This window comes from Dipodomys merriami, unplaced genomic scaffold (genome assembly GCF_024711535.1).
Source record: "Dipodomys merriami isolate MVZ:Mamm:240054 unplaced genomic scaffold, mDipMer1.0.p SCAF_166, whole genome shotgun sequence".
Lineage (NCBI taxonomy): Eukaryota > Metazoa > Chordata > Mammalia > Rodentia > Heteromyidae > Dipodomys > Dipodomys merriami.
This window is the reverse complement of record NW_027203004.1, coordinates 2596615-2668703: the sequence shown is the minus strand read 5'-3', so window position 1 is coordinate 2668703 and position 72089 is coordinate 2596615. Positions and strand designations below refer to the sequence as shown.

The window sequence follows — 72089 nt, the reverse complement described above, 5'->3', positions numbered from 1 at the left end:
TTTTCATTTATCATGTTTGCCAGCAGTGTTTGTAGAGCTATTTGGGAACTCTACTCTGGATTATTCATTATCTATTCTGTCCCTGATTATCATGAGTGGGAGTTCAATACCCGGAGTTGCCATGTTTCTTGTGTTTCTTTGGCTTACTCTGCCCATTTGGGATGAAAATAACACCAGTTTTGTGCTAGAACACTATCTTAAGGCAAGCATCAACCAAAGTCTCTATTTGCACAGTCTATAGTCTGCAGATACAATGTAATTCAACAGATAAATCTATTCAACATCAAACAACTATATATTAATGGGCTACGAACCGCAAAGAAGAATTTGGTAAACCAGAAATTATTAGGTTTAGGGAGAGATGTGAGTAAAAAATAGGAATAGAGTGATGTGGCAAGGCACAGGGAGAGTTAACTTAACTAAGTCCTATACTCAAAGCAGGAAATAGGTTGGATAGTATGAAAGGAGAGAGAGAAAATAAAGAAGAAAGAGAAAGGAAAAAAAAGAGACCCGACAAAATAGAAAAGTAAAAATTAAAAATATGCAGGATTGAAAACAAACTATTCAGAGAAGAATGTGCATATAATGAGAGAAGAGGAGGTATATAAAGGAGATGTGAAAAACTTAAAAATAGAAATACTTAAAATATCATATAGGTTTAATGAGGTAGTACTGCTATTAAAGAATTTAAGCCTAAGAGGTTTTGAATTGAGTAATAAATTTGTGGATTAAATGTGTACACAATGGGGGATAAGGCCTAATCATCGACTACGGGTTTATCTGAGGATGCGCAGAACAACAATTAATTCACATAAAGAAGAATGAAGGAGAAGAAAAGGTGAAAAGGATAAGAAAGAAAGAAAAAAGATCTGAAGTTTAGTAGAGCTAAACAAAAAAAATTAAAGAAAAAAAAAAGAAAGAAAGAAAAACGCACACACTCATATACCCCTAAAATAAAAATTATAAGAGGAAAAAAAGTTACTAGAAAAAATTTTTTTCAAAAAAGGTAAAAATTAAAAATTTTTAAAAAAGTTTTAGAAAAAAATTTTTTTTATAAAATGTACAAAAAAAAGAAAAAAAGTTATTTGATTTTTTTTGGAGGGGTGGGGAAAATTCTGTATCTCCCTTGTGTCCATAACCAGCCTCTTGTTGGAGTCTCTGGTCTGCTTGTGGTGATTGATTTTCCTGTGGCTTGCTTGGTTTCTTAAGTCAGTTTGTTTGAACAGGCAGAAAAATGCTCTGCTTTCTCCAATGTTTTGCCATCCTCCTCCCAGGTTAATTCAATGGGAGGGAGATCTGCTTTGAGTATCACAAAAGATGGAGATGGGTTTTTCCTCACGTTTGTAGATGCTGTGATGAGGCTAGGTTCTGGGTAGAGTTGAGGCCTTTCAGCAAACAGTAGCTTTTCCCGGGGGCTGGTTTGTGAGAAACTCACAGAGCCGAGCCTGGAGCCACTCTCAGGGTTTATGTTACTGAATTTCAATTGATTGTCAAGGCTGCTAAAGGGAGGGGCAGCCTCTGGCTCTGATAACCCAGTGAAGAAATCCACTCCTGGGGCTGGTGCCCTTGCTGGGTGACTTTTCCCTGGGTGGAGCTGAGTCTGGCAGGTCAAGTTAGGTTCTTGTGACCTGCTAAATGACTCTAGTTTTCTTCCAAGGCCTGAGTTGGAGCTAGCAGCTCCACTGAGCTTTGTCAGTATCCAAGATGGAGATCTCCAGTACTGGGGGGGGGGGGTGGCCTTCCCTCCTCTGCTCCCTGAGAAGGAGTCAGGATTGTTAGGCTTCTACTCACTCTGAGTCTTGGTTCCTGTGTCATCTGTGGTCTGCGAACTGCAGGATGAAGATGCCTGCTCCTTGTCTGTTCTTTCTGTGTTGAGTAGAATTTGCTCGCCCACCATGTGTGGCTCCTTCGTCCCGGACTCTGTTTTGCAGGTATGGCGGCTACAGCCACCACTGCCACCGCTGCTGCCACAGCTGCAGCTGCTGGCAAGTGCTCAGATCTGTCTCCTTGCCTGAATTTTCCCTCTCTGGCCTAACTCTCTTTACTGTGATGGTACACTTGGTGTGATTCTCTGGCTTAGAACTGTTCACTGGAACTCTAAAACTGCTTTCTATGCGAGAGCTTGTTTAGCCTCCAGCTTTTCCTCCACTAACTTCCCAGAATTCTGAATATATTTCTTTTTGGAAGTGTCACCATTTCCCTTGCTCTCTGTTTTCTCACTCACTGGTTTAGTTTTTATTATCATTATTATTAATATTATTATTATGGTGATATAGAGGGGTTAGTTACATTCGTGTGGTTATGACTACATTTCTTTTGTCTTTGTGCCTTGAACCTCAGGCCTGGGAACTGTCTCTGAGCTCTTTTACTGAAAAATGGCACTCACATTGAGTGACAGCTGTACTTCCACAAGTACATTTCTTTTTGAACAATGTCACCCTTCCCTTCATCTTTTCCAGTGTTCTCCTCCATTCCTACCAATAAGTTCCATAGTTCATTTTGAACATAATATCAACTGAGTACCACTACGCATCTGTTCATCCTTTGTCCCTCATTTCTAGGTCCCCTTTACCTTTCCAAAGAGATAAATGAAAAAAAAATTACAAAAATGAAAGAAAGTAAAGAAAAAAATCATCTTGATTCTGTTCCTGGTCACTGGTTATTTTTGAAGAAGGTTTTCTCTCTCTCTCTCTCTCTCTCTCTCTCTCTCTCTCTCTCTCTCTCTCTCTCTCTCTCTCTCTCTCTCTCTCTCTCTCTCTCTCTCTCTCTCTCTCTCTCTCTGTGTGTGTGTGTGTGTGTGTAAGTTTGTATGTGTCAGTACTGGAGCTTGAACCTAAGAAGCTGACTAGCTTTTTTACTCAAGGCTAACAGTCTATGACTTGAACCAAATTTGCACTTCTGGATTTTTGAATAGTTAATTGGAGATAAAGTTTTCACATATTTTCCTAGTTGGCCTTACTTCAATCCTCTTTCTTCAAATTTCAGGCTTCTAAATAGCTAGAGATACAGGTGTAAGCCACTGGTGGTGCTTGGCCTACCTTCTTTATGTTAAGTAGATGAAATTTAAAAGAAAGTTGCAACAGTAGTTCAAATGAAATTAACTTTCCCAGCTTCATTAAGTTTTAATACTTTGTCACACTTAATGTGTACAGAACAACATTTTTTTGTAGATGTTCCTGCAATTTGGTTTTCATCTTGGTTTTTCCTCATGATGAACTTGATTTTATAGCTTTTACATACGAAATATTGATAGGAATATGTCTTGAGTGCATTAATGATATCTTGTTGGATTTCATAGGAAATGGTGCAAGCTAAAACTTGTCATGATAAATTTGTGTGCCACACCCTGATGATATACCCACATTCTTACCCAGAAGACAGTAGTGCCTGTTACAAATCATTTAGATGTGACAAAACCTTGACTCAGGCCTTTTCTACCACCTCCCTCTATGTCCTTCTCTTAGCAATCCTGATTCTCCAGTGACCATGACAGAGCCCTGATGGACCTTCTCAGTACACACAGCCAAGGTCACCAGTCAGGCATGGCACTCACATCGGGATGCGAGACCGGTGTTTGCTTTCTATGATTGCATGAAACAGGAACTGTTAGGTCCCTAAGCTGTCCACAGTCCTAAGGGTTCCTCATTGAGCATTCGAACATAAGAATTAAGGAGATATCAAATTCAGTCTTCTTTCTGCCAGTAATGCACGTTTTTCTTCTGCTGCTGTCATCTTCTGTTGAAATAAATGATCTGGGCTCTAGAAGCCATTTTGCTTATTCTAGACCCTTAGGGTTTTATGCTTAGACAAAAAGATATGTAGTGATAAGAAACTTAACATTTTTTCTATTCTATTATTACCCAAATATGTTTGCAAATTCTACCAATAATGCTTATTATTAAGAGACATTTATTTAACAGTCACTTTCTCAAATTCCTAACTTCCTCAATGAGCTAAGAGAAGCCACAGAAACTCTCGGGGGCAATTCAGTTCGACCTCTTATTCAGGAAGTAGTGCCAGTGTGCTAGACCTCCAAATTGAACAAAGAATACTGCTTATATCTCAGATTACCCACCCAAACTATACCAAAGAAATCTAAGGACAAGAGATTAGTCTGACTTGGGAACGAACAACACAGATTTAAAAAAAAGATGAGTTCTAAGTTAACAGAAACAAAAAGAAATTTTTGTTTATTCATATAAAAAATATACTTGGGTAAATTTGGGTGCTCCATTGTGTGGTGAATATTTAGAATTGTAATATCTTCCTGAAGGAGAGATCATTTTATTAGTATGTATTGACCTTCTTTAACTCTCCTACATAATTTTAATTTAAAATCTATTTCATCAGATATTAAGACTCCAAGTCCTGCATTTTTTGTGGGCATCTAGTATATACATTTTTTCAAATTTGGGGAGGGGAAGGGAAATAACAAAATGATGAACAAAGGATATAGGTTGACCCACTGTAACAATTAAATGTACTCAACACTATGTTGAAAACGAACTTTACATCTTCAGGGGTGGTGGGAGAGGAGTTGGGAAGTGGGGAAGGAAGGTGGCAGGAGAAAAACAAAGGAGGAGGTAATAGCACTTGATGGGAAATGTACTCATTACATTACTGAAGTAACTGTAATCCCTCTGTACAATATTTTTACAATAAAAATATATACAAATAAAAAGTTACATTTCTCTTTATCACTTAATTGTGGTTATATGTATTTGGTACTAGCTTCTTGAAAGTCCTAAAGAACTCTTTCACATGAACTCATCTTGGTAATTTTTTGTTGCTGTTGTTGTTTTTTGTTGTTGTTTTTTATTGTGAAAATACCATACAGATGGGTTACAATTATATGGGCATGGTAATCAGTACATTTCTTTTTTTTTTCTTTTTTTTTTCAATCGTGGGCCTTGAACTCTGGGCTTTGACCCTATCCCTCAGATCTTCAGCTCAAGGCAAGCTCTCTACTGCTTGAGCCACAACACCACTTCCGGTTTCCTGGTGACTTTTTGGAGATAAGAGTCTCACGGACTTCCTCAGTTCACAGCCTCCTGAGTAACTAGGATTACAGATTTGTGCTACTGGCACCCGGCATGAGTACATTTCTTATCAAGCAATGTTTCTTCCTCCTTTGTTTCCCCTTTCCATCCCTTCCCATCACCACCTCGACCCCCCCCCCGGCCAAAATTGTAAAGTTCATTTTTCAACATAATGTCTTTTACATCTCATTGTTGCAATGGGTCCTGTATCCCTATTTAAACAATGTGTTTTTTCTTTCCCCTCCAAAAATTATACCAACATCAAACACAGTGAAAACAGGGGTTGTACCATGGGGGAGGGACATACAAAGCAACAAAGAAATCATCTTGGAAAAATGATATTAAGTGAAGTAAGACAGGCCCAAAGAAACATAGGTCCTAGGGTTTCCCTTATTTGCAATAACTAGTATATGTCTGAGACAAGCAGAAACGGTCAGATAAGTTGATATTAGGTGAAATGAAGTCCAAGCTTGAGTTTTTTTTAATACATTTTCATTTGAAAAAATCTGTAGAGAGGGGTTTCAGTTACATGAGTGAGGTAATGTGTACATATACTCTCAGGAACTGTTACCTCATCCTTTGTTTTTCCCCTACCATCCTTTCCCTCTCCATCTCCCCAAATACTCTCTCCTTTCCCTCCACAAGTTGTAAAGTTCCTTTTCAACATAGTGTCTTGTACATCTCATTGTTACAATGGGTCAACCTCATATCCCTATTCAAACTTTTTTTTTTCCTTTCCCCTCCCCCAAATAGAAAAATGTATATACAAGATGCAGGGCACGAGAATCAAACCCAGTGAAAACATGTATTATACCGTGGGGGAGGAACATACCAAAGGAAAAAAAAATCACATAATACATTATAAATACATTTTAAAAAACTGTAGCAAGCAACAAAAAATACGTGTTCTTGTATATTAACCCCTCTGTACAGCATCTTTACAATAAAACAATTTTAAAAAATAAAAAAATTAAAAAATATATGAAAACTCTAGCTAAATAACTAGTGTATGTTTAAGACAAGCAGAAAAATTCAAAAGCTATGTACATATGACCATATAAGATGACAGTAATTCATTGATTTTCTCCCTCTATGCCTTCCCTCCTCCCACTCCAGCCCCCATCCTTGCCCGCCGCCACAAACTTATTAAGTTCATTTCCAATATAGTGTCTTGTGAGTATCATTGCTGTAATATGACATCTTTTGTACTTCTTTCAGCATTTTGTTATTTCCCTTCTGTTCCCCAAATCAGACAAATACATGTACAAGATGGAGAGTACCAGATTCAAAGACAGAAATTGCAGGGATACAGCCAATGGAAAAAGAAAAAGGAAATAATAAAAGAAGAAAGAACTAGCTGTAGTACATTGGCTACATCAAGATTGACAAATAAAGAACTACTGTTTCAAAGTGTTGGCATTCATTTAATTTAGCATCATTTTATGTGGTCATATGTTCATACTTCTTGGGCTATTATGATCCTCTGTTAGGACTAACTTAGGCTAACACTAATCATTGCAAATGAGAGAAATCACAGAGCCTAGGTTTCTTTGGGCCTGGCTTACTTCACTTAATATGATTTTTTTCCAAGACTTTCCATTTCCTTACAAAAGGGACAATGCCATTCTTTCTGATAGAAGCATAAAATTCCATTGTGTAAATAGACCATATTTTCTCTATCATTCATCTATTTTTTTTTGGGGGGGGTCCGGTCATGGGGCCTGAACTCTGGGCCTGGGTGCTGTCCCTCAGCTCTTCAGCTCAAGGCTAGCACTCTACCACTTGAGCCACAGAGCCACTTCAAGCTTTTTTCTTTTTGCTTATGTGGTGCTGAGGAATCACACCCAGGGCCTCATGCATGCAAGGCAAACGCCCTACCACTGAGCCACCTTTCCAGCTCTCATTCATCTGTTGAGGGGCATGTGAGTTGGTTCCCTATCTTAGCTTTGGTAAACAATTCTGCTACGAACATAGTTGTGCTCGTAGCATTAGTGTGGCCTAGTTTGAGATCATTGGGATAAATACTGAGGAGTGGGATTATTGCATCTTAGGGGAGTTCTATATTTAGTCTTTTTAGGAACCTCCATACAGTCTTCCAGAATGGTTGAAACAGCTTACATTCCCACCAACATTATAGTAGTGTTCCCATCTAGCCACAACTCTGTCAGCATCTGTTATTATTATTATTCTCTGGATAATGGTCATTCTAACTGAGATGAGGTGGAATCTAAAGGTGGTTTTGGTTTTGATTTGCATTTCTTTTTTAAAAAATACGCTTTTTATTGTAAAAATATTGTACAGGGAGTAACAGTTACATGATTAAGGTCATGAGCACATTTCCTATTGAGCATTGTTGCCTCCTTTGTTTTTGTCCTACCATCCCTTCCTTCCTCACTTCCCATACTACTCCCCTCCTCCCCCTTGCCAAAGTTGTAAAGTTCGTTATCACCATCTCATTTTTACAATGGGTCAATTGGTATCCCTATTTAAACATTTTATTTTTTCCCTTCCCTTCCTCAAATTACAAAAATGTATATACAAGACACAGGGCACTGAAATAAAACACAATAAAAACAGGGGTTAAACAGTGGGGAAGGAAGTCATCAAAGAAAAAAAAATCACATAGTACATTATAAATACGTTAAAACCATAGCAAGAAAAAATAAACCACTTGTGTCCCTGTCTTTGGCTTCATTTCGTTTAATATCATCTTTTATTGTCATATGTACATAGCTTTTGAACTTTTCTACTTGCCCTAGACTTATACTAGTTATTACAAATTAAGAAAACCATGGGACCTATGTTTCTTTGTCTTACTTCACTTAATTAATTTTTTCCATGTCTTTCCATTTCCTAACAAAGGGATGGTGTCATTTCTGACAGGAATTGCCAGTGCACACTGAGAATAAACAAAGATTAATACAGGAATTTCATGAGCATGAGGAAACTAATAAAACATTAATGCAGGAATTGCATGAGTGGGATGGGAATAGACAAAGATCAATTGAAATTCATAGAATCCATAAACAGACAGGAAAAGGAATCTAGGGAGGCCACAAAGGAAATGCTGCATGAAACTCAACAGAAGGAAAGGGAGTCCAATGAAATCATAGTTAATCAAGTAAGGGATTTGAGAATGAACTCTGAAAGCCAAATTAAGGAAGTAAAGAAGTTTGTACAAGATCTAAAACAAAACTCCAACAAAGAATTTGAAGCCACCAAAGCCGACCAATTAGAATGATAAGAAATAAAAAAGTAAACAAAGTAGAAAGTCTTGACAATAGGTTAGAGCATACAGAAGATAGAACCCTGGGATTGAAGACAGCCTAGATATTATAGAGAAAGAACAGACAACTTTTCAAGACAAATCCAAGAAATGTGATAGATTTATTCAACATTTAGAAGACACCATCAGAAAGCTTATTCTGTTGATTTGCATTTCTTTTATGACCAGCAATGTTGAACATTTCTTCAACTGTCTATTGGCCATTCTGATTTCTTCTCTAGAGACGTCTCTTGTTTTTACAAATTTCATTCTGTTTTTCTCTGAGGAGCTGGAGAGAATTCTTGTGAATTTCTCTCATTTATTTAATTTTTCTGTGTTTATTAGTAGTGCTTAGCCACTTGACTTCAAGCTCTCATTGCCTATCCCCACAACACTGGCATTCTACCACTTGAGGCTTTTAGTTGTTATTTGGAGAAAGAATCTGCTTGGCTTTTCTGCCCCAGATGGCTTTGAATATTGAGGGATCAACAGATCTCAACTTCCTGAGTATCTAGTATTTTAGGCATGAAATGAAACTTAGAATTTGTGATCCTTAAATGGAGAAAATTTGCCTAATTGCAAAATTATTTGTTTTTTATTTTATTTTTGGAAAAAAGTGTCTCTCACACTTTCCCTTAGGCTGGCTTCAAACTAAATCTCCCTGGCTTCATTTTATGCATGTTGTGATTACAAGCATGCACCATAATATCTTGCACAAAACAAGTTTTTGAATAACAAACTAGTAAGTCAGAGACCTTCACATTCTCAAAAATAAAAATGAAATGTTACACCAAGACTTCCGAGTAGGAGTTCTCACCAGTAAACCTAGCCACTCAGGATGCTGTGATCTGAGTATTGGGGTTCAGAGCAAGACTAGGCAGAAAAATCTGAGAGACCCTTTTCTTCCAATTAGCTAGCAGAAGTCTCGGACTAGAGCTGTGGCTGAAGTGGTAGAGCACTGTCCATAAAGCAAAGAGATAAGGGTCAGCACCGAAGCCCTTTGTTCAATCCCCCAATGTTAGCAACAAAAACAAAGAGAAAGGCAAAGCAAGGAAAATGATATTTTTTTTCTAGGAAGTCAAATGCAAGAGGATTCCTTTGAGTAATTAGACCTCCAATTATCTTTCTTTTTATTAGCAAATATTAATTATATAAATTATAAAAATATTAATTATTATATATCCACACATGGATACAATGTATCATAGTCATATCCTCCTCCATCACCTACCCAGTCTTATTTCCAGTTAACCACTAAACAGCTAGAAACAAGAGAGGTAGCACAAGTGGAAGAGTCCTAGCCCTGAGCAATAAACATAAGGGACATTACCAGGTCCTGAGTTGAAACCCTAGTACAAGGACCCCCCACAACAAAAATAAAACAAGCTATAGCATATAATTGTCTACAGGAAATAGTAATATCTGTCATTAAGCTCCCACACATTATAAATAACATGAGGAAACAAATTTTCAAAGCTTTTTGAATAGCATTTTATTCTCTGAGAATAACAGAGTAACAAGACATTGCTCTTGTCTGTTCTGTCGCATGATATTGGATACAAGTACAGGATATTCTCCAGAAAGAGTCTCTGCACAACTTCTAAGGAAACAGAGGCTGCCTTCTTTTTTAAGGGTGAAGGAAATACTTTGTATCTGGTTTTAGATGCCTGTGAATCTATGGGAATTCATCAACATATTAAAATTTACATATAATTTATAGCATTATATCATATAATAATAAAGGTCAATTAAGGTACTTTAAAACTAAGCAAAGAATAAGTTTAATTTCTAACCAATCAACAACAAACAAGGAAAAAGGAAAAGAAAATGAAACATATCTTAAGCAGCAGGCTGGTGGCTGGAACCTAAAATCCCTGTTTTTAAGGTGAGAACAGAAGGACATTGCTTACAAAGCAGCAGGAGCAGCCAAGTTTTGGGGAAATAATATGAAGATCACCAACATAAATTTTAGTAGAATTCAAATGCTGCTGGCTCATCGCTATAATTCAAGCAAGTCTGTAGGGTGAGATCTGAGGACCACCTTTTGAGGTCAGTCCTGGCAGGAAAGTGCATGAGGTTCTAAGACTACAATAAAGCCACAAATGCAAAAAGTAAAGATGTGGGCAAAAGAGACCATGGACAGAACTCTAGTCTGGACTTTAAGCTCTCAGAATAGACAAAAACAAAAACGAAAGAAGAAAAAAACAACAGAAAAATGGGTGGGAATAGAACTGATGAGGTCCTGGGTTACTAAATCCAGTAATGTAAAAATGTAGCCTAATCCAAACAAAAAAGAATAAATTTATTACACACTGGTATATAGAAATTTATTTAGTGAGAATACAGAAGGAATATCAAATGTAAAAAATGCCATAAAGGTATCTTTCTTTCTCTTTCTTCTTGCTAGACGGGGACTCGAACTCAGGACCTGACACTTTGGTTCATTGGCTATCTGTCTACCAACAGGACCACACCTCCATCACCACATTCTGATGGTATCAGACTCTCATGCTTCTCTCTAGCAGCACTTGCGTCCTTTCGTGTGCCTATTGGTTTTGCATGTGACTTTCCAAGGACTGCTCCAGCTATAGCCTCTTGAAGAGGGAGAGGTAAATAAGGGCCCACTGCAAAATCTCGTCTAAACTGAGTGGGGTTCTTCTTACCTGTGATCTTGCTATAGAGGAAGTGAGGTGTGTGGGTGATGGTAGGAAGGCAGCCCAGATGGGGAAAAGAATCAACTGGGCTCTGCACTTACCACCCTCAGCCCTCAGTTTGCAGGGCCACAGCTGTCTGGAGGTTGGCCTCAGGAGGCCCCACTTTTCCCTGCTCTGTGCATTCTCATGGAGCTCCCCATGAGAGCATGAGTTCCAATGATTGCAGTGACCATGCTACAGCCCATCGGATTTCATTCTGCAACTGTAGCCACTACTGAAGCTTCCCCTGCACCTACTGCTGCCTCCTTTTTGGCCACTTGCCCTCATTCCTCGCCTGTCAGTGCCAATAAGGGCCTCCATGATCACCCCTCCACCCATGCACCAAATGTCCTCTGGACTTCCAGTGACTCCTGGTAGTCAGTAGGACCACATGTCCATTAGAATGACATAAAGATAAATGTTACACAGAAACATGAAGAACTACTATGATGGATTGACCTTCATGGCCTCTGATAATGGAAGCTTTATCCCCATAAGTTTTGCATCACTATAAATTTTTTATTTTCCCACAGAACCCAATATATTTTCCTTCTGCTTCCTTTATTGGGTTTTGTCTTACTATTTCCAAAGAATTATGCTATCACAGACTGGTGCCATGTCTCTGGTGAGAAGAACCAAGAGGTAAAGGATATGGGACCTAGAAAATCCCTCCTTACCAGAAGAGTCCACCGCAGGTCAGAAATGCAAATCTTAGGAGAGTGGGCACAGAGGCTGCCTCCCTCTCTAAAGTATGGCTCACATCTGGAGAGGATTTCAGAACACCTCTAAAACCTTGCCATTAGTTGCCTAAAGGCAGCTATTACCGAACAGTATATTGAATTAGCTCCACCACCAAAGAAACAACCACATCTAGTACATTGAGCTCACAAGGATAGCATGGAGTTCCAGTGAAAATGATCTTTAAAATGAAGAAATGACACTGTCTAAGATACCAAGAAAGAATGGGAATGACACTGGAATAGGCAGAAATACTTTGTGTGCAAAAGAGGGGGACAAAAGAGATGAATTACAGTTGATTGGGAAATGGGCAGTGACAGAGAAGAAGCTAGTAAAGACAATGAATGTGAAGATGGAGAGTGTGTCATGGAAATCACAGATGGTGCTTCTTGTGCAAGTAGTTAGTCTTTGGCAAGTGATGATAGGAAACCTCAGCTTCCTAAGGCAAGACCTGGCTTTATTGCCTATCTGCACTGAAAGGGAAGAATCTCCTGCCTCAGTTTCCTAAGTTGTGGTATCACTATCATGCACTACCACATTCCTCTTTGAAACATTATCTTTCATGATAATTATTGATTTTCCACCTTTGACTTTGATAGTCTTGCATCTACATTTCTTTTTTTATGGAGGGGAGGGGGGGGGTCTGGTCATGGGGTCTGAACTCTGGGCCTGAGCGTTGTCCCTCAGTTTTCAGCTCAAGGCTAGCACTCTACCACTTGAGCCACAGCACCACTTCCGGCTTCTTTTCTGCTTATGTGGTGCTGAGGAATCGAACCCAGGGCCTCATTAATGAGAGGCAAGCACTCTACCACTGAGGCTACTTCCTAGCCTCCATCTATGTTTCTTGACCTTGGTATAAACATGTCTCTCTTTGGATATAAGGAAAGGAACATAATTCCAACAACTTCCCATACTGAAACACCTACCTTGGGTACTGTTAACTCACTTTGCTCATCTGGCTTCTGTGGAGACTGTCAATTTGCTCTGCTCCTTAAGAGGCCTGCCAGATTCTCAGCTGTGTACTAGAGGAACACGGAGGTGGAGGGTTTAAGATGGAAATGTGAATGAAGAAATTTACTTCACTGAAACTTCTGTTATTTGCCATATTTTTGCTTGTCATGTTTACCTTGCTCAGAGTTTACATTATTTTAATAGTATGATGAAGTAATAACATTTATTTTCCTCAGCATTTAAGTTTAGTTCTTCGTTTTCTTTGAGACAAAGTTCTAAGAAAAAAACAACTAACCTCATGTGCATTTCCACAAATGGATGTTTTCCTTTTCATATTCCCTTGTAAGACAATAATTCTTGGTTTTTGGAAAGTTAGGAAATAGAAATAGACTAAAACTTTAAACAAAATTCATTTATTTGTGATTTCAGTAGGCTTTGGATTTTTAGTCACTAAAATGTGTGTGATTGTGTTCACTCTGGTCCACTCCAGTGAGAGCATCCTTCTTTACTAAGTTATTAACAAGTGAATGGATTGCCTGACAAAATTTGGAGATTTTGTTTTTGTTTTCTTGGCAGACCATTAAAACTTCCTTTAGAGAAAATAAAAATCACACTATCTTATCTTCATAGAGTCCACTATGCTTCAGGTAATTCATCTGTAACCTTTAGCACACAATCCAGTATATTTGCTTCTGGATTTATTGGAGCATTCTAGCTGCCACAAACAAGGGAAAATATGCAGCCAGTGTTCTCTGGGTCTGGATTACTTCCCTTAATGTAATGTTTTCCCAGTCTTTCCATGTTGTTACAAACTGTAGTCTATCGTGCTCTGTGATGGATGAGTGGGATATCTGTGTTTGTGTGTGCATGTGTGTACAGATGTAAACTTATACATATATAGTACATTTGAGTGTTATCTGGGTATTGGAAAGTGAGAGACATGAGCCTTATCAACAGTCTTGAGTCTTGTTACCCTTGTGCATGGCCTGAGGTGACAACAGCTGATAGGCTATGAGGCATAGACAGAGGATGTTTCTCTCACCATCAACTTTAAGGTAGATATTGAGCTCAGCTTTCTCTAACCACGGGTCTTCTATTGTAGTAATCCAGCTAAAGATTCAAAGAAACTATTTTATTTTATTTTATTTTTATAGTCCTGCGTCTCTAATTCTCACCAGGGCACTGTCCCTGACCTACATTTTGCTTAAGGCTAGCACTCTACCACTTGAGCCAAAGTGCCACTGCTGGCTTTTTCTGGGAATAACTAGACATAAGAATCTGCCTGTGTTGGCCTTGAACTGCAATCCATAGATTTCAACTCCTGAGTACCTAGGTTCATAGGCATGAGACACCAGTGCACAGCTAGAAACTAAATAATAGGAGTATCCATTATATACCTCCACCTATCTTTGGAAAGATTTTCTAGCATGTTCTGACCAGACCAATGTTAACTACTAATCACTAAGAAAATAATTCTTGACACACTCATTACTACAAAAGAAAACATTGAGCTAATCTCCATAATATGACGCAACATTGTATAACCCTTACATATAATACTCCCAATTTATCTCATTCTTGGATCTTCAAACCAACTTCTAATAAATATGAACATTTGTATGTGTAAAAGCGAGTGCATGATTTTGACCTGTGACTTAAGAAAATAGAACCTTGGGTTGGGAATGTGGCTTAGTGATAGAGTGCTTGCTTAGTATGCATGAAGCCTTGAATTTGATTCCTCAGTACCACAAAAAAGCCAGAAATGGTGCTGTGCCTCAAATGGTAGAGCACTAGCCTTGAGCAAAAGAAGCGCAGGAGCAGTGCCCATGATCTAAGGTCAAGCCCTTGGACTGGCAAAAACAAACAGGACTAGAATAAAATGGGAACTCTTAATCTTGTATGCACTTCTGAACTTTATAACTTGTAAAATATAATTTTAGCAAATTAGATTTGTTTAAAAATTGAAAACCTATATTACATGCTATCTAATATATGTGTTTTAAAATATAATTGATACCAATGAACCCATATTCTTTGAATAACATACTAATCAAACTTATATGCACCTTTGAAGAAGCAAATTTAAAACTTGGAAATTATTTGAAGAACTGAGACTTGGAGGATTTTCTACATTCTCAATATACCTTATTATGAACAGGAACACTTAATGTAGAAAGCAAAAAAATAGTGGTTCTCTGAAAGGAAGATTAGTAATATTTACCATTGAAAAAATAATTCAGGTAAACACAAATAGCACCCCAATTGAGTGCTCTTAGGGGCTAAAAAAGGTACCTAATTCCCTGGATTGTGAACAAGCATTCTGAAATGTATAGCGACAGATAAATACTATTATTAATGATTACCATTTGGTTTATTCATCTACAGGAAATCTCATTCGGTCTAGTTCTTTATATTGAACAAACATTCAAATTACTAAACTATACACAATGTTTCAAAGTTTACATTTTATGAAAATGAAGTGAAACAATATTGGTGCCCAATGAATGTGAGATGATGAGTTTTAAAGGGTTTCATATATCTTAAGACATTTGACTTACATGAATGGTCTGGGAGTATTTAAGATAAATGGATAAGTAGATTACATACATACACACACACATACATACATACACACATATGCATGTATATTTCAACAAGTACAATAAAAATCTTTAAAAATAAATCACGCCACTGGTAGCTGCAGATCAAACAATTACACATAAAGAATTCTTTTTTTAAAAGACTGAAAATGACTCATCAGAATACTTGATGAAATTCATATTAGAGGCCCATTTCTTCCAATTCTATTACTGATGTGTCACTTCAATATGTGAATCCATTTATTGAAAGCATTTGTCCCTTCTTTTTGAATTTAATTCTAGGAGTCTCTACGTTCCTTGTTCTTGGTGAATAGCATCTTTTTTATGTTAAAGGTCAGGACAATGGTTGGGGGGTCTTTGTAGTTATCTGATATGGTAAAGATAGAGCCATCAACTACATCATCTCAAAACTGTTGAAAGTCACAGTGGCTGTGATCCTGGGAAGCAGAGGTCTATCTAAGTTTACAGGAAAGCCTGGAGAAATCTTCATTTGAACACATTCTCTAAGCTCGATAAAGGGCTTGAAGGGAGCTATCACTTCTGTAACATTCAATAATTCACTACCTAAGGGAAATTCGTGACTGATGGCAATTGTGACTTCAAATATCTTCTTATTTTCTTTGAATACAAGTTCTCTTCCTGGATGAGGAGCTTGTCCACTTCCAGCAGATCTATGCTCCTACTGTGTAATAGTGCTCTGAGGGACTGTTTTGGAATGGGGTCAAAATTCTCTTCCATTGAGCACTGTCTCAGCCCCATAGGCTGAGGAGAGTGGGAGGAGGTGGGGATGGCAGGGAGATGACTCCTTCTTCTAATACAGGCAAGGCTGCTCTGAAAAGAAGTCAGAGGATCCCTCTACAGATTAAATGTCCACAATTAGCCAAGCAGGAAGTACCTCAGCAGGGCTGAGTGAAGGAGTGATTCTAGCGGGAGCCATGACCCTGGGTCTTGGTCTGGCGCAGCCTTCAGCTCTGTCTTCTGCAGCTACTCCAGCTATTTCTCATGAAGCTCCAGTGTAGCCCAGCAGCTGCATGTCTGCTTCCAGCAGTGCCCCAGCTCCCCAGTCCTTCTTTGCTAAGGCACCAGAGCAGACCATGCACCGCTACAAATACAACATGCAGGAGATCATACCCTTGAAGCCCAGTATTCCCCAGACAAAGCCCCTATTCCCTGGGCTACCGCCCCAGCTTCAGCTCCAACTCCACCGGATAAGAAGGGACCTGATGCTCCCCCTATAACTCAGGTCAGATTTGTCACTTCACTAGCCCAGGAGGGGCTGTAAGAAAAGATCCCATATTGGGGAAGGCAGCAGATGAGACAGTTCATCTGCAGCCCAGTTCTGGCTCCCAAATTTTTGTGGATTTGGGGGTCTGTTGAAAAAGGTGGCCTGTAATTTTCTGAAAGTTCATTCCTTCTCCATTCATAAAGTGTTTGGTGATTCCCAACTTGCCACTGATTACTGGGTATAGACTGGCAATCTAGGGATGCCCTTGCTGGTGGTTCAAGGCAGAGGCTTTCAGGGAAAAAGGACAAAGCTGCTCTTCCTGTTATGCCTGGCCCTTGTCCCTGCTTGACCCCCTTCTACCCTGAGAGAATCCCACACCGTGTTTGTTGCTATGAATGGGTCTGTTAACCAGGTCCTTTACCTTGTGTTTACTCTGAAATTGGAGAGAAGTTGAGCCAAAGCTGCCCCTATCAAAGCTTGCCCCCACCCCATTTTGCCAGCCATTCATGGTATTGCAGGTTTGCCTTGGCAATATGTATATTGCCCTCTCTCTCTCTCTCTCTCTCTCTCTCTCTCTCTCTCTCTCTCTCTCTCTCTCTTGCTCGCTCACTCTGCATCTCTCCATTTCTCTTTTGCCTTTATTTTATTTACACTACTATGTATATACTATATCTGTATAGTATAGATATAGTATATACTTGTATATAGTATATGCTATACATATATATATACTATATATATGCTATATATATACTATATACATAGCAGTGTACATATACTATTATAAATTTTGTGTTTTGTAACTTTGTAGCATTTTAAGTAAGGTTGTGTTTATGCTTTGCTGGGTACAATAAAGATATTCTATTGAATAAACATAGCATTAGAATGCAAAGAATACATGTCTTCTGTTACATTTTTCCTTTATTCATGCTTTCCCTGATTTTTTGAAAAATATCCTCCTCACTGAAATATTCTTTTGTTCCTTGATTATAAAATGAGTTCATTCTCCAGATAGAAGTCTACCGATAATTTTCCTATTCTTTCTGTTTTTATCTTCTTGAAAAAGCCCTCCAATTTGGGCACATGTGAAAGAAATGAAGTTGATTGATAAAGTTGCAGAATATCACTGTTCATTAAAATGTTAACCTCTTATAAATACGTTAGAAACAATAACAAGAAAGTAAAAAAAAATACTTGTGTCCCTATCTTGGGGTTTATTTTGCTTAACATCATCTTATCTGGTTGTATGTACATAGCTTTTGACCTTTTTTGCTTGTCCCAGATATATACTAGTCATTGCAAATAAGGGAAACAGTGGACCCTATGTTTCTTTGTGGCTTGTTTACTTCCCTTACTATAAATTTTTCCAAACCTTTCTGTACCATGTGATTTTTTTCTTTGTCTGTTCCTCCTCCATGGTATAACCCATGTATTCACTGTTTTTCTTGTCGATACTCTGCATCTTGTATATATAGTTCTATAATTTGGGAAGGGAAAATGCTTAAATAGGCATATAGGTTGATCCATTGTAACAATGAGATGTACAAGACACTATGTTGAAAACTGAACTTTACCATTTATGGGGGGTGTGGGGAATTGTAGTTGTGGAGGTGGGAGGGGAGGGATGGTAGGGTAAAAACAAAGGAGGAGGCAACAATGCTTGATAGGAAATATACTCATTACCTTGCTCATGTAACTGTAACCCCTCTGTACAGAATTTTTACAATAAAAAGCATATTTTAAGAAGCCAACCTTTTCTGTTTCAATTGTCTATCAATAAAAATGATTCAGAGGCTGTTGCTTCCCCATTGAAGATGAAGCTCAAATGCTTTCATTGGCACTTCATGTTAGTCAAGTATGTGAGAGTTATTTCAAACCTGACATTGAAATCTTGTGTATTTTACATTCATCAGAATGCATAATTAGGAAAAAGAAGCATTCAACTTTGAAAATAACAGAGAAGTTCTAGATAAAAGTCACTGAGAAATTGCAAGATTTTCAATAACAGAGGTAGTACCACATCTGGTTTTTACTAGGGATAAGTGTCATGGATTCTTTTGCCCTGGCTGGGTGCAAAAATTAATCCTCACGGGGCTGGGATGTAGCTCAGTGGCAAAGCGCTAGCCTAGCAAGTGCAACGTCCTGAGTTTGATCCCCAGAACCAAAAAAGAAAAGACAAAAAAATACAGTTAATAAAAACCCAAACAAAAAATTAATCCTCACATCTCATCTTCCTAAGTAATCTTTACCACTCAGAGTGAGAATCGAGTTTAGAGTTTGTTTTCAAGACTAGTGCTCTACCGGTTGAGCCACAGTTCCATTTCTGGCTTTTTATTAGAGATGTGTCATGGATTTTTCGCACAGGATGGCTGCAAACCTTAATCCTCAAATCTTTAGCCTCCTATGTAGTCCTTACTACTCAGGGTCAGATAGAGTTTGTGTCTGACCATTTGGTTCAAGACTAGTGCTCTACCACTTGAGCCACACTTCCACTCGTGGCTTTTTTCCCTGGTTAATTAGCGAGAAAAATCTCATGAAATTTAATACCTGGGTGGTATTTTACCTCGATTCTAAAATCTTAGCCTCCTGAGTAGCTAGTGTGAGCCACCACTGCCTGGTTCTACACTTGGTCCCTAGCTTCAGGCCCCTGCTCTTCACTCCCTTGATATTATTGGTGGTGTCCTCGTTTCAGATTTCAATTGAGCTTAGTGTCCTGCGTCATTCAGTCTCTGGTTCCAGGAATCTATAGCAAGGCTGTTATGACATCTAGACTAACCATAAGGGAATAAGCCTGGGATAAACAGCGTGGTGTCCAAGCCTGCGGCTTCTTACATCTGTCACTGGGCGAATGATCCCAGGACTCATTTAATGCCACTGCCTTCTTGGAGGCCTCCTAGCTTCCTTACGATCTGACTGCAGGCATGTCATGACCTGGGGTGCAGGGCACTAAGGTTTCTCCTTCATTCCACTGCCATAAATGGGACTTTCAGAAGTCACTTCTCCCTTTTGAATCTTCATTTCACAGAAATTGTGCTTAAAACCCTGCATTCTGATCCTTCCTTCTTCTGGATCTTTGCCTATCTAGCAAGTTTGAGCTTTCTTCTGGTCTCAGAAAAGCCAGATGTTCATGCCAACAATTGTACTGATTCAACACCCAGTGACATGGGGGCCCTCTCTACTCCTCCACTTATGCCAGGCTCAAAGGTCTTTCGTACCTAGCATGCATCTTGATTCCTAGGAACCCAGGGCTATGATTTCCCTGAAGAGCCATGGGCTTAAAAACTTTGATGGAGTTAGGCACCAGTAGATCACATGTATAATCTTAGCTACTAAGGAGGCTTTGTTGTAAGAATCAAGGTTCAATTCAGGTTGAACAAGAGTCAATAACACTCCTCTTACAATACCACTGCATTCCAAGACGTGACCCCCCCAAAGATTCAAACCAACTAGAGATGTTCTCATTGTGTGTGGGGACTAGCCTTTCTATGAGCGTATTCCTGAGGGCTCCTCTTGATCCAGGAGCCTTGGAAGGGGCAAAAGCTTCCTCCAGCAGCAGGCTTATTTCCTGTCTATGACCAGCATAGGCCACATCCTCTAGCAAGCAGAACCTCCTTGTCCAAGTTGGGAGAGCTGCTGTCCCCAAGATATCTGCTGGGGAGATGCTAGGCAGCTTCATGTGCCTGTGGGTGAGTGGAACCATGGATTCTGCTAGTCCATCCAGCAAGGCTTCATCCAGAAGTCTATCTAGTGCCCAGCCAGCAGAGCCTGGTATCTCCTTGGGTTCCAGCATCCCTACTCTGCAATGTTAGGGAACCCACAGAGCCCACTGTGATGTCTTTGCACTCCAGTTTCAACATTCCATTGCCAGCCACCAGCCTGTCCTTTAACTGTGGGCCTTGGCAGTTTTACCCTCAACAGCATGGGACATTTCCAGATAGCAAGCAAGTCTAGATCTTCATTTGGAACCCTGAAGACTACTAATATAGGCTCATCGCCTGCCCCCTGACAACCTGGACAGCCTGGCCCTCCCAGCTCCATTTTCCAGCATGTGCTTAGGGGCCTTCGGAGCTCGGCTTCTGCTCCCTACAACTACACATGTCTCCTGGAAAGAGCCCTTGAACCTGTTGCGCCCCAGAGGTCAGGCCACAGTGAGGTCTCTCTGCCCCCAGCCTGGCTCCTAGCACAACCAGAATCAGGGCAGCACTCCCGGGCTCCACTGCAGACCTCTGACTTGGGTCAAAAAAGTTCCTGTGCTTGTGCAGTCCACAGTCAGCAGTCGGTAGTCCTGGAACAGGGGCATCTACTAAGGTCACTCCAGAAGAACTTTTGCACCAAGCAGGTTGATTTTGGAGCAGCTCCTCTTCTAATTGCAGGCCTGGTGTCCATTGAAGCAGAGCATGACACTGCAAAAGATCACAGTGCACAATAGAAGAACCTGACAAGCAATGGTCCTGTGCTCAGAAACCTGACAGAGACAGTAAATCAGGCTAGATTGTACCTGCTTCAATATCCTTGCCAAGAAATGTTTATTTTCACCAAGATATAAAGAGGAAACTTCTAACTCTATCTCTGACAAAGCAACTTGTACGAATCTAGACTTCCATAAACAATCACAAAAGTAGAAGCTATGTGAAAAATAAATATATGTATGTAAATATATATATAATACAAATATGTAGGAATATATATTTATATTAGCGTATTCACATATACAATGTGAATATGTATATAATGTATGTATGTATAATGTATAATGTATATTTATGTGTATATATCTATATATATAATGTACAGGAGAGAAAAACTGCATAGTATTTGGAGGAATAATTACCAAAATCTTCCCAATTTTCATTAAAAGCATGAACCCTTATATGCAGGAATCTAGCAGCTCAACAAAAGTCAATTAGCATAATCCCATAGATCCACACTAAAACACATTCTAATTAAATACTCAAAGACAGCAATCCTCCCAAAGCACAGAGACACAACTCCTCACACACAAGTGATCTTCAATGATATTATGACCAATTTTTCATTAGAAAAAAGAGTATTAGGCAGCAAGGGCAACAAATTCAAAGTGCTAAAAGAAAAGGACATATCTAACACCAACCTTTCTTTTATAACATTCCCCCCACCCCAGAGGTAGGGGCCGAATTCAGGGCCTTGTACTCACCAGGCAGGCACTCTTCCATTGAGCAAAATCCCCAACCTTACAACTACCCTTTCTAAAACAAAACAAAACAAAAAATATATTTCTTCTAAAAGTGAGAGATGCTAAATACTGAAGGCTCAGGCCTATAATCCTAACTACTCTGGAAGCTGAATTGTGAGGATTGTGGCTCAGAACCAGCCTGGACCTTGTCCCTTCAGGAGTAAATTGTGGGAGACAGGTGTCCTTAAGAAGGATGGAGGACTTTGTGCTGTGTCATTCCTGGAACAAGTCATAGGATAAGGTGGCCATCAAGAATGGAGGCTATTGGCTAGTGTCTCCACAGAAGCAATTTGTAAAATGCAGGAGTGCTCTCATAGGTCAGAGGACATTGACCACTGTATTAGTGGTTTCAAAAATTCCACAAAAATAACCATAGCAACCTCAAGTCCTCCTGGAATCTCTAGCAACATTCTTGGAGGCCTAAGAGCTACAGTGTCAATGGTGGCAGGCTGTAATTGGTCCACTTTTTCTCTGACCTCACTTGGTCTGAATCTGATTTGTCCATTTCCCCCATGATATCACTATGCACAGTTGTGATTGCTCCATTGTGATAGGTCATGTAGGGTATATAGGAAGCCACTGTGCCCCAACATTTGTCAGTTAACAGTGCTGGGAGCTCTCGCTTGGTAAGCTGCTGGATTAACTCAAAGCTAGATTGATGATCTGTTTGGTTGCAGTTTTTGTTGGTTGGATTTTGGTATTTCTTTTTTACTTTTTGCCGGGTTTCCCATTATTTTATTGAGTTAATTTTTCGGAGACTTGCTACCTGCCTTCATAGCAGGAGGATCGCAGAATACAAAGAATCATCCCCGAGCTGCTTGAAGGAGGAGATCATCAAACAATACCAGACAAGAGAACTCCTTGACCAAGTTACCTGAGTGAAACTGTCCCATCACCACTTCACAGACACCGAGATGGCAATTTAAAATACGTCATATGGGAGAGTCCTCCAGGCATTGAATAGAGAATAAGATGGACATTTTTAAGGCTGGATGGCCCAGACACATCATCAAGTTGTACCTGGTGATGGAGAAAAAAGAGTATGTATATCTCTTCATGGAATTGGCCACTAGGGGCTACCTTCTGAAGTCTATCTGAAAATCCCACCACTTATATAAAGTTGAAGCCAGGAGATTCTTCAAACAAATTGTACTAATTACAGCAGAACACAATCGCACATTGAGACCTTAAGCCCAACAATATCCTTTTGGACAGCAAAGGCAATATCAAGGTTAGTTATTTTGGTCTAATCTGGTTCTCCCCGGGGCAGCTGCTGACAAATTTATGTGGTGTTGTGCTATTCCATACCCCTGAAATGTTCCTGCAAGAAAGAAATGATGGCTGGAACTGGCTTCACACCTGTAATCCTACCTACTCAGGAGGCTGAGATCTGAGGATCATGGTTCATTGCCAGCCCGGTCAGAAAAGTCTGTGATATTCATCTCCAATTATCCACTAGAAAACTGGGAGTGGCACAGTGGCTCAATTGGTAGAGTTCTAGCCTTGAGTTGAATTGCTCAAGGACACTGTTCAAGCCCCACAATTGGAAAAAGAAAATATGCCTACAAGGTGGAAATCTGGAGCTTAGGTGTCTTTTTATATTTTGTTGTAACAGGAAGATTTCCCTTTGAGGGGAGGATGTTATCCAGGTAGAGTCACTAGTTCTGAGGGCCAAATATGTTGGTCCATATAAACTGTCTGTTTGAGGACAAAATGTAATCTGCCAACTGGTAATTGAGGACCTGAGGGAGAGACAAATATTGAACAAATAATGGAGCACCCATAGCTTAAACAAGTTGCACAATATTCCCTGTGTTCTGATGAGCCAAGACTCAACAAGCTGGAACCCATCATTCTTAATGTGTGACATGAGGTACTACCTATATGAGATCCAGGGATCTATACAGGACAGATCATTCAATTATGCCATGGGCATGTACCTTTTAATTAAAGAAAACTTAGGCTGTCCAAGTAAAAAGAGTACCTTCAACAGTGCCACCGTGCCCAACTCTTGCAGATCTTTCCAACTTACCTCTCCCTATAGAAGGAGAGCCAGTGTACTTACCTGGCTTAACCATTACATCTTGTCATCTGAGTTTCAATTGCTTTATAATGTCAAGCAGTCACCTTTGAAGAGAGGCTTAGGTACCACTCTGCCTGCCATTCCCTTCTGTTTCTTGCAGAAGAACCCCAGTCCTAGCACAGTTCCAGGCCAGGATTCTGTGTTGTTTCCCTTGCCTGGTCTTTCTTTTTAAGCAGCAGTGAAAGATTCCTCTCTGGGGAGCCACAATTTGAGATCATAAACTGTCTACTAAGAAGCAGGGCTGGAGGAGGGCGGTTAGCAGAATATTCCCTTCCTTCTGGGTAGCCTCATAATTAGACCAAAGTATAATTTTAGGCGGAGTTTGGGCAGGATTGGAGTGGCTAGCGAATAGCTACCACTCTTCTCAGAATATGCTGCAGTATTCAGGCCCAGGAGCAGAGCAATTCTCGAGAAAGGGGTGGAGAGTATTATAAGACATCAAAGATAATAGCAGTTGAGAGCACAGGGACCTGTTATTGGGATGTGAAAGATTGCAAGAATTATACTCAAAAACGAATTATAGGAGGGATAATCCCTATACAGCCAAGGCTGCATAGAGAGATCATGTCTCAATCCAAAGGCTGGCTACTGAAGCCAGAGGAACTAATGTTTGCAAGCAATTACAAGTAGGAGATAGTGTTCTACCACTTGAACAACAATGCCACTTCCAGTTTTCTGGTGGTTAAATGGGGATGAGTTTCAGGGACTTTTCTATCTGGACTGGCTTTGACATACGGTCTTCAGATCTCAGCCTCCCAAGAAGCTAACATTAACAACCTAGGATTACACTCAGGAACAATGCCCAGACCCTGATATCAAGGCCAAAGACCATACAACAAATAATAAAAAAAGGAAAGTAAAAGGGGACAGTGGGTGGAGAGATTCACCATTCATCAGATGCATGTCAGGTGTGAATGATCCAAAATGTAGGCTAGGAGCAGACAGGGAACCTACCCAAGACACAACTGATCATTTATTTGTGGAAACCAAGTAAAAAGTCAATAAACCAATATATGAAACAACTATAGAAAGATAAATAGTGCAGGTGAGAGTGCCAGAAAGAGTCCTTGTGAGTCAAGTGCTGGTGGCTAACACCTGTAATCTTAACTACTCAGGAAGCTAAGATCTGACGATCATGTTTCAAAGTCAGTCTCAACAAAAAAATGTCTCTGAAATTCTTATCTCCCATGAACTAGCAATAAAGCATAATTGGGAACTGTGGCTCAAATGGTAGAATACTATATTTAAGATTTTAAAAAGATAAGCAACAGTGACCAGGTCCTGATTTCAAACCCGTTCAAACCCCAGAATCCACATACATAGAGAAAAGGTTTCTGTGAAGAGGTAGCACTGAAGCCAAGACCTGTAGATTGAGAGGGAGCCAGCTTTGGGGGCATGTGACAGAGGCAATAGCTAGGGTGAAAGTCTCAGGGCTGGAATAAACCCCATATCAGGAGGAAGTGGTGTGTGGCTGGTTCTGAGTGAGAAAGAGAATGAGGTGAGGTACATCTGAAAAATGGGGGCCAGGTGGGCACTGGTGGTTCACACCTGTAATCTAAGCTACTCAGGAGGCTGAGGATTCAGGATTGTGGTTCAAAGGTAGCCTGACCAGGAAAGTCCATGAGAATCTTATCTCAATAACCAACTCTGAAAAAGCTGGAAGTGGTACTGCGGTTCAAGTGGTAGAGCACTAGCCTTGGGCTCAGGCTCTGAGTTCAAGCCCCAGTCCTCATACTTCAGCTTTCTGAATAGCTAGGATTACATGTGTCAGCCACCACAGACAGGCAACCCTTTATTATATATTATCTAACTTAATGGTTGTGACTTTCCCATTAGGAGGGCTCACGCTGAGCTCATCCTATTCTGGTTCACTTTCAGTCGATGGCCAGGTCAGTTTTCCCCTCTGGAACTAACTTGTCTGTGGGAGGAGGATAAAGCCCCTGAAGCCCCTTCCCTTGTTGGGTGCATCCTATATTGTAAGAGTGATGAAAGAGGTCCAAGATTAAAGCTGGGCTCCTAAGGTGGAGTTCCTATTGTGGGCAACCTGGGCTGGTGTGCAGCTTTGAACAAGTGACTCTGGGAAGATATGAAAAATAACCACACTTAAATCCAATTTTTTTCAAAATCCTCTTGAGAGCTAGAAGAGGAGAGGGGAAGGGAAGATATATTCTGAATAGTTTCCTTCCTGTTGTGACATTGATTGATACATTTTGCTCAAGCAGGAATTACTTCTTATCCTGGGAAGGTCCTCAGTTTACCTTCCCGTGGTTGAGAGTTGTATGAGCTAAAATCCTCAGCTGTCAGCTCTATTTGGGCTACTTGACCCAGAGAAGAGGGCGACCCTTTTTGCAAACTGCTCTGCTCAGAAGGAGGTCCAATTTTCTGGTTTTCAATAATGGGGACTAGGTGCTGCTAGAAAAAAGGATGCTATAAAATAGAGTGAGTTTGGAGCTCACACCCTTCAGAGGGAGGCCCAAACTGAGACCTGCTCTGAGGAAAAATCAAGGAACTGAGAGGAAGTTAATATTTTAGGTCATATGGCCAGGGAAGGCCTTTCTGTGGCAGAACTTCTGATCTAGCTGCTGAAAAGATGAACGAATTAAACAAAGTTTATTTTCCTTTTGTGTGTGTGTACAAGTACTGGGGCTTGAACTCAGGGTCCCATACACTTGCTTAGCTTTATCCTGCAAGGCAGATGCTCTACCACTTTAGCTAAACTTCTACTTTGAAGTTTTTGCTAGTGTATTGGAGATAGGAGTCTGTCAGAATTGGCTTTCCAGACTGGGTTTGAACATGGATCCTTAGATCTCAGCCTCCTGATAAGCTAGGATCAAAGACAGGAACTATTAAGCATTCAGGTCCACACAAAGGTGTAGAAGAAGTTTCCAGAGAAGAGAAGAACAAATTTGCAAAGGCCTTGCCTGATTTGTCAACTTGTTGGATATTGTTTATTGATTTATTTTTGAACATGGGGCTTGAACACTGGGCCGGGGCACTTTCTTTCAGCTCTTCAGCTCAAGTCTAGCACTCTACCACTAGAGCCACAGAACCACTTTGGATTTTCTGGTGGATAATTTGAGATAAGAGTTTCACAGTCTTTCCTGCCCAACCTGGCAATCCTCAGATCTCAGCCTCCTGAGTAGCTAGGATTACAGGCATGAGCCACCAGTACCTGGCTGGATATTTATTTATATAGGAATACAGCAATATCCTTGTAAATAGGATGAAAAATATTTAAGTTGGTCACTCCATATGAGCCTCACTGGCTTTAAGTTTTCTCTTTGATAGTTAATATGAAGGAAAGCCACAGGGGGATTCACCTCAGTTTATTATAAAAGGATGTCTCTGGCGTGTTTTTACAACAGTGTGCACAATGTAAAAGATACTAATGTTATTCATGACATTATACACAGTAGTAGAAAGGTAGAAAACCAAATGTCTCTTGATGGGTAAACAAAATGTGGTATAACCAGCCAAGGGAATATTATTCAATCTTAAAAAGGAATGACATTCTGACCATGCTACAACAAGAATGAATCTTTAAAATACTGTGAAATAAACCATATTAAAAATAAAAACTATATTTATGATTCTACATATATAAGGTACCAAAACATAGTCAAATTTGCTGGCTACCAGTGGCCCACACTTATAAAACTAGCTACTTATAGGGCTGAGAACTGAGGATGGAGGCTTGAAGCCAGACTAGAAAGAAATGTTGCTGAAACTCTTATCTCCAAAAAGTGAGATACAGTAGAGGTGAGACTCAACAATAGAACTGTGGAGCACATGGGCAGCAAAGATGGCGTTGGGAGGGGGTTGAGTGGGCAGAGCCCAATTTACTATAGAGCACATGGGCAGCCAAGATGGCGCTGGGAGAGAGTAGAGTGGGCAGAGCCCAATTGATCTTCCGATCAGTGCCTAACCAGCCCATGAAGGCTCAGGTGCATGATAGGGTGTGACCTTGACAGTGATTGGTTCCTCTTCCTCCCTTGCCATGCCACCCGCCCTTTTTGTATTTAATAAGGGCTGCTCTCTGTTAATAAATGAGTTTTCTACCTGCTGGATTTGGCTCCCCGCTGCGTCTGATTGTCTCCTGGGCTGGGGAACGGGCGAGCGCCACACTTACCTTTCCTCAGACCCCATCCATCTTTCGTGGGACGGACGAAGACCCAACATAGAACATCAGCCTTGAACAAGTAAGTTTAACATAGAGGGGCTGGGAAAGTGGCTCAGTGGTAGAGAGCTTGCCTTGCATGCCTGAGGCCCTGGGTTCGATTGCTCAGCACCACATAAGCAAAAAGAAAAAAGCCGTTGAAGGGTAAACAAAGGAGGAGGCTGCAATGCTTGGTAAGAAATGTATGCATTATCCTGCCCATGTAATTGTAACCCCTCTGTAAGTATGTTCTCAAATAAAATAAAATATTAAAAAAAAAAAAAAAGAAAAGAAAAAAGCCGGAAGTGGCGCTATGGCTCAAGTGGTAGAGTGCTAGCCTTGAACTGAAGAGCTGAGGGACAGCTCCCAGGCCCAGAGTTCAGGCCCCACGACCGGACCTTCCCCCCCAAAAAAAAAGTTTAACATCGAATGGAGAATAGAGAATGAATGATGTGGCCAGTGCAGGTAAGAAAGAGCAGGCTTTCTGTGTGCAAAGGACTTCTTGGTCAACAGCACTGAGACAGAACACACAAAGACAGTACTAGGCTGAGAAGTAAGGACAAGGAAGACAGGAGAGTTGATTACCCGTTTTTTGTTGTTGTTGTTGTTGTTGTATTTGTTTTTCCCAGTACTGGCACCTGGACTCAGGGCCTGGGTGCTGTTCCTGAGCCTCTTTATGCTTTGGGCTAGTGCTCTATCATTTGAGTCACAGAACTTCTTGTTTTTCTGAGTAGTTTATTGGAGATAAAAGTGTCATGTCATGGGCCTTCTTGTAAGGCTGGCTTCAAATGGAGATTAGTCTTCAGATTTTAGCCACTTGTGTTGTATTCCAATTTAAATTGTAGTATTCCAATTTCCCAGAAAGATATGACAGCACTCAGGCAATTTGGCTGGAAGTTCTTTATTTAGCCATATTCCATCTGTCCTCAGCTCACAGAGCTAGAGAACAGCCCTGTTTGTTGTTCAGGGGGGATTTTTATAGGAAGTGCTTTCACATAGGTGATGTTTACCAAAGCAAGCAAGCAAGGTTAAAGAAGCAAATCATAGCCTTGAGTCAAACATGCCTTGGGACATTGGACCTTTGCCCTGATGTTGAAGAAGGGGAATCCTTTTCCCAGAGAGAATGCATGTCAGCATGCACCCTCACACCACACAGAAGCTCAGATGGGGACACACGAGTCAATGCCTCTGATGTTTATTACAACTTCCTGAGTAATAAAGAACTCAGTACAGCTGGTGATAAGCATCATAATTGTTAGTGGCATTCAGCAAAATTTGTGATAAACTGCAAAGCTGCCAGTCTGGGAAGCTTGAGGGAGAGAGAGAAGTTTACTTTTAGCAAAGATGTTTCTGAATTTACATTTTTGTTCCCACGTATATCCTTCTTTACCAAGGGAAAGGGGCTCAGGAGAGAAAATTAGCTACCGCAGGAAGGATTGAGGCTAGAATAAACTTTCTTCCAGTGAATAGCAAATCAGATATCACACTGAGTAGCTAGGATTACAAGTTTGAGCCAAAACTGCCTATTTTGATTAATTCTTGTGTGTCATCCCCAGGAATGTGGATTCAAGCCAAGGTGACCCAAGCCTTCAAAGTTTTGTTACAGATATTGACTCAAGCTATGATGTCAGAAATACTGACCTTACTGTTCAGCCTGGAACCAAAAGAAACGGGAGGTGAGAGTTATCTATGTTTGTGGCTTGTAAATCACCAGGATTAGTGGCAGGCTGGAAAGAAGAGAATCAAGAGGGCACATGTGGAACATGGCAGACAGGAAGGCATCAGGGAATAAGCAGTTTCGGGATGAGCAGTGGATCAGGAGGACCAGATTCTCTGTGGTGCAGAAAGTCTTTCTTCAGAGCCCTCACCACATTAGCCTGTCTTGGGTCACTCCATGTTTGTTTAGTGTTTCAGCCCTCAGTCATTTGAACTCTTAGGGCTTGGGGCTTCCTGCACATCCTCCTGGAGCCTGGCACAGGGTCTAGCCCACATTGGTGCTGGCTGATGGTTGCCTAATGGGGTTGGATAGAGACAAACACTAAACTGGAGGTTTCTGGAAGGGATCGGCGTGCACTTAGTGTCCAGAGGACATGCATGGGACTGTACCTTCATGAGGAAGAGGCCAGAGGACAGTCTCATGTTGCCTCCCTAACACTTTGGTAGAAATGGCAGACAGATGTCACAGGCAGCAGGCAATGCTCTCTGGTTTATATATGTGCATGCACACCCAACATCTGTGGCCCATTAGTGGAACAGTACACACTGATCACAGCATGGACCCCATTTCATGGCTGCGGACACTGAAATCCTGGGGTCTTGGTGTCCTCAGGCCTTGGCCAACAGCAGTGGGGAGTCTGAGACCTTGGAGGCAGGGCAATGGCAGGGCTCCAGCAGTATCTGCAAAGCCTGAGAAGCTCGACTCCTCAAGGATAGCTCACAGACGCAGAGGAGGCTGTGAAGAGGGATAGATCCCTGGGGTACACTTGAACCACCAAAACGCACCCTGCTCACTAGCACCAAGCACGTACGGCTTATAGCCCAACAATCCAATTCTGGCTCTTTCTCACCTCACTTGGCAAGGGGGGGAGCCATGGAGGAGCAAGATGCACCATTTCAGTTGAGGAGGGATATATCTGATATCAGACCCACACATCACACCTAGATAGACTGGAACTCTCCAGAAGGCCAAGGTAACAGATATATTCGTTGTCTAACAAGTGTGGAAGTGGGGATCTTGACTGTGAGGACTCCATAGTCCCCAACTTGTGGGTTGGTGGCTGCGACTCCCCCCTGAGGTGGTGACTAAGTGGTAGCATCTGGGTTGCTAGCCTGTAAACAGAAGAAGTGAAGGTGGGCTGTGGAGTGGCCTGGTGCCTGGGCCACACTCTTTTGCTGAGTTGTTACTGTTGCCACCATGTGGACATGCCTAGGCTTGGAGCAAGGTTACAGGGCAGGTGGGGCTGACTGGCTGTGCAGAAGCAGAAGGTGTCACTTCTGCAGGCAGTGACTCTATTACTGGCAGCCCTATGCTTCCTGCTCAACGTGGGGCTGGGGCTCTGCACCATAATCGGCAGCCTGATGGCACCCCGAGGGGTTTGGAGGCAGATAACTGAGTGCCTCAGTATGGTGCTGAGAGAATGCTGCTCCCCAGTCTCCCACCCCTGTCTGGGTTTACTTCAAACCTGCAGCTTCTCCTTTCTCCTCCTCTGTGACCTCAGTGGCAGCACCAGAACAGTCTGTGCTTCTTCCTACTTTTCTCCCAGGTGGGGTAAATTGAGGCTGCGAGGATAGGGATTTGTCCACTCAGTAGAGTCAGAAATAGAACCCAGGGCCCTTGGTGCCCCAGTATGGAAGTCTTATTTCTACTTACCATACTTTACAATCAGTTCTTTCTATTGCCCTCTCCTGTCCCCTGACCTCCTCCAGCATTCTCTTTCTGGAGTGTACCCTGTCTGCACATGTCTGTATCCTGTAGGACTGATGCCCTCATCATCTTTGCTCCCCTCCCTAACTTCCACCTGCATATCCTGTGTCTCTACTCAGGTCAGTCCTTTTCCCATTTAACCACTTGCACAGGGACGCTAGGCCTCCCCACTAATTCTCCCTATTCACTCTTCCCCATCCTATCTGTATTTTAGGTATTGTTGATTGGGGAGTGAGTGCAAAGACCCTCTTGGAGCTGTAGGCCCCTTGGAGGGAGTGAAATGTGAATTTCTGGTTCTTGAGGAATTTGCCACCTTTGACTCTCCAGTAGTCCAGACGTGTTCCTGTGGAGGGATTTCCCAGAATGTCCCCAAGAGCAGTTACCTGAGGGTGGAATGCCACATGCCTTCCTTCTCTGCCAGGAACTGATGGGACATGGTATTTTTTGGTATTCCAAACTGTGATTATATTTGATTCTGCCTCTTTGAAACTTATGTACCTGCACATCTGTACGTGCATTTGGACTAAAATAGCAATTTTTCTTCCTGTGTGTGTGTGTGTGTGTGTGTGTGTGTGTGTGTGTGTGTGTGTGTGTGTGTTTTCAGATCTTCAGTCTTAAACTCAGGGCCTGGGTTCTGTCTCTTAGTTTTTATCACTCATGACCAGTGCTCTACCACCTGATCCACATCTCTACTTCTGGCATTTTGGTGATTCATTGGAGATAAGAGTCTTACAGACTTTCCTACAAGGGATCCTTTATTTGTTTGTTTGTTTTTGGTCGGTCATGGGACTTGAACTCTGAGCTTCGGCGCTGTCCCTGAGGTCTTCAGTTCAAAGACAGCACTTTACTGCTTGAGCCACAGTGCCATTTCTGGTTTTCTAGTGATTTATTGGAGATAAGAGTCTCATGGAGGGCTTGGAAAGTGGCTCAGTGGTAGAGGGCTTGCCTTGCATGCAAGAGGCCCTGGATTCTATTCCTCAGTACCACATAAGCAAAAAGAAAAAAGGCAGAAGTGGCAATGTGGCTCAAGTGGTAGAGAGATAGCCTTGAGCTGAAGAGATAAGGAACAGTGCTCAGAACCAGAGTTCAGGCCCCAGGACCAGACCCAACAACAACAATAACAAAAGAGTCTCATGGACTTTCCTGCCTGGTCTGGCTTTGAACTGTGGTCCTTAGATCTCCCACTTGAGTAGTTAGGATTACAGGCGTGAGCCACTGGTGATTTGGCTTCTTCCATTTTTTGTTTTTCAAGTTTTTCATTGTTAATTAATCGTAAGAGACTCAGATTTGCCTGCCCAGGCTGGCTTTTAAACGCAATCCTCGCATTGCAAACCTCATGATTGGATTATAACTGTGAGCCACCAGTACCACTCTGGGATTTGTCATTTTTGACAAATGCCAAATGTGTCTATTGAGATGGTCTGAGCATTGAACATTGCACTGCACCCAAGGCAAATTTCAGGAGAATGACAAAGATGTAGAGACCGTTTGGTGCCTCACACACACCATTACATAATGTAAGTTAATGACTTTCTTCCCAGAAATACATAACGCTTATCTTTATACAATGTAAGGTGCTTAAGTGCTTCTTCATATTTATCTAAAATAGTATATACATTGAAAGGAACTCCACCATATGTAAACAAAATATTTTTTGTTAGTGATGGGGATTGAACTCTGGCACTGTCCTTCAGCTCTTTAAGCTCAAGGCAATGCTCCACCACTTGTGCCACAGCACCATTTCTATCTTTTTCTGTTCATGTGGTGTTGAGGAATCAAACCCAGGGCTTCATGCATGAGAAGCAAATACTCTATCACTGAGCCATCTTCCTAGGTCACTAAACAAAAGACATTATGTGTCAGCTGGGCACTGTTGGCTGACACTTGTAATACTAGCTACTCAGGAAGCTAAGAGGTGGGGATTGCGGTTCAAAGCCAGCCTGAGCAGGTAAATGGAGCTGTGGCTCAAGTGGTAAAGCACTAGCCTTGAGTAAAAATAGCAAAGGGACAGGGCCCAGCCCCTGAATTCACGTCCTACTCTGCACTACCAGTTTAAAACTTTTTTTAATGATAAAGCAAGTCATCATCCATGGGTCTAAAACACTTGTGAGCAGTTGCTGACATACATGTCTGCCAACCTACAACATCGGCACATGCAACATGATAGACTTATACATTTCTGTTCATTTCAAGGCTAGGTACAATCACATGATTGCAATATATGTAGAAGCTGCAATCAGTTTGAAGTCTACGTTCATTTTCTTTGTCAGTGCTCTTGTAAGTGTGTCTGAGCAGTGTCCCTCACAGGAAGAAAAGAAGCTCCTAATGACTCACCTTAATCTCATGTTGTGAGTAGAAATAAGACCGGGCTGTATGTCAATGCAACATTGCTTGGCTGTTTTTGACTCATCCTGGTTCCTTGAAGGCAGAGCCCCATCTTTTGATTCCATGTTAGGGATCTCAGGGGAGGTCACCATCAAATAGGAACTGAAGAATATCACCAGCTCCCCTTCATTAAAACCTCATTATAGTTGAAGCCAGTGGTTCACATGTGTAATCCTAACTACTCAGGAGGCTAGCAATATATGGTTGTGGTTCAATGACAGCACTGGGTAGAAAAGTCCATGACACTTTTATCTCCAATTAAACATCAAAAAAACTTGAAGTGGACCAGTGTCCCAAGTGGTAGAGTGCTAGCCTTGAGCAAAAAAGCTCAGGGACAGCCCTAGGAATGGCACACACACACACACACACACACACACACACACACACACACACACACACACAAACAAACAAATACACACACATACACACACACTCAAACACACATACGCTCCTTTTTGTTAGCTCATCTAATGCTCCCAACAACCATAAAAGTCAGGTATGCTTATTTCCATATTACAGAGGAGGAAAATTCCTGGTGTGTCAGTGGACTCAGACCTCAAATCCATGCCCCTGTCCCAGTACTTTTTTGGGAATAAACCTGTGGACCAAGAGACAAACAGGTTACAGCCATTCTGTGGTGTGTGTGTGTGTGTGTGTGTGTGTGTGTGTGTGTGTGTGTGTGTGTGTGTGTGTGCACCAATCCTAGGGTTTGAACTTCGAGTCTGGGTTCTGTCCCTTAGCTTTTATTCTCAAGGTTGGCACACTGTACCACTTGAGCCAAAGCTCCACTTCTTGGTCTTTAGTTCTTCATTTGAGATGACTCTCACAGACTTTTCTGCCCAGGCTGACTTTGAATCATGCATGGTTCTCAGATCTCAGCCTCCTCAGTAACTAGGAGTCTAGATGTAACTATTGGCATCAGGCATAGATTCTTCACCCTTCTGGGTAAATCTGTCTTACCTGGTTTCCTCAGTGTGAATTGGTTTTAATAATGTTTGACCCTAGGCCAGTTGAGACTTGTATGTCCTTATTACAGAGTCTGGCTGTTGCTTCATTACAGCACTAACTACTCTGCCTGTGATGAAAGTTTTTGAAAAGAAAAAGTAAGCCAGGTGATGGTGACTCACATCTTTAATTCTAGCTGGTGAAGAGGCTGAGATCTGAGGATTGCTATTCAAAGCCAGCCTGGGCAGGAAAGACTGTAAGAATCTGGAAGTGGGGCTGTGGCCCAAGTGGTAGAATTTTAGCGTTGAATGAAGAGCTCAGAAACAGTGCCCAAGCCCTCTTTTCAGACCATAGGACAAACACAAAATGAAAGAAAGAGAAAGAAAGAAAGGGAGTAGGGGCAGGAGGAGAAGGAAAGAGGGAGAGAAGAATTATGGCATTAGTTGGTCAGATATGTAAAAGCAAACCAGTAGTGGAACTGTGTCGCAAAGTGGTAGAGAGTTAGCTTTGAGCGAAAAAGCTCAGACACGGGCCCTGTGATCAAGTCCAAAGAAGACAAAAAAGAGAGGGAGGGGATAGAAGGAGAAAGGGAAGGAAGGAATGATCTAGTTCAAGAGTTGAGTGAAATAGAAACTTCTGGGTATCCGGGAACCTACAGACAACCAGGAGGCATAGTTTTTTAACCACAAATCCTTGGCTGGTGCTGACAGTCAGATTCCCCCTACAGAGTCCATGCTGTGCTTGAGTTCAGGCCTATTGAATCCTCCCTGGGCCTTGGGACTGAAGATCTAGCCTTTGCTTCATTTGTAAAGACTAGGAACCCGAGGACATCAAGGACCTCTCATGGCAAGAAGAGTAAGACATGGGTATCCATTCCTTGAAATCAGATCCTTTCAGTGACATGCCTACTCTGATCCTTCTATTCTATCATCTAAAAAATACCTACATCACCAGCACTCCAGGAAAAGAAAGGGAGCCCCCTCAATGGCTTTAGGGTGGGTCTCTCTATCCCATTTGACAGTCCTGGTCCAGCACAGATTCTGCCAGCCCTCTCCTTCTCTCTCCCTCCCTCCCTCTATTGTTTTGGGGAGTCTTCAATGACCAGAGTATAGAATGGGCTGCTATCTCCCCATTGGCACCAACAGTATTTAGCCATTTTCCTCAAAATCACAGCCAGAACACGAGTGATTAAAGTCAAATTCAAATCTGCCAGCAAGTCATAACATATAGGGCTAGGACATTTATCAAGGCTGGGGGCCTCTAGTGACCTCAAAGAAAGCCAGTGAGATGGGGCAGGGAAGAGGCTGCAGTGGGACTTCTCTTCTCTGCCCTGCACCTTATAAGGCTTCTCAAATCAAGGTCAGGCCAAATAATAATGACAAATAATAAATATTGATTACTAACAACTCCTGTATTGAGACATGAAGGTTTCATTTATTTTATTTTTACCCCATCAAATGTCCATACCCACCCCATGGAGTATTTATTATTATTGATGTTCTTTCTTAAACTTCATTCACATATCAGAAAATGGTATTCAGAGAAATTAAGCCACTGACTAGAGCCACACAGCTCAAAATGCAAATAGTAAACATAAGAATACTTTCTGAGGCAGGTGCTGGTATCTCATGCTTGTAATCTTAGTTACTCAGGAGGCTGAGGTCTGAGGATCATGGTTTACAGCCATGATCTCCGATTAACCACTAAAATGCCTGCAATGGAGCTGTAGCCCAAGTTATAGAGTGTTAGTTTTGAGTGAAATATCTAAGGGACAGTGCCCAGATCTTGAGTTCAAGCTCTGGTACTGGCACCAAAAACTAAAAACAAAAAAAAAAAGGCTCATAACCTTCACCCAAGACTATCTCCCACACACCAACAAAAACCTGGACCTGAAGGTGTGTGTGGCTCAAGAGGTAAGTACTAGTCTCAAGCAGAATAAGCTAAGGGATAGTGTCTAAACCCTGAGTTCAAGCCTCCCCACTATAAACTTGTGTGTATATGTATATGTGCGTATATCTATATACACATATATAAAATGTGTCCACACATATGTACACATGCATGTATGTATACACATATGTGTATGTGTTGATTGGGGGATATCAGGACTGATATCTCAAGCAAGAGAAAATTTTTCCATCATTCAGCCTGTAGATGGAGACTCAGAATTTCTATACTGCAGTTAAGTGAGGATACTCAAATTTTGAAATTCATCAAATCATTGGACAAAGCCCATTCTATTTAGGAAGGGTAATCATCTTTTTTTGCTTTGTTTTGTTATGATTTTGGTTTTTGCCAGTTCTGGGGCTTGACCTCAGGTCCTGCGAACTGTCAGTGAGCTGCTTTTGCTCAAGGACAGTGCTCTACCACTTGAGCCACAGAGTAACTTCTAGGTTTTGTTCATGCGGTATTGAGGAATCAAACCCAGAGATTCATGCATGCTAGGCTAGCACTCTAACACTAAGCCACATTCCCAGGCCATAATAAATCTTCTTTACTCCAAGTTTAAAATTATTTAAATTTATCTATTGAAATTTACCCATGTGATTAAAATGGTAATCACATCCAAAAATTTTTTAATTTCTTTCCTTTTTTATTGCGAAAATACTGTACAGAGGGGTTACAATTACTTGGGCTAGGTAATGAATACATTTCTTATCAAACATTGTTGCCTCTTCCATTGTTTCCCCTTACCATCCCTTCCCATCTCCCACCCACCCACCCTTAATCCCCCCTCCCTCCAAAGATGTAAAGTTTGTTTTTCTCCATAACGACTTTTATATCTCATTGTTGCAATGGGTCCACCTGTATCCCTATTTAAACAATTTGTTTTTTATTTGTTAGGAAATGGAAAGACTTGGAAAAAATTATATTAAGTGAAGTAAGCCAGACCCAAAGAAACATAGGTCCCAAGGGTTCCCTTATATGCAACAAATAGTATATGTCTGACATAAGCAGAAACGGTCAGATAAATTGATGTTAGGCGAAATGAACCCCAAGATAAAGATTCAAATGTTTTTTCTTCCTTGCGATTATTTCTAACAGCTTTATAAGATGATTACTTTGTTGCTTTGTATGTCCCTTCCCCACAGTATAACCCCTGCTTCCAAAAGTATTTTCACAGCAACATTTACATTGATGTTTGACTAAAACATGAGGCACTACATGCTAGCAGAATTAATGTGTTAAAATTCACCATCTCTAGCCGTGAGTTGTTCGCTCATGGCTGTAATTCTAGCTATTCAGGAAGCTTAGAGCTGAGGACTGAAGCTTTATGAGACTCATCTCCAATTAACTATCTCAAAAAACTGATGTGGAATTATGGTACCAGTGGCAGAGTGCTAGCCTTAAGCAAAAAAAAACCCACGGATGGTGCCCAGGACCTAGTACAAGCAATAAAACTGTGTGTGCATGAGCATGAACACACAAACACACACACACATGCACACATATAAGCACATGCACATACACACCATTACTACCACTATCACTAGAATATCATGACTCTTGTCACAGGAGATCTGCCACAGTCAAATTGTGAGACAGGAAGTAGAATGGTGGGTTTCCTGAGACTGTGGAAAGGGATGGATGGAAGGTGGTCTTTAATAAGTGCTTAATTTCAGGTTGGATTCTGAGAAAGTTCTAGAAGTTGGTATCAGAGAGGGTGCATAAAAATTTGAATGTACTTAAAGCCACTGAAGTGTACAATTGTAACTGGTTGAGATGACACATTTTATGCTATGGTTATTTTCCCAGGATGAGAGAATAGATAACAATACAGCCAGGGAGGGCCTGGACAAGAAAAGATAGCAGGAGGCGAGGGCCCTTATAGTGTTCACTCCTTCAGTTTCCCACCAACAAATATCTGCTGTTGAGCCACTTGTGCTGGGCTTATGACAGGTTGGAGCAAAGGCAGTGGGTGGCTACCTGTAATTGGCCCTCTATCATTTGAGCCACATCTGTACTTCTGGCTCTTTTTAAGTTAATTGGAGATAAAACTCTCAGATTTAGCTGCCTGGGCTGGATTTGAACTTCAATAATCAGATTTAAAGCTTATTATACTATCTTAAAGAAATGATTGGAACTTGCTCTTTTGTTGTTGTTGGTTTTGGTTGTCAGGCTTGCACTTGGGTCCCAGGCTCTGTACCTGAGTTCTTCTATTTAAGGCTAGCATTCTACCAGTTTTCATTACTACACTACTTTTGGTTTTCTGGTGATTAATTGGAAATAAAGTATCACAGACTTCACTGCTCAGACTGGCCATGAACCCTGATCCTCTGATCTCAGTCTCTTTAGTAGTTAGGATTTCAGGTGTGAGTCAATTACACCTTGCTGGGAACCTGCTCCTTTATGAAGGAAGGCATTCTGATTATCTCCATTTTCCAGATATAGAAACAGAGGCAAACAAATTAAAATGACTTGTCTATGATGTCAAACGTTAGTAAATGCTGGAGCTGGGTCTTTTATCCTGGTCTTTCCAATGGCAAATCTCACCCTCAAATAATACTCCATTAATGTGTTGCCTTTGTTATCCCCTACCCTCACATTATTGTAGCAAGGAATCAAAAACACCCACAGGTGTGATTAAGTACAGGCTCTGTCTAATGAAGAGAGTGCCTGGGTTTGAGTCTCATCTTCACTACTGAAGTTGGATTGAGAGGTTTGTTGGGCCGGGATTAAAGGTTTGTGTTTTTGGCCCTGGCAAATCATTGGTTTTGTTCCAGTAGCCTGGTCTGTAAGACTAAGATAATGATTACCTATCTCATAGGTTTATTACCAAGTTCACAAAGAAAAAGGTGGGTTGGTGCCTAGCATATACTCAGCAACCCATTGATGTCAGCTGTTTATTTCATTGAGTAAAGATGGCAGCCTATGGCTGGGTGTCCAGCTCAATAGTAAAGCCTATACTTATTTAGCATGGTGTGGAGGAGGAAGTTTGGGAGGGGACAGGAGGAAGAATCAAGAAGAAGGAAGAAGAAACGGTAGAATGTGGCCAGGCACCAGCAGCTCAAGCCTGTAATCCTAGCTACTTAGAAGGCTAAGATCTGTGGATGGTGGTTCAACCCAGCCTGGGCAGAGAAGTCTCTGAGACTCTCAAGTCTAATAAAGTACTCAAAAAAAGCTGGAAATGGCATTGTTGCTCAAGGGGTAGAACACCACCCTTGATTGAGCACAATTTGGCTCAGGGACAGTGCTCAACCAATGAGTTCCAGTTCCAGGTATGGCTAAATCAATCAGTCAATCAATAAAACAAGGAGTACAAGTGGAAGATTCGGTTGTGTGTTAGCCATGTATTTTTTTCTTGCTATGACAAAATATTTGACAGAAATATCCTAGGAAGTTATTTTGCTCAGTGTCATAGATTTCAGGGATTAATGGCAGAGAAGAACATGGAGGACATGGAGCATGGGGAGGGGTAAGAGAGGGAAAGGGAGTGCTTCGTTGGGAAGATTCTCTTTTCTCTTCATTAACTCAGTATGGAAAGCCAGCATACCGGATGGTGCCACCCATGTGCAGGAGGGATATCTGCTTTGGTTAATCTGTTATGGAAACCCACCAAACACACCCAGAGTTATGCTTTAATTATTAGCTGGGCGCATCTAAACCAAATCAAATCAATCCCATTGAAGCTCATCCTCAAGATTAACCATCACAGATATCAATTTCATTTGCCTCCAAATTTACATTCCTTGTTATCTCTCAACTCACCAATCATTTATCATTCTTGTTTTTTTTCACATTTAGGCTAGTGTGTGTGTGTGTGTGTGTGTGTGTGTGTGTGTGTGTGTGTGTGTGTGTGTGTGTATGTGTGTGTGTGTGTGTGTGTGTCCTACTTAATGGTGAAACCACATATACTTTTCTCCTAAAATCAGCAACAAGGGTACCATATCTACTGTCACCACTTGTAAGTTGTAGGAACTAGATTTGCAAGGAAAATCAATTTGACAATAGAAATGTCAATATCTGTGTTGATAGGAAGGAGTGTAATTATCTTTTTTGCAGATAATATTATCTTTTTTTGTTCCATCCTGAGCCTAGAACTCAGCGATTGTGTTTTGTCCCTGAGCTTTTTACTCAAAGCTAGAGTTCTACCCCTTGAACTGCAACTCCACCTCTGGTTTTTTAACGGTTAATTGGAAATAAGAATCTCAAGAGTCTCACATACTTCTTTGTCCAGTCTAGCTTCCAACTGCAATCCTCAGAAATCAGCCTCCTAAGTAGCGAGGATTAGAGGCAGCAGCCACTGGCTCCCAAATCTCATATTATTTTTTATTTAGAAAATTACAAGACCCAGCAATCCCACTTTTGGGCATTTACGCAAATGTTTACAAACAAGACCACACTAAAGCTACCAGCACAACTATGTTTATTGCAGCATTATTTACCATAGCTAAGATCTGGAACCAACCCAGATGCCCCTCAGTAGATGAATGGATCAAGAAAATGTGGTATATATACACAATGGAATTCTATGCCTCCATCAGAAAGAATGACATTGCCCCATTTGTTAGGAAATGGAAAAACATGGAAAAAATTACATTAAGTGAAGTAAGCCAGGCACAAAGAAACACAGGTCCCATGGTTTCCCTTATTTGCAATATCTAGTATATGTATGAGTCAAGCGGAAAGTCAGATAATGTGATGTTAGGAAAATGAATCCTTAGGTATTTTAATGTTTTTTTTCTTTCATGCATGTGTTTCTAACGCATTTATAAGTTTATTTCTTTGTTGCTTTGTATGTCCCTCCACCACAGTATAACCCCTGCTTTCAATATATTTGATGTCAGTATAACTTATGGAGGAGATGGGGAAAAACAGTCATTTAAGGATTCAGGTGGACCTGTTGCAACAATGAAGAGTACAAATTGTCATGTCAAAAAGGAGCTTTACAATGATGGTGGGGGGGAGCGGGGGGGGGGAGGGAAGGATTGGAGGGAGGGAGGAGGCTGGGAAGGGAGGTGAAGGGTAAACAAAGGAGGAGGCTGCAATGGTTGGTAAGAAATGTACGCATTACTTTGACCATGTAATTGTAACCCCTCTGTACAGTATAATCACAAATAAAATTAAATTAAAGAAAGAAAGAAATGAACCTACAGACCTATAACCAAGTAGACTTCGATAAGGGAGCTAAAATAATAGAATGGAAGAAAGACAGCCTGTTCAGTAAATGGTGTTGGCAAAATTGGTAAACTACATGTAGAAAACTAAAGCTAGATCCTTATATATCACCCTGTACTAGAATCAACTCCAAATGGATCAAAGACCTCGGAGTCAAAGCAGACACTCTGAAAACATTACAGGATGGAAAAGGAGAAACCATAGGTCTCCTTGGCTCAGGCCGAAATTTTCTCTTTTTTTTTTTAAAATTTATTTTATTTTATTTGTGAACATACTGTACACAGGGGTTACAATTACATGGGCAGGATAATGCATACATTTCTTACCAAGCATTGCAGCCTCCTCCTTTGTTTACCCTTCACCTCCCTTCCCAGCCTCCCCCCTCCCCCCACCCAATTATACCCCCTCCCCCCCCCACACTGACATTGTAAACCTGGTTTTGACATGACATTTTGTACTCATTGTTGCAACAGGTCCACCTGAATCCTTAAACGACTTATTTGTCCCCATCTCCTCCACATGTTATACTGACATCAAATATAGTGAAAGCGGGGGTTACACTGTGGGGGAGGGACATACAAAGCAACAAAGAAATAATCTTATAAATGCGTTAGAAACACATGCATGAAAGAAACGAAAACATTAAAATACATATTTAACGGTTCATTTTCCTAACATCACATTATCTGACATTTTCCGCTGACTCATACCTATTCTAGATATTGCAAAGAAGGGAAACCATGGGACCTAGGTTTTTTGGGCCTGGCTTACTTCACTTAATATAGTTTTTTCCAAACCTTTCCATTTCCTAACAAATGGGGAAATGTCATTCTTTCTCATGGAGGCATAGAATTCCATTGTGTACATATACCACATTTTCTTGATCCACTCATCTACTGAGGGGCATCTGGGTTGGTTCCATATCTTAGCTATGGTAAATAATGCTGCAATAAACATAGGTGTGCTGGTAGCTTTAGTGTAGTCTTGTTTGTATACATTTGGGTAAATGCCCAAAAGTGGGATTGCTGGATCATAGGGGATATCTATGTGAAGTCTTTTGAGGAACCTCCATACTGCTTTCCAACGTGGTTGAACAAGTTTACATTCCCACCAACAATGAAGTAAGGTTCCCTTCTGTCCACATCCCCTCCAGCATCTGTTGTTGTTATAGTTCTTGATTTTTGCTGTTCTAACTGGAGTGAGGTGAAATCTCAATGTTGTTTTGATTTGCATTTCTTTTATGGCTAGGGATGTTGAACATTTCATCATGTGTCTATTGGCCATCCTTCTTTCTTCTTCAGAGAAGCTTCTCTTTAAGTCTTTCGCCCACTTATTTATTGGGCAGTTGTTTCTTTGAGGATTTGTTGTTGGGTGGTTTAATTTTTTGAGTTCCAAGTATATTTTAGATATGAGACCCTTGTCCGTTGTATGGCTAGTAAAGATCTTCTCCCAATCGGTGGGCTTTCTCTTGATCTTGCTAGCTATGTCATTTGCCCTGAAGAAGCTCTGCAACCTTATGCAATCCCATTTGTCCAACCTTTCTTTGATTGGTTGTGCTTCCGGGTCTCTATTCAGAAAATTTCGACCTGAGCCAAGGAGACTTAGGGTTTCTCCTATTCCATTCTGTAATGTTTTCAGAGTGTCTGCTTTGAGTTCAAGGTCTTTGATCCATTTGGAGTTGATTCTGGTGCAGGGTGATATATAAGGATCTAGCTTTAGTTTTCTACATGTAGTTAACCAATTTTGCCAGCACCATTTACTGAAGAGGCTGTCTTTCTTCCATTCTATTGTTTTAGCTTCCTTATTGAAGATTAGATGGCTATAGGTCTGTAGGTTCATTTCTGGGTTTTCAATTCTATTCCATTGGTCCTGAGGTCTGTTCTTATGCCAATACCAAGCTGTTTTGATTACTATGGCTTTATAGTACAGTTTGAAATTTGGTATTGATATTCCTCCAGCAGTGTTCTTTCCGTTGAGGAGCGTTTTTGCTATTCGGGGTCTTTTATTGTTCCATATGAATTTTTGGATTGCCTCTTCTATTTCCTTGAAGAATGAGGGTGGAATATTGATAGGTATCGTGTTGAATTTGTAGATACCCTTGGGAAGTATTGCCATTTTCACGAAGTTAATCTTGTCAATCAAGGAGCATGGGAGGTTTTGTCATTTTTTAAGTTCTGTGTTGATTTCCTTTTTCAAGATTTTAAAGTTTTCATCGTAGAGGTCCTTCACTTCTTTAGTTAAGTTAATTCCAAGGTATTTAATTTTTTGTGGGGCTATTACAAATGGAGTTGCTTTCCTAATTTCAGCCACATTTTTCTCATTGTGGGCATACAGAAAAGCCATTGATTTTGGGGGGTTAATTTTATAACCTGCTACTTTGCCAAAGTTTTGAATCAGCTTGAGTAATTTGGGAGTGGAGTCTATGGGATTCTTTAAATACAAGATCATGTCATCTGCAAAGATGGAGAGTTTTATTTCTTCTTTCCTTATTTGGATCCCCTTTATGTCTGCATCTTGTCTTATTGCTGTAGCTAGGCATTCTAATACTAGATTGAAGAGAAGTGGAGAGAGTGGGCATCCTTGTCTTGTTCCTGAGTTAAGAGGAAATGGCTTTAGTTTTTCACCATTGAGTATAATGCTGGCTGTAGGTTTGTCATATACAGCCTTTCTTGTATTGAGGAATGTTCCATGGAATCCTAATTTTTCCAAAACCTTCATCATAAAGGGGTCTTGGACCTTGTCCAATGCTTTTTCTGCTCCTGTTGATGTGATGAATAATATTAATTGATTTGCGTATATTGAACCAGCTTTGCGTCCCTGGAATGAATCCTGTTTGATCGTGGTTTATGATTTTTTGGATGAATTGTTGAAGTCGATTGGCCAAAATTTTGTTGAGAATTTTTGCATCAATGTTCATCAGAGAAATGGGTCTATAGTTCTCTTTCTTTGATGAGTCCCTGCCTGGTTTTGGGATGAGGGTTATGATGGCTTCATAGAATGTGTTCGGTAGTGAGCTTTCTCTTTCAATTTCATTGAAGAGTTGGAGGAAAATTGGTGTGAGCTCTGTTTTGAAGGCCTTGTAAAATTCCACTGTAAAATCATCTGGTCCTGGACTTTTCTTAGCTGGGAGGTCTCTTATTGCTTTTTCTATTTCAATGCTTGATATGAGCCTGGTAAGATAGTTTAACTCATCTTGGTTTAGTTTTGGCATGTCAATAATTGCTAGGAAGAGGTCCATTTCTGTGAAGTTGTCGAACTTATTAGCATAAAGTTTTGAGAAGTATTCCCTTATAATGTTCTGAATCTTGGTTGTTTCCGTGGTGATGTTTCCATTCTCATCTCTGAGTTTATTAATTTGGGTGTGTTCTCTTCTTTTTCTGATAAGATTTGCTAAGGGTCTGTAAATTTTGTTAATTTTTTCAAAGAACCAACTCTTTGTTTTGTTGATTCTTTCTATAGTTTTTTTTGGATTCTAGTTCATTTAATTCTGATTTAATTTTGATTATTTCTTTCCGTCTACTGGATTGGGGTTTATCTTGCTGCTCTTTTTCAAGGAGGTTTAGATGTGTCAATAAATTTCTAGTTTCAGATCTCTCCAATTTGTTGATGTAGGAGCTCAGAGCTCTAAACTTGCCTCTGAGTACTGCCTTTGCTGTGTCCCAGAGGAGCTGGTAATTTGTGTGTTCATTTTTGTTGAATACCATGAACATTTGAATTTCCTTTCTAATCTCTTCCATGACCCACTCATGATTCAGCATTGTGTTGTTCAGCCTCCATATGATACCGGACTTTCTTTGGTGGCTTTTGGTGTTGAGTCCTAATTTTATTCCCTTGTGGTCAGAGAGAATGCAAGGTATAACTTCAATGTTTCTGAATTTAGACAAGTTTGCTTTGTGGCCTAAAATATCTTCTATTTTAGAAAACTTTCCATGTGCTGCTGAGAAGAATGTGTATTCTGAGGCTGCTGGGTGAAATGTTCGGTAAATGTCTGTTAAGTCTAGTTGATCTATGCAGCTGTTTAGATCTGCGTTTTCTCTGTTGAGTTTTTGCCCAGTTGATCTATCTAGTGGGGAGAGTGGTGTGTTAAAATTCCCAACAATTAATGCCTTTGGATCTATATGGGATTTGAGGGAAAGTAGTGTTTCTTTGATAAATTTGGGTGCTCCTTTGTTTGGCGAATAGATATTTAGAATTGTAATATCCTCCTGAACGAGAGATCCTTTCATTAGTATGTAGCGACCTTCTGTATCTCTTCTCACGAATTTTAATTTGAAGTCTATTTTATCTGATATTAGGATTGCAACTCCGGCCTGTTTATGGGGGCCGTTTGCTTGGTAGATTTTGTTCCAGCCTTTAACATTGAAAATGTGTTTGTTTTTACGGGCAAGATGTGACTCCTGAAGGCAGCAGATAGAAGGGTCTTGTTTTTTAATCCAACTAGACAGTCTATGTCGCTTAATTGGAGAGTTCAGTCCGTTAACGTTAAGAGATAGGACTGAGAGGTATTTGGGAGTTCCTGCCATGTTATCTACCTTCTTGGGGGCTGCGAAACCTGGGTTCTTCCTAAGGTTCTTGGATTCTCAGTTTGGGTGCAGTTTCTTGGCCTTTGTTGCGGTCTTGTTGGTTTTCTATGTGTAGGACACCTTTAAGAATCTTTTGCAGGGCTGGTTTGGTGGAGATGAATTGTTTCAATTTTTCTTTTATGGAAGGTTTTTATTTGGCCTTCAGTTATGAAGGAGAGTTTAGCTGGGTACAGTATTCTTGGTTGATAGTTGGTTGTTTTTAGGTCATGGCATACGTCATTCCAGGCTCTTCTTGCTTTGATTGTCTCTGCTGAGTAATCTTTGGTAATTCTACTTGGTTTCCCTTTATAGGTGATTAACCTTTTCTCCCTGACAGTTTTAAGGATCTTTTCCTTGGTCTGGGTTGATCCTGTGTGGATTATAATGTGACGGTGGGATATCCTATTCTGGTCTGGTCTATTTGGGGTTCTAAAAGCTTCTTGTATCTGAATAGGCCTATCTTTTTGTATGTTTGGGAAGTTCTCTGCTAGAATCCTGTTAAACAAATTTCCTAGACCATTAACTTCTGTTTCTAGGTGCTCCTCTACACCCATTTTCCTTCGACTGGGCCTTCTGATGGTGTCTTCCAGGTGTTGGATAGACCTCTCATATTTCTTGGACTTGTCTTGGATGGTTGTATGTTCTTTCTCTATAATATCTAGGCTGTCTTCAAAACCTGAGATTCGATCTTCTGCATGGTCTAACCTGTTGTCAAGACTCTCTACTTTGTTTTTTATCTCTTTTCCTTCTAATTTGTCAGCTTTGATGGCTTCAAGTTCTTTGTTGAAGCTTTGTTTTAGGTCTTGTATGAATTTCTTTACTTCCTTAATTTGGTGTTCAGTGTTTGTTCTCAAATCACTTAGTTGATTGGTTATGGTTTCTTTGGACTCCCATTCCTTCTGTTGGGTTCCATTCAGCATTCCTTTTGTGGTCTCCCTGACTTCATCTTTGTGTATTCCCTACCTGGTCTCTCAATTCCTGAATTACTCTTTGATTAGCTTCCTCCCGTCTGTGGGATTCCTGCAGTTCTCTTTCTTCCCGTTCGTGGGATGCCTGCAGTTCTCTTTGAGTGTTCTCAGCCTGCTCACGCCATTCCTCCCTTTCTCTTTGAGTATTCTCAAGTTGTTCACGCAAATCCTGTAACAGTTTTTGAGTAGCTTCCTCACGCTTATGATATTCCTGTATAAACTTCTGGGATGCCTCCTCTCTCTCCCTATCACGCTCATACAGAGTCCTTTGTACATTGTCAAACTTCTCATTTATCATGTTTGCTAGTAGTGATTGTAGAGCTATTTGGGAACTCTCCTCTGGATTATTCTTTATCTGTTCTAATCCCTGATTATCAAGATTGGGAATTTAGATGCCCGAATTTGCCATTTTTCTTGTGGTTTTCCGGCTTACTCTGCCCATTTGAGATGAAGATAGCACCAGTTTTGTGCTAGAACACTATCTGAATGCAACCATCAACCAAAGTTTGCGTTTGTACAGTAAATAGTCTACAGATACAATCTAGTTCAACAGATAGATCTATTCAACATCAAACAACTATATGTTAAAGGACTTCGAACCGCAGTAAAAAATTTGGAAAGCCAGAAATTATTAGGATTAGGGAGAGATGTGGGTAAAAAATAGGAATAGATTGGTGTGGGGAGGCACAGGGAGAGTTAACTATGTCCTAATCATAATGCAGGAAATGGGTTGGGTAGGATGCAAGTAGAGAGAGAGAGAAAAAGAAGAGACGGAAAGAGGAATGAAAAGAGACCAGAAAAAAAATAGAAACATAAAAGTTAATGTTATTATAGAGATTAAAAGACCGTCTATTTAGAGAGGAATGTGAATATGTTTAGAGAAAGGGAGGGACATAGAGGAGATGTGAAAAATTTAAGGATAGGAAGGGGAGAAGAAAAGATCAGAAGTTCAGTAGAGCTAGACAAAAAACAAAAAGATAATTAAGAAAGAAAGAAGACAAGAAAAGAAAGGAAAACGCTCATTCACATATTCCTAAAATAAAAATTATAAGAGGAGAAAAAAAAACGTTACTGGAAAACAATTATTTTTTCAGAAGAGGCAAAAATTAAAGATTAATAAAAGTTTTAGAAGAGAAAAAAATTTATGTATATATATATATATATATATATATATATATATATATATATATATAAGGTAACAAAAAACAAAAAAAAAACAAAAAAAGAAAAGAAGAAGAAGAAAAAAAAAGAAAAAAAAGTCTTTTGATTTTTTGGGGGGAGGAGGGGTGGGAAGAATCCTGTATCTCCCTTTTGTCTGTAACCAGTCTCTTGTTGGAGTCTCTGGTCAGCTTGAGGTCCTGTGGCTTGATTGGTTTCTTAAGTCGGTTTGTTGGAAGAGGCAGAAAAATGCTCTGCTTTACCTAAGATTTTGAGATCCCCCTCCCAGGTTAGTTTTCTGGGAGGGTGATCTGCTTTGAGAATCGCAAAAGAGGGGGATGCAGTGATGAGGCTAGGTTCTGGGTAGAGGTGAGGCCTTTCAATAAACAATAGCTTTTCCCTGGGGCTATTTTGTGATAAAGCTCACAGCGCCCAGCCTGGAGCCATTCTCAGGGTTTCTGTTTTTCAATTGAGTGTGGTGGCTGCTAGAGGGAGGGGCAGCCTCTGGCTCTGGTTACCCAGTGAGGCAAGCCACTCCAATGGCTGGCGCCTGAGCTGGGTGACTTTTCCCTGGATGGAGCCGAGTCTGGCAGGTCACTTCACCGTTAAGTTCTTGTGACCTGCTAAATGACTCGTTTTGTTCCAAGGCCTGAGATGGAGCTTGCAGCTCCTCCGAGCTTTGTCGGTATCCAAGATGGAGATCACCGGTGCTGTGGGGAGAGGGGTGGCCTTCCCTCCTCTGCTCCCTGAGAAGGAGTGAGGACGTCCGGCTTGTACTCACGCCGAGTCTTGGATCCTGGGTCGTCTCTGGTCTGCAAACTGCAGGATGAAGATGTCCGCTCCTTGTCGGTCTTGTTGGTGTTGAGTAGAATCTGCTCGTCCGCTGCGTCTGGCTCCTTCGTCCCGGAATCTCTGTGTCTCAGGTATGACCCTGCGGTGGTGGTCACCGCCGCGACCCTGCAGGCGCTCAGATGTGTCTCCTTGGCTTCCCCTCTCTTGACTAACTCTCTGTCCTGTGATGGCACACTTGGTGTGATTCTCTGGCTTAGGACTGTTCACTGGAACTCTAAAACTGCTTTCTATGCGAATGCTTGTTCAGATTCCAGCTTCTCCTCCGCCATCTTCCCGGAACCACATCCGAAATTTTCTTAATTGAGTCCCGGAAACAACAAATCAAAGAAAGGTTGGACAAATGGGATTGCATGAAGTTGCAGAGCTTCTACATAGCAAAGGACATAGCTAGCAAGATCAATAGATAGCCCACAGATAGGGAGAAGATCTTCACTAGCCATACAACGGACAAGGGTCTCATATATAAAATATACATGCAACTAAAAAAATTAAATCCCCCAACAACAAATCATCAAAGAAACAACTGCCCAGTAAATAAGTGGGCTAAAGACTTGAAGAGAAACTTCTCTGAAAAAGAAAGAAGGATGACCAATAGACACATGAAGAAATGCTCAACCTCCCTAGCTGTAAAAGAAATGGAAAACAAAACAACATTGAGATACCACCTCACCCCAGTTAGAATAGCTATAAACAAGAACTCTTTAAGTCTTTAGACCTCTTATTTATTGGGGAGTTGTTTCTTTGAGGATTTCCTGTTGGGGAATTTAATATTATGAGTTCCAAGTACATTTTAGATATGAGACCCTAGTCCGTTTTATGGCTAGTGAAGATTTTCTACGTGGGCTTTCTATTGATCTTCTAGCTATGTCATTTGCCATGCAGAAACTCTGCAACTTCAAGCAATCCCATTTGTCCAACCTTTCTTTGATTTGTCGTGTTTCCGTGTCTTTATTAAGAAAATTTCAGCCTGTGCCAACAAGACCTAGGGTTTCTCCTATTCCATCCTGTAATGTTCTCAGAGTGTCTGCTTTGACTCTGGGGTCTTTGATCCATTTTGGAGTTGATTTTGGTGCAGGGTGATATATAAGGATCTAGCTTTAGTTTTCTACAAGTAATTAACCAATTTTGCCAGAACCATTTACTGAACAGGCTGTCTTTCTTCCATTCTATTTTTTGAGCTCCCTTATCGAAGATTAGATGGCTATATGTCTGTAGGTTCATTTCTGGGTTTTCAATTCTATTCCATTGGTCCCGAGGTCTGTTCTTGTGCCAGTACCAAGCTATTTTGGTTTCTATGGCTTTATAGTAGAGTTTGAAATTTGGTATTGATATTCCTCCAGCAGTGTTCTTTCCGTTGAGGAGCATATTTGCTATTCGGGGTCTTTTACTGTTCCATATGAATTTTTGGATTGTCTCTACTATTTCCTTGAAGAATGAGTTTGGAATTTTGATAGGTATCGCATTGAATTTGTAGATAGCCTTGGGAAGTATTTCCATTTTCACTATGTTGATCTTTCTAATCCAGGAGCATAGGAGTTTTTGCCATTTTCTTAGTTCAGGTTTGATATCCTTTTTCAAGCTTTTAAAGTTTTCATCATAGAGGTCCTTCACTTCTTTAGTTAAGTTAATTACTAGGTATTTTATTTTTTGTGGGGCTATTACAAATGGAGGTGCTTTCCTAATTTCAGCCCCACTTTTCTCATTGTTGGCATACAGAAAAGCCATTGATTTTTGGAGGTAAATTTTACACTCTGCTACTTTGCCAAATTTTGAATCAGCTTGAGTAATTTGGGAGTGGAGTCTATGGGATTTTTTAAATACAAGATCATGTCATCTGCAAAGAGGGAGAGTTTTACTTCTTCTTTCTCTATTTGGATACTCTTTATGTTTGCATCTTGTCTTATTGTTGTAGCTAGACATTCTAATACTTCATTGAAGAGAAGTGGAGAGAGTAGACATCCTTGTTTTGTTCCAGAGTTAAGAGGAAATGGCTTTAGTTTTGATGGCTTCCAATTCTTTGTTGGAGCTTTTTTTAGATCTTGTATAATTTTTTTACTTCTTTACTTTGGTGTTCCGTGTTTATTCTCAAATCACTTAGTTGATTGTTTATGGTTTCCTTGGACTTTTATTCCTTCTGTGTGGTTCCATTAATCATTCTTTTTGTGGTCTCCCTGAATTTTTTCAGTTGTCTGCTTATGTATTACATGAATTCCTCTATCGATCTTTGTCTATTCTCATCCCGCTCTCGCAATTCCTGTATTACTCTTTGATTAGCTTCCTCATGTTCAAGCAATTCCTATAGTTCTTTTTGACTGTTCTCAGCCTGCTCACGCAATCCTTATCTATCACTTTGACTGTTCTCAGCCTGCTTACACAATTCATTTATTTCTCTTTGAGTGTTCTCAACCTGCTCATGCAATTCCTGAATCACTCATTGAGTAGCTTCCTCACACTTAAGAGATTGCTGTTTTGATCTTTGGTTTGCATCCTCTCTCTCCCTATCAGGCTCACACTCAGTCTTTGAAGGTTTTTGATCTTTACATTCACCATTTTTACCAGTATTGTTTGTACAGCTTTTTGGGAACTCTCCTCTGGATTATTCATTATTTGTTCTGTCACCTGATTACCATGAGTGGGAGTGGAGATACCGGGATTTGCCATTTTTCCGGATTTTTCTGCCCATTTGGTATGAAAGTAACACCAACTTTGTGCTAGAAAACTATTTTAAGGCAAGCATCAACCAGAGTCCTATAGTTGCACAGGGAAAAGGCTGCAGATACAATCTAGTTTAACAGATAAAATCTGTTCAACATCAAACAACTATGGATTAATGGGCTAAGAGCAGCAAGGAAAATTTGGCAAACCAGAAATTATTATGTTTAGGGAGAAATATGGTGAAAATTAGGATTAAATCGATCGGGAAATGCCAAAGAGAGTGAAATTAACCAAGTCCAAATCTCAAAGAGTGAAATATGCTGGACCGAATGATAGGAGAGAGAAAAAAAAGAGACGAGAAAAAATGGAAAAACAAAAAATTAATTTAAAAATTGAAACTTGAAGATTATCTAATTTTAAAGGTGAAATTGAGAGAATGAGGATAGGATGAGAGGAGGAGTGGGATTAAAAGGACACTTGAAAAACTAAAAAATAAAAATTCTTTTTTTTATTTTTTTTATTGTGAAAATACTGTACAGAGGGGTTACAATTACATGGGCAAGATAATGAGTACATTTCTTATCAAGCATTGTAGCCTCCTCCTTTGTTTCCCATTCCCATCCCTTCCCATCCTCCTCCCACCCCCCCACCCAAACCTTCCACCCACCAAAATTCTAAAGTTCCTTTTTCCACATAATGACTTGTACATCTCATTCTTAAAAAATTATATAGGCATAAAGATATAATACTGCTACTAAGGAATTTAAGCCTGAGAGTATTTGAATTGAGTAATAAATTTCTGTATTAAGTGTGTACAGTATGGTAGATAAGGTGTAATAATTGACGACGGATATATCTGAGGATGAGCAGAACAGCAATTAAGTCGCGCACAAAAGGACAAAAGAGAAGAAAAATGAAGAAAATGAGAAAGAAAAAAAAGAACTGAAAGGTCAGTAGAGACAAAAACAGCACACATACATATACACCTAAATAAAAATTTTAAGAGGAAAAATAAAAGATTAATAGAAAACAATTTTTAAAAAATTAAAAATAAAAAATAGGTAAAAAATAGTTCTTTGATTTGTTTTTTTATCGGGGGAGGTGGAGGGGAAGATCCTGTTTCTCACTTTTGTCTGTATCAACTCTTTTGGTTGAGTCTCTGGTCTGCTATGGTGTTTGGTTTTCACGTGCTTTGATTGGTTTCTTAAGTCAGTTTGTCTGAGCAGGCAGAAAAATGCTCTGCTTTACCCAGGATTTTGTAATCCTCCTCCCAGGCTAGTTCAGTGGGAGGGAGATCTGCTTTGAGTATCACAAAACAGGAAGATGGCTCTCTCCTCTAGTTGGGAGATGCTGTGATTAGGCTTGGTTCTGGGTAGAGTTGAGGCCTTTCAGCAATCTATAGGTTTTCCTTGGGGGCCTAGCTTCTGAGACACTCACAGAGTCCAGCCTGGAGCCATTGTCAGGGTTTATGTTTACTGAATTTCCTTTAATTGTCTAATATGCTGTAGGGAGGGGCAGCCTCTGGCTCTGTTTACACAGTGAAGAAAGCGACTCCTGAGGGGGAGGAGCTTCTACTGCCTGGGCTTGGTTACTTTCCCCTAGGTGGAGCTGATTATGGCAGGTCAGGTCAGATTCCTGTGATTTGCTAAATGACTCTTTTGTTTTCTTCCAAGGCCTGAGTTGAAGCTAGCTGCTCAGCCGGACAGCTAGCTAGATTTCCATCAAGATGGAGATCTTGTTTCTTTGAAGATTTGTTTTTGGGGGGTTTAGTTTTTTAAGTTCCAGGTATGTTTTACATATGAAACAATCCCATTTGTCCAACCTTTCTTTGATTTGTTGTGTTTCTGGGTCTCTATTAAGAAAATTTCAGCCTGTGCCAAGGAGACCTAGGGTTTCTCCAATTCCATTCTGTAATGTTTTCAGAGTATCTGCTTTGACATTGATCCATTTGGAGTTGATTCTGGTGCAGGGTGATATATAAGGATCTAGCTTTAGTTTTCTAAAAGTAGTTAACCAATTTTGCAAGCACAATTTACTGATGAGGCTGTCTTTCTTCTATTCTATTTTTTTTTTAGCTCCCTTATTGAAGATTAGATAGCTATAGGTCTTTAGGTTCATTTTTAGGTTTTCAATTCTATTCCATTGTTCGAGTTTGATATTTGGTATTGATATTCCTCCAGCACTGTTCTTTCTGTTAAGGATTGTTTTTGCTATTCAGGGTCTTTTATTGTAACATATGAATTTTTGGATCGCTTCTTCTATTTCCTTGAAGAATGAGGTTGGAATATTGACAGGTATTGCACTGAATTTGTAGATAGCCTTGGGAAGTATTGCCATTTTCACAATGTTGATTTTTCCAATCCAGGAACAAGCATGGGAGTTTTTGCCACTTCCTAAGTTCTGTTTTGAATGCCTTTTTCAGGTTTTTAAAGTTTTCATCATAGAGGTCCTTCACTTCTTTGGTTAAGTTAATTCCTTGGTATTTTATTTTTTGTTGCTATTCTGAATGTAATTGTTTTCCTGATTTCAGCAACATTTCTCTCATTTTTGGCATACAGAAAAGACTTAAAGAGAAACTTCTCTGAAGAAGAAAGAAGGATGGCCAGTAGACACATGAAGAAATATTCAACCTCTCTAGCCAAAAAAGAAATGCAAATCAAAACAACATTGAGATACCACCTCACCCCAGTTAGAATGGCTATAATCAAGAACTCTAATAACAACAGATGCTGAAGGGGATGTGGACAGAAGGGAACCATACTCCATTGTGGGTGGGAGTGTAAACTTGGTCAACCACTTTGGAAAGTAGTATTGAGGTTCCTCAGAAGACTCCACATAGAGCTCCCCTATGATCCAGCAATCCCTCTTTTGGGCATTTACCCAAATGATCACAAACAAGACCACAGTAAAGCTACCAGCATGACTGTGTTTATTGCAGCATTATTTACCACAGCTAAGGTATGAAACCAACCTAGATGCACCTCAGTAGATGAATGGATCTAGAAAATGTGTTATATATCCATAATGGAATTCTATGCCTCCATCAGAATGAATGATATTACCCCATTTGTTAGGAAATGGAAAGATATGGAAAAAATTATATTATGTGAAGTAAGCCAGGCCCAAAGAAACATAGGTCCCATGGTTTCCCTTATTTGCAATATCTAGTATATGTCTGAGTCAAGCAGAAAAGTTCAGATAAGTTGATGTTACAGAAATGAACCCCAAGATAACTATTCAAATGTTTTTTTTCTTTCATGCAAATGTTTCTAACATATTTATAAGATGATTTCTTTGTTGTTTTGTATGTCAGTCCCCCATACTATAACCTATGCTTTCACTGTATTTGATGTTGGTATAATTTGTGGAGGGGAAGGGTAAAAACAAATTGTTTAGCTATGCATGCAGGTGGACCCATTGCAACAATGAGATGTACAAGTTGTTATGTCAAAAAACGAACTTAACAACTTCGGTAGGTGTTAAGGGGAACATTGGGGGGGGAGAGTATGGGAAGGGATGGTAAGGGGAAACAAAAGGAGACAACAATGCTTGATAAGAAATGTACTCATTATCTTGCCCATGTAATTGTAACTCCTCTGTATGGTATTCTCACACACACAAAATGATGGAAATCTTAAGTTGTGGCGTTGGAGGAGTGGCCTTCCCTCTTCTGCTCCCTGAGAAGGAGTAAGGATGTCAGGGTTCTACTCACACCCGGAGTCTTGGTTCCTGGGTAATCTCTGGTCTGCTATCTGCAGGATGAAGATATCTGCTCCTTGTCAGTTCTTGCTGATATTGTGTAGAATGCACTTGCTCGCTCTATCTGGCACCTTTGTCCGGGACTTTCTGTATTGTAGGTATGACGAGTATGGTTGCCACCACTGCTGCTTCACCCCTGACTGCTGGCAAGTGCTCAGATCTGTCTCCTTGCCTGCATTTTCCCTCTCTAGCCAAACTCTCTGTACTATGGTGGCACACTTAGTGTAATTCTTTGGCCTAGGACTGTTCACGGGAACACTAAAACTGCTTTCTATGTGAGAGCTTGTTTAGCCTCCAGCTTTTCATCCATCTTCGCGGAACCACCAGGTTTCATTTTTTTGGGGGGGGGTTCCAGTCGTGGGGCCTGAACTCTAGGCCTGGGCACTGTCCAGCAGCTCTTCAGCTCAAGGCTAGTGCTCTATAACTTGAGCCACATTGCCACTTCTGGCTTTTTTCTTTTTGCTTATGTGCTGCTGAGTATTCAAACTCAGGGCCTCAGGAATGCAAGATAAGCACTCTACCACTGAGCCACCTTCCCAGCCCCTTAATTTTTATATTATAGGTTTTTTCACATAATTTAGGATTTGTGATTATTGTGCCAGGTGATTTTTGTTTTTCTGTTTGTGTTACTTTGAAATAGTGATGTCAGGCTTGTATGAAGAGAGAAAGAATATGAAATGTACGTTACTACATTGAAAGAAAGAGAACAGACATTTTAACCTATTTGCTACAAGTAAATTAATATTAAGCAAAGGAAATTAATATAATTACTTATTTACTTTTCAGAAGATGAGTAGAGTACTCTGGATATCTTGGAGTAAAAGACTTTAGATTCATTTCAACTGATGCCTTACATTGAACTTACTTGCTAAACTTTCTTCCTCAGAAAGGAAAAAGCTCCATTTCTTTCATATTTGTATTATACAGTCATAATAGCTGCATGTTAAATTGCTTACCTCTACTTGTTTGAATTCCATTCTTCATCCATTAGGTATCTAGGGCTTTGAATGACCAATTCCTTAATATACCTATATTGCTCATATTGTGATGTAAATCTCTGTAATATTAATATGAATTTATCTCTGATTCTCATCATGAGCTACATTCTCATGAAACTTATGTAGTACCAAGCTTGAAACCTGATAATTTAACTCTTTTCTATGTTTTAATCAATAAATCCATTCTCTTTAGAAATATGTTTCCATCTTTTATGTTGCTCAAGTAAACAACATGTATTTCTAGTGCTTTTCCTGAAATAAATATAAAGTTTGGAACAGGAAGAAAAACTCTCCCATTATCAATTTGAAGTAAATCCTTGGGGACTATTTTATACAAATAAATTTTAAAAAGCCGAGTGTAAGTTGATCACGCCTGTAATCTTAGGTACTCAATAGGCTGAGATCAAAGCCATCCTGGGTAGGAGAGTCTGTGAGACGCTTATCTCCAATAAACCACTAGAAAGCCGGAAATCGTGCTGTGGCTCAAGCAGCAGTGAGTTCTCATTGAGCTGAAGAGGTGAGGGATAGCACCCAAGCCCATAGTTCCAGCCCCAAGACCAACAAAATAAATAAATAAATGAATAAAAACTGCAATGCACATGTTTATAAATGAATAATCTAATGGATAGACCCGAAAACTACATCAAGTCTCAATTTACTTAAAGGCACCAAAATATCAGTGTGCACGAACATCACTCAGTTTTAGAAAACGACTAGTAAAAACAAAGTTTTTATTATATTTGAAATGTAAAAAGTGAAATTTAAACCCAGATTTGCTGTGAGTATCCTATTTCCAGGAATACGTTTATTCAGCAAACAGAGAAACAAAAAATAAGGGTTTGTCATATAGGATGAAAGATGTAGAAGCAGACTCTCCTTAAGATGATAAATTACATGCAAAAGTGTGATTTATCCATTCATCTACTGAAGGGCATCTAGGTTGGTTCCATATCTTAGATATGGTAAATAATGGTGCAATAAACATAGCTGTGCTGGTAGCTTTAGTATGGTCTTGGATGTGATCATTTGGGTAAATGCCCAAAAGTGGGATTGCTGGGTCATAGGGTAGCTCTATGTGAAGTCTTTGGAGGAACCTCCATACTGCTTTCCAAAGTGGTTGAACAAGTTTACACTCCCACCAACAATGCAGTAGGGTTTCTTTGGTCCAAATCCCCTCCAGCATCTATTGTTTTTGAGTTCTTGATTATAGCCATTGTGATTGGGGTTAGGTGGATTGTCAATGTTGTTTTGATTTTCATTTCTTTTATGGCTAGGGATGTTGAGCATTTCTAAATGTGTCTATTGGCCATCCTACTTTCCTCTTCAGACAAGTTTCTCTGTAAGTCTTTTTTTATTTATTTATTTTTTTTATTCTTTTTATTTTTTTATTGTGAAAATACCGTACAGAGGGGTTACAAGTACATGGGCAAGGTAATGAGTACATTTCTTAAGAAGCATTATTGCCTCCTCCTTTGTTTCCCGTTATACAATGGAATTCTATGCCTCCATCAGAAAGAATGCAGTGCCCCATTTGTTAGTACATGGAAAGACTTGGAATAAATTATATTAAGTGAAGTAAGCCAGGCCCAAAGAAACACAGGTCCCATGGTTTCCCTTAATTGCAATAACTAGTATATGTTTGAGACAAGCAGAAATGGTCAGATAAGTTGATGTTAGGTGAAATGAACCCCAAGATAAGGACCCAAATGATTTTTATTTCTTGCTAGTTTTTCTAACATTTTTATAAGATGATTTATGTGTTGCTTTGTATGTACCTCCCCCATGTTATAAGCCCTGATATCTCTGTATTTGATGTTGATATAATTTGTGAAGGGAAAAAACAAATTGTTTGAATAGGGTTACAGGTGAACCTATTACAACAATGAGATGTACAACACGTTATTTTGAAAAATGAACTTTATGACTTTGGTGCGGTGGGGGATGAGAGGTCGAGGACTGGTGGTAGGGGGGTGTGGAGGTTTGGGAGTGTGGCGGTGGAGAGGGGAAGGGATGGTATGGAGAAACACAGGAGGAGGCAGAAATGCTTGATAAGAAATGTACTCACTATCTTGCCCATGTAATTGTAACCCCACTGTATGATATTTTCACAATAATAAAATAAATAAATAAATAAATCATTGATGGGAGAAAGAGAAAATTATAGTTTCCAAATGAGCCATTGGTTATTGGTTTATGTGTGTATTACTAGCTAATCAGAAAGTTGACATATGAGGATCACAACTGAAAGCTAGCCTGAGTAGGAAAGTGATTGAAATTCTTATCTCCAACTACCCAGCAAAAGCTGGAAATCTATTTTCATGATGTCTATTGCTACTAAAATAACAAGGTGGATTTTATTTTTTTGGTTTCTAGGTCCAGTAAATTTTAGTAATTTGGAATAGTAGGATAAATTCATGGAGTTTGACTTGAATGTCAAGTTTGAGGATACTGTATTCAGGGTATTGTGAATTGGCATGAAGCAGCCAATAACATATTGTGAATACACATAACCCCCATAACCTTCAGCTAAACAGGCCATAGCCAAGAGAGGAGGTGGGGAAGATCCCATCCTCAGCCTTCTTTCTCTGGCACCTGCTATAGCATATGTCCAGCTCAAACTGGTGGAAGGGAGGCTTGGCAGATGGTATGGGAGTTTGGGAGAGGGGGTGGGACCAAATCATCTCAAAACAGGGCTGTCCTGGAATGGCTGCCACAAGGGTCAGAGGTAAAAATGGAAAAACAAAGAATCAAGGACAGGGGTCTCACTTACCTCGTGGGGTCCTCTGAGGATGGCTGTCACAGCTGGGTGCACAATGAGCAGGAAGTTCATATAGTATAGCTGAAGATCCCTGAGGCTTACCAAGTGGCTGTGGCAGGCGTAAAATCTGTTGAGAGAGGGAGGCAAGGACTGCATCTCCAGTCCCATAAATGCCAGTGGAAATGGAGAAAACAAGGAACCCTGGAGCTCTACAAGCCATTGCTGGGAGTGGAGGTGGAGCACACTCCATTCTTCATCCATTAGGTATCTAAGGCTTTAATGATCAATTCCTTAAAATACCTATGTTGCTTATATTGTGATATAAGTTTCAGTAATATTAATATGAATTTATCCAGAGTCTGTGGCCTTCACAACTGGGTTCAGACCAGTCTGGTACCACTTCTGTGTGTTGTGAGTTGACACACACACATATCCCCTCACCCAATCATGTTCTCACAGGAGGGGTTGAGCCAGGAAGTGGACAGGGAGGGGAAGAGTGGGCGGGACACCAGGGTCTGAAGTGAGTGGGGATAAGGGTGGGCAGGGAGAAGGGAAAAGCTGGGATGAATTAGGCCCCATTTACCTTGATCCAGGGCTGTCCAGTGATGGCTCCTGCAGATGGGCCCACACTGATCAGTAAACTGGTGGTACCCCATGGTGTTGTTGAAAAGGCAGCAACATTAACTCCAGTACCAGCAGATGTGGTGGAACTGAGGAACTAAGCATGCTACAAGGTGGAATGGTGGACAGGGAAGACTCTGATTCCCTGATTTCCTTCTCCAATGACTGTTTTACCTTGGTTCAGTCCAATTGCATCGCCTACCTATGTGCATGCCACACACATCCCTTCACTCAGGAGGGGCAGGGATGGGGGGCAGGTGGGAATGGGTGGCAGGGGAAGCAAGGGATGGGGGATGGTGTGGGGAAAGTAAAGGATAGGGGAGCCCCTAGGGTGAGGAAGCATGGTTTGGGGTGGGCAGGGGAAACAATTGGTTGGGGGAAGGGGAAGCATGGGGTGAGGAAGGGGGTGGTAGGGGGTAGTGAGGAAGAGGGACATGGGTTGGGAACCTAGCAATAGAAAGGAAGAGAAGAAGAAGGGTTCAGCCCACTTAACATTTAAGAACCCTGTCCCAGGGATGGCTCCTGCTGGGGGGCACAGGAGAGAATGGAGTAAAGGGCAATGGAGGGGGGTGAGAGGAGAACACTCACTTACATTGAATCTGGGTCTTTGGTGATGGCTCCAGCAGTTGACTCCACACTGACCTTTTAATTGGAAGTTGGCTGGCTGGTGAAGCCTAAGAGGCCCTGGAGGACCACGTCCCTGAACAGATGCAGAGGTGGGAAAGGTGGCAGCTTCCTCAGCTCCAATCCCTCCATCAGTTGCTTCATAGAAACGGTGACTACTGAGACCATGACCATGAGGGGATGGGGTGAACTCTAAGCTCCTATCTTCCATCAATGGAGGAGCTACATCCCCTCACCCATGAAACTTCTTACACTGAGAGGGGCAGGGCCGGGATTAGGGTGAGGTTCAGAACAACAGGTGTGGGGAAGAGGAGATTGGTGGGAGTGAGGCGCTATTACCATGGAACTGGGTTTTCTAGGGTTGTCTTTGGCAACTGGGTCCACACATCTCTAACCCAACGAAAGTTTGTGGGACAATGGAGGGCCAGAAAATGGGGTATGGGTGGGCAGTGTGATGAAGAGCATAGGATGTGGGTGGGCCTGGTGGTGGTGGAAGGGGGAACCTGGCAGGGGATATTGGGGCCCAGGATGAGTGTATGGGCAAACTTCAGTTGAAACTGAGCTTAGATGGGAGGCTCCCACAAGGGAGCAGAGAAGAAAATGAAAAAGAGAGTGGGTTAGGAGAGGGGGCTCTGTAACATCAAATCACAGTCCTCATGGGATATTATCTGTGGCTGGGCCAACACTCAGTAGAAGGATGGAGATCCAGATAGTGAAGCTGAAGATCCCTCAGGAAGATGCAGCACTGGTTGAGGAGATTGAGGCAATGTCTGCATCTCCATCCCTGCAACTGCCAGTGAACTCAGGTAAAACAGAGAGCCCTGGGGCTGTCCAGGCCTTAGCCAGGCAGGTAGGAGGGACTGACTCTGACCTGGGCCTTCCTTCTCTGTGGCAGCTATAGCTCATGTTCAGAATATTCTGGCAACTAGCATTGTGTAGTGAGTGCTGGGCAAGTACACATTTCCCATCCCATGCAAGTGTTTCCACGGGAAGGACTGGGCCAGGCAGTGAAGAGAAAGCAGTGGGGCCAGAAGGGGTGGGGCCGGAAGGGGTGGGGCCAGAAAGGTGGGGTGGAGGTAAAAGTTTGGCTGTGAGATGATTGGGTCAGGAGAATGGATGCAGCTATGAGGGGGTATCTGGCCTCAAGAAGCAGTCCAATCCAAAAGTGGTAGTAGGGCACATAGCATGGTGGTGGGCTTAGGAAACACGGGGTGACCATGGGCCAGCAGGTGGGGGCGGGAGGTGGGCTGATGAGGGGGAAGTATGGGACAAGGAGCCTAGCAGAGGGGATCAAGGAAAGGGGTTGGGCACACTTAACTGGAAACAGTGCTGTCAAGTATGTCTCTCTCCATGTACTATGCTCATCTGTGCTCTGTCGGGGTTAAGCCTAGCAGGTTAGAGTTCCCATGCCCCACAATTTAGACTAGAAGAAAGGAACTCTAACTATTCACCTGGAAGGGGCATAATTCTCTGGCACCTGAGAAGAGGTTTATTGTGAAGACAGGAAGTTAGAATGGGCCACATCTGGCGTTACAGACTCATATCCCCTTTACCCATGAGGCATAGGTAATATGTAAATGCACTCAAACACTAGGTCCTTGTTTTTTCCTCTTCCTTTTCTTTACCTCTTTCTTCTTCTAGTGCTGGGGCTTGAACACAGCTTCTAGGTGCTACAAAAATTCCCTGCCCAAAGGCTTATTGTTCTTCACCTCCTAGTCCTCCATCTTCTTGGTCCCTGTCAGTCCAGGTACCATGGCCAGATGGCCCCTTTCAAGGCAAGTATGTTCCCAACAGCCTTCTCTCTGAAGGAACCAAAAGGAGGATTAAGGGTTTTGTGCTTTTGTGTGTACATTCACATGAATATTTCCTTCCATCAGTGGGACAGTTCTAAGTACTCATCCTCTTATTGATCTTCAGCTAAAAATCATTTGAAAATGGAGGCACGGGAGCAGGAAGGGAAAAAAATCAAAACAACAAAACAAAAAAACATATCCCACAATCACTGGATGACTGAATGAAGGCAAGTAAATCTCAACCTAACAATATTTTACCAAATCTGTTACGTTTGAATGGTGAGAGCTCCATAGAGGGAGATGCCAAAGCAGCCAGGCAGTGTCATTTCGATATGTACAAGGATGCTGTTATTAATATTTAATCATTAATATTTGCTCATTCATCTAGGAAGGGGAGATCAGTTACTATGGTACTTTGATTGTGTTAAATCCAATTACCATGTTATAAAAATGGCAAGCTTCCATAATAAAAAATAAGGTTCTTCTACCCAGCACCAGTTATCTTTAGTTCACTTCCAAGCCATACACATTATAACCATGTCCAGAGAATACATGGAAGGGAGGTAAGGAAGCAGCATTCTGGTGTATTAGCTGGGACCAATACTTTGCTCAAGTTGAACTGTTTATGCTCTGTGGTATTACTTTCTTCCTATTTTTGGATATATCCATACATATATTCTTACTGAAGGTATATGTCTATCAATTGAGATGTTAGCTTGCAAAGGTTCATTTTTTTAATTAATTTTATTTTATTTGAGAACATACTGTACAGAGGGGCTACAATTACATGGGCAGGATAATGCATACATTTCTTACCAAGCATTGCAGCCTCCTCCTTTGTTTACCCTTCACCTCCCTTCCCAGCCTCCCCCCTCCCCCCACCCAATTATACCCCCCTCCACCCCCCACACCGACATTGTAAAGTTGGTTTTGACATGACATTTTGTACTTCTCATTGTTGCAACAGGTCCACCTGAATCCTTAAATGACTTGTTTGTCCCCATCTCCTCCACATGTTATACTGACATCAAATATAGTGTTAGCGGGGGTTACACTGTGGGGAAGGGACATACAAAGCAACCTTATAAATGCGTTAGAAACACATGCATGAAAGAAATGAAAACATTAAAATACATATTTAAGGGTTCATTTTCCTAACATCACATTATCTGACCTTTTCCGCTTGACTCATACCTATACTAGATATTGCAAATAAGGGAAACCATGAGACCTATGCTTGTTTGGGCCTGGCTTACTTCACTTAATATAATTTTTTCCAAACCTTTCCATTTCCTAACAAATGGGGAAATGTCATTCATTCTGATGGAGGCATAGAATTCCATTGTGTATATATACCACATTTTCTTGATCCATTCATCTACTGAGGGGCATCTGGTTTGGTTCCATATCTTAGCTATGGTAAATAATGCTGCAATAAACATAGTTGTGCTGGTAGCTTTAGTGTGGTCTTGTTTGTATACATTTGGGTAAATGCCCAAAAGTGGGATTGCTGGGTCATAGGGGAGATCTATGTGAAGACTTTTGAGGAACCTCCATACTGCTTTCCAAAGTGGTTGAACAAGATTACATTCCCACCAACAATGAAGTAAGGTTCCTTTCTGTCCACATCCCCTCCAGCATCTGTTGTTGTTAGAGTTCTTGATTTCTGCTGTTCTAACTGGAGTGAGGTTATATCTCAATGTTGTTTTGATTTGCATTTCTTTTATGGCTAGGGATGTTGAACATTTCTTCATGTGTCTATTGGCCATCCTTCTTTCTTCTTCAGAGAAGCTTCTCTTTAAGTCTTTCGCCCACTTATTTATTGGGCAGTTGTTTCTTTGAGGATTTGTTGTTGGGTGGTTTAATTTTTTGAGTTGCAAGTATATTTTAGATATGAGACCCTTGTCCGTTGTATGGCTAGTAAAGATCTTCTCCCAATCGGTGGGCTTTCTATTGATCTTGCTAGCTATGTCATTTGCCCTGCAGAAGCTCTGCAACCTTATGCAATCCCATTTGTCCAACCTTTCTTTGATTTGTTGTGCTTCTGGGTCTCTATTCAGAAAATTTCGACCTGAGCCAAGGAGACCTAGGGTTTCTCCTATTCCATCCTGTAATGTTTCCAGAGTGTCTGCTTTGAGTTCAAGTTCTATGATCCATTTGGAGTTGATTCTGGTGCAGGGTGATATATAAGGATCTAGCTTTCGTTTTCTACATGTAGTTAACCAATTTTGCCAGCACCATTTACTGAAGAGGCTGTCTTTCTTCCATTCTATTGTTTTAGCTTCCTTATCGAAGATTAGATGGCTATAGGTCTGCAGGTTCATTTCTGGGTTTTCAATTCTATTCCATTGGTCCTGAGGTCTGTTCTTATGCCAATACCAAGCTGTTTTGATTACTATGGCTTTATAGTAGAGTTTGACAATGGTTCATTTTAACATACAGCAGCTGTATGTCAATGGAATTGCTCCTGTGTCCCATATACATCTCTCCAAGTTCTACACAAGATCATGCCTCTGACGATTTTACCTATGTTGCTGCTGGCATTACCAGTCTTCCTTCTCCCAATTCTCCCTCCTGCCTCCCTCAATACCCTGCAGCAAACCACAACCTTTATGATTTTGTTTCTTCAGTGTTGATTGCCTGAGGTTTTATTGGTCCAGTTCTAACACACTTGGTAGCTATGGCAGGTGAAGGGGGTGGCCTTTCTTCTAACTTCCCTGACACATACCAGGAGAATCTGTCCGTATTTCAGGAGTTTTACTTGAATTACTTTCCACTTTTTGGGCTTTGCCACCTATCTGATATTGTCTCTTCTTTTGTGTTATTGATGATTGAACCTAGGATGTTTAATTTGCTAGGCAAATACTCTCACTTAAGTATAACCCAGCCCCAGAACGTCTTTTTAAATTCTCCCTACATCTGAATGTAGGATGGAAAGAAAAGTTTATTCCAGCATACTGGAATGTTTCAGATTTTTAGGTTTTGATTAATCTAGCTATATATAGTCATGGTCTAGAAAAAAAATATATTGGTAGAACTTGATAAGACAGGCTTTCCCTCACTATACAGCTGTTGCAGGGAAGGGATTTTCCTACAGCATAACCTTGGAAACTTAGTGGTGAGGGCTTCAACATCAATTCATCAGGGACATGAGTTCAACCCAAGTGAGTTGCTGTGGTCTGAAGCCTCCCCTCAGGTTCCTCCTATTCCATCTTGCATACTACATTCCAAACTAGTAATAACCACCATGCTCAGTCTGACTGCTTTGATTTGTTGAAAGGTTGTGAGTGAATGTATGTCATCTTAGACGACTTAATCATTGAGTCATGTGAAGAACTTCACCAAAAAAGAGATCACTCTTCAGTTGCAGTGATGCTTTATGACAAATTTTCATAACAATCACAAAGCTTCCTTTTTTTAGCCCAAACACTTTAACTTGCACGAAAATGATATTATGGAAAAATGATCTAATAATAGGGTTTCTAAATCCAAACACAAAGTACTTTTGCTTAAGGAAGAATTAACTATGCCAGCCAATATATTCCCAGAATTATTATCTCTGTTTTGACCATATTAAAGAAATTTTGTGTTTGTTTTTGTTTTTATGGTCTTGGGGCTTGAACTCTGGATGAAGGCACTGTCCCTCAGCGATTCAGCTTAAGGCTGGTGCTCTACCACTTGAGCCACAATGCCACTTCTGGTTTTCAGGTGGTTAATTGCAGATAAGAGTCGCATGGACTTTACTGCATGGGCTGGTTTTGAACCGCAATCTTTTCTCTCAGCCTCATGAGTAGCTAGGATTATAGGCGTGACCCACTGGTGCTTGGCAACTATGTACAATTTCTAACCATGATTGAAAATGTTGGGAAAAACTACAGAATACTTGTAAACAGCAGCAGTTACATGGGTATAAATATATGTAATGTACCAAATATTTTTGCATAATTGAATTCCTTGGTGGTCAAATATATAACAAAACTCATTTGGATCTCTTATTGAACATAGTTTATTAATTTTTCTATTCAGAAAAATATATATATGACACTACAAAACTATAGAAATAATGCTTTAGTATTTATGGGCACAATCCTAAATAGAGAGAGAGAGAGAGAGAGAGAGAGAGAGAGAGAGAGAGAGAGAGAGAGAGAGAGAGAGAGAGAGAGAGAAACACAAAATCCCGAACATTAAACTTACAGGTTGGAATTCTGTAATTCCCAATTACATATTGTACTGAAAGGGAAATTACACTGAAATCGAAAATTAGACCATTCAGCAAGGATTCCAAAAAAATAGTTCTTACACATTCCTTGTTTGTTATCTTGATGTGTTTGTGACTAGTTGGGTCATCTGGTTTTCATTAGGATGTAAACAACACTATCTTGTTCTTAAAATCCAAGGGAAAATTACAAGTGTGCAATTGAAAGAGGTATATGTATATTTGGATCAACCTTTATTTGCTTAGTTTTCAAACATTATGTCATGTTCCCAAATAATAGTGGATTTTGCAAATATAAAAATTTGTGTTGATGTATTTCTTTTTTTTAATGTATTTCTTATGACCAGATAAGACGTGTTAAGACCCCAAGATAGCGACAAAGGTTGTTTTATTCCCTTGCGATTTTTTCTAACATATTTATAATGTACCATGTGATTTTTTTGTTTCTTTGTATGCTCCTTCCCTACAGTATTACCCCTATTTTCACTGTATTTGATGCCAGTGCCCTGGGAGGGGAGGAAAAAAACAAAATGCTTAAATAGTGATTCCGGTTGATCCATTGTAACAATGAGATGTACAAGACACTATGTAGAAAAACGAACTTTACAATTTAGGTGGGGGAGGGAGGAGGAGTGTAGTTGTGGAGGTGGAAGGGAAGGGATGGTAGGGGAAAAACAAAGAAGGAAGCAACAACGCTTGATAGGAAATGTACTCATTTCCTTGCTCATGTAACTGTAACACCTATATACAGTATTTTTACAGTAAAAATGTATTAAAATGTATTTCTTAAAATGAAATATTTTTAGATTCTTATGCATATTTCCAATTAGGCAGTTCAGATGATGTATATATGAATTGCTGTTAGTTAGAATTTTGTGTATATGTGTGGTGGTCACTGGGTTTGAAGTTAGGCCCTGTGTGGTGTCCTCTGTCCCCACCCCCGATTTTTGCTTATTCAAGGTTAGCACCTTCCCACTTGAGTCACATCTTCCAGCTTTTTGGTTTTCAGTTAGAGATAAGAGTCTCTATCTTTCCTGCCTGAGCTGGTTTTAAACCATTGTCCTCAGATCTCAGCCGCTTGAGTAAGTTAGCACTTAAATTTATTGTTTTTCTTTTAGTAAAATATATTTTTATTGTAAAGATACTGTACAGAGGGATTACAGATACATGAGTAAGGTAATGACTACATTTCCTACGGAGCATTTTTATCCCCTGCATTGTTTATCCCCTACCATCCTTTCCCTACCCACCTTCCTAATTCTTCCATTCCCTCCCCCATGCGCAAAGTTGTAAAGTTCGTTTTCGATTTAGTGTCTTGTACATCTTATTGTTACAATGGGTTAATCGGTATCCATATTTAAGCATTTTAATTTTTTTTTCATTCCCCTCCCCAAATTAGAAAAATGTATATATAAGATGCAGGGCACCAGAATCAGCAGAGTGAAAACAGAGGTTATACCATGGGGAAGAACATACCAAAGAAATAAAAAATCACATAGTATATTATAAATACCTTTAAAACTATAGCAAGAAAGAAAAAAACCACGTGTGTCCTATCTTGGGGTTAATTTTGCTTAACATCATCTTATATGGTCATATGTACATAGCTTTTGACTACTTCTGCTTGTCCAAGATATATACTAGCTATTGCAAATAAGGAAAAACATGAGACCTATGTTACTTAGCTCCTGGCTTACTTCACTTAATATAATTTTTCCAAGTCTTTCTATTTTCTAACAAATGGGACAATATCAGTATTTCTGATGGAGGCATAGAATTCCATTATATATAGATATATATATGTATGTCTATCACATTGTTTTGATAGATTCATCTACTGAGGAGCAACTGGGTTGGTTCCATATCTTAGCTATGGTAAATAATGCTGCAATAAACATAGTTGTCCTGGTAGCTTTAGCCACTTACATTTAAATCAGGTGATCTACTAAGTGTTTCCCTGTCCTCTTTTGTGAAAATACACCTTCCAAACAAGTTAAAAGAACAAGTTAAAAGTTGTTCTGATACTCCCAACCCAAAGAAGATACATGACATAATTATTTAAATGCTAAGATAAAAAATTTGGAGTTGTTGAAAGACTGAGTTTCTTTAGTGACATTTTGGGAAAAGTGAATCAAATATTCAAAGCATTCCTAAAGAGAATAAAGTAGACTTGTTTTTTAAATGAGAAGTAATGAGAAGAAGAACAGTTTTTGTGTCAGTAATGTAGCCTAATTGAAAGAGTTTGAAGGTACAGATGATCATGTATACTTTCTGTGTAGCAATCACTTAATTCTAAAATTCTTAGTTTTCCTCTGCATTTTCAGTTTGTTCTCCACAGGTGTTTTATTTGAAACATATACCTTGGTACCAGGGGTTTCTGTAGTTATTTTACTTTTACAAAAGTAATTTTAGGTTTTTTTAAGCCAGAAAAACTAATAATGATAATCATCCTCTGATATCATTTACCAAGATCTCCACATTTCATTCTATTTGTTTAATATGATATCAGTATATTTATATGCTATAAAGTTTGGTTTTGCTTTTGGTTTTTGGGCTGGTATTGGGGTTTGAAGTCAATACATTGGTCTGTCACAGATGCCATTCATTAATGTAATTCTGGCTATTAGGAGGCTGAGATATAAGAATCAAGGTTCAAAGCCAGCCTGGGTAGGAAACATTACGATACTCTTGTCTTCATGACTAAAACGCTAAAAGTGAAGTGTGGTTCAAGTGGTAGAGCACTGGCCTTGAGCAAAAAAGCTAAAGGGTAGTACCTAAAGGATAGTTCCCAAGTCCTGGGTTTAAGTACCACTACCAACACACAAACCACACACACACACACACACACACACACACACACACACACACACACACACAAACACACACACACGTTTTCTTTCTCCCCAAGCAGGTGGTTCTGTGTGTGTGTGTGTGTGTGTGTGTGTGTGTGTGTGTGTGTGTGTGTGTGTGTGGTTCTTTTTTATGTGACCCTGAAATCCACTTTGCTTTCTTTTTCATTTAGTTGGTGGTTTTTGCACAGGGAGAGCAGAGTAATGGTGTTACCTGAGACCTGGGTGCCACTGATTCCGCTGGGATGACTGAGGTCTGACTTAGTGAGAAATGGGACACCAGGAAAACTCCACAAAGCAAATGGATGGAAACGTGAGAAGATATGCATTCAGGTAATTCTTCAGTCTATCTTCCTCCTGCCAATTGTCTTTCTCTCTCTGTGGGGTGAGTTCTTTTTCTTACCAGGTAAACTTGAACATTGTATGGCTTTGTGTGTGTACCCATATGCGAATAAGTCTTTTGTAAAATTTCAGCCATCACAAACATGCTCTTTTTTCTTCTCTCACTATTAGCGACTTTGTTGGCAGCTTTCATTGTTCTGAGAAAAGTGGAATGTTCTAGATAATTTCATGGGATATTTATAGATGTAGGTCAGAATTTATAGTTCTTTTGCTCTAGTGAATTGAGAAACATCTATGTGAATTTATAGGTAGCCTATAGTTAACTAATTTCTACAATATAGAAAATTTTTGGATACGATATCTTTATGGAAAATCAAAGACATCTTTAAGTACTTTGTCTAAATGAAGCAGAAATTTAGAACACTTCAAAATTTTCAGTTTTAATCAGAATCTTGTAGTCATTTGGCATAAAATATTTTTTTGGGGGGTCCGGTCGTAGAGCCTGAACTTCTGGGCCTGGGCACTGTCCCTCAGCTCTTCAGCTCAAGGCTAGCGCTCTACCACTTGAGCCACAGCGCCACTTCTGGCTTTTTTCTTCTTTTTGCTTATGTGGTGCTGAGGAATCGAACCCAGGGCCTCAGGCATGCAAGGCAAGTGCTCTACCACTGAGCCACCTTCCCAGCCCCAGCATAAAATATTTTTAAGTGCTGCAATCAATTGATTTCACTTGAATGTCCTTTTAGATGTAGTGTACGTTTTTCCTTTTGATTAATTAAGAACATTATGTTTAATTCCAACTAAGGTATTGTGAGAAATATCAAGATATGAGATTGTTTCTCCAATAATTAGATTAAATTAGTAGGAAAGGTCCTCTGTTTGCAGTAAAAATTGCAATATAGTATATAAAAAGTGTATGGTCAACACATTTGTGTACTTGTGTAGTTATAGAATTTTAATAAATTTCTTCAAGCACAAGGAAAAGTTTAAGACATGTTAAAGTTTTACACACAGCAAAGAAAATACCAGGTTGTTTTTAACAAATGTTTTCATTTTTCAATGTGTGTTTGTGTGTATGTGTGTATGATGGTACTTGGGCTTCAACTTAGGGTATTGTGCCATACTCATTTCCAGTATTTTTTTCTATTTATTGTCAATATGAGTATCATAGACATTGCTGCTTGAGATCCCTTTGAATCTTGATCCTCAGATCTCAGATTCCTATGTAGCTGGGATTACACATGTCAGCCACCAGCATTCTGAGAGATGTTTTTGTCATGTTGTGTGGCAAGATACCAGAAATCTAATGTTTACTCACTGAATACCAACTTTTGTAGGCTACAAGTTTGTGCTAGTACTTTGCGTGTGGTTTTTCTGTAGCAGTTGCTCAGTTTTTAGCAGGGGGCCACCAGGCTATAGTCTCTTATGAAATGTGTGGACCTATTCCAAACTTAAAGGATGCCTGGGAGGATTTAGGTCCTCTAGCTGTAAGATTGTGGTTTCTGCTGTCTGGTCACCTATCATACAGCCACTGTTGTCAGCTCCTAAATACTCCCATGATTTCTTGACAAATATATCCTCCTTAGTGTTTCATTCACTCTGTTACTGACTTCTAGAAAGTCCTTAATTTGCACTCACTCCTTGGAAGTAACTCATAACCAACTCTTGTGGGAACTAATTATATCTGTAGACTTTAAATTTGTTATCTACCAGAGCATATTGTAGGGTTAGCGAAAAATAAAAGACTTGGCAAGCATCTGGGTTGTTGTGCATTGACTTCGGTAGATTATTAGCTATTTATTATTAGCTGTTGATTATTCTATGTGTCTTCAATTTCAAACACTGGTAATATTGAGTTGTTGTTTGATTTTAGCTGATCAAGTGTGCAGTTTAAGAAAGTGAAAGATAATTCTTTCAATGGAATAGAAAATAATTTGCCTGTTACAGTGAATGAAAGGCAGTTAAGAGTTAAACAAATAGGTTCAAGAGCACTGGCACTGGCTGCAGAGATGGGATAGAGGTAAACAGGTAAGACATTTTTTAAAGAGAACATTTGGGAATGTAGATTGGTGGTAGAGTGCTTGCCTAGCGTGCATGAAGCC

At 40.4% G+C, this 72089-nt stretch overlaps 1 long non-coding RNA gene across 1 annotated transcript; it reads left to right on the top strand.

The window, feature by feature from the left end:
* The first annotated feature begins 22584 nt into the window (after positions 1–22584).
* Positions 22585–54775, top strand: LOC138828849 (uncharacterized). The gene is made up of 3 exons (XR_011372393.1): positions 22585–22954; positions 29519–29638; positions 54589–54775. It is a non-coding gene; the product is annotated as an uncharacterized lncRNA (long non-coding RNA).
* The last annotated feature ends 17314 nt before the right edge of the window (positions 54776–72089 follow it).